The 72,089-nt window shown below is 36.6% G+C and overlaps 4 protein-coding genes and 4 non-coding genes across 8 annotated transcripts; 3 read left to right on the top strand and 5 right to left on the bottom strand.

Moving 5' to 3' along the window:
• The first annotated feature begins 7,613 nt into the window (after positions 1-7,613).
• LOC131645387 (small nucleolar RNA R71) lies at positions 7,614-7,720 on the top strand. The gene has a single exon (XR_009297012.1). It is a non-coding gene; the product is annotated as a small nucleolar RNA R71 (small nucleolar RNA).
• Positions 7,721-19,298: 11,578 nt separating this feature from the next.
• Positions 19,299-21,489, bottom strand: LOC131623972 (uncharacterized). Its single transcript, XM_058895002.1, has 6 exons — positions 21,115-21,489; positions 20,548-20,727; positions 20,385-20,466; positions 20,115-20,222; positions 19,846-20,004; positions 19,299-19,656 (listed from the first exon to the last, which is right to left on the bottom strand). Exons 1-6 carry the CDS (start codon positions 21,364-21,366, stop codon positions 19,460-19,462), a joined length of 978 nt encoding a protein of 325 aa, XP_058750985.1. The 5' UTR covers positions 21,367-21,489; the 3' UTR covers positions 19,299-19,459.
• Positions 21,490-31,537: 10,048 nt separating this feature from the next.
• LOC131645464 (small nucleolar RNA R38) lies at positions 31,538-31,620 on the bottom strand. Its single transcript, XR_009297084.1, has one exon. It is a non-coding gene; the product is annotated as a small nucleolar RNA R38 (small nucleolar RNA).
• A 249-nt stretch (positions 31,621-31,869) lies between these two features.
• Positions 31,870-31,952, bottom strand: LOC131645462 (small nucleolar RNA R38). The gene has a single exon (XR_009297082.1). It is a non-coding gene; the product is annotated as a small nucleolar RNA R38 (small nucleolar RNA).
• Positions 31,953-32,429: 477 nt separating this feature from the next.
• LOC131645463 (small nucleolar RNA R38) lies at positions 32,430-32,515 on the bottom strand. Its single transcript, XR_009297083.1, has one exon. It is a non-coding gene; the product is annotated as a small nucleolar RNA R38 (small nucleolar RNA).
• A 242-nt stretch (positions 32,516-32,757) lies between these two features.
• LOC131645000 (large ribosomal subunit protein uL24y-like) lies at positions 32,758-33,420 on the bottom strand. The gene has a single exon (XM_058915647.1). It carries the CDS (start codon positions 33,344-33,346, stop codon positions 32,906-32,908), a length of 441 nt encoding a protein of 146 aa, XP_058771630.1. The 5' UTR covers positions 33,347-33,420; the 3' UTR covers positions 32,758-32,905.
• A 725-nt stretch (positions 33,421-34,145) lies between these two features.
• On the top strand, positions 34,146-37,106 carry LOC131597160 (uncharacterized). The gene is made up of 6 exons (XM_058869872.1): positions 34,146-34,158; positions 34,388-34,561; positions 34,605-35,032; positions 35,270-35,634; positions 35,713-36,877; positions 36,948-37,106. Exons 1-6 carry the CDS (start codon positions 34,146-34,148, stop codon positions 37,104-37,106), a joined length of 2,304 nt encoding a protein of 767 aa, XP_058725855.1.
• Positions 37,107-40,703: 3,597 nt separating this feature from the next.
• Positions 40,704-42,611, top strand: LOC131623971 (endonuclease 1-like). Its single transcript, XM_058894990.1, has 9 exons — positions 40,704-40,860; positions 40,947-41,127; positions 41,213-41,305; positions 41,393-41,448; positions 41,529-41,612; positions 41,740-41,835; positions 41,929-41,993; positions 42,092-42,165; positions 42,309-42,611. Exons 1-9 carry the CDS (start codon positions 40,750-40,752, stop codon positions 42,431-42,433), a joined length of 885 nt encoding a protein of 294 aa, XP_058750973.1. The 5' UTR covers positions 40,704-40,749; the 3' UTR covers positions 42,434-42,611.
• Positions 42,612-72,089: the final 29,478 nt, after the last annotated feature.

Raw genomic sequence — 72,089 nt, 5'->3', positions numbered from 1 at the left:
GTAGGCTAGATTTAGTGAGTAAACGGGTGACACCATCAATGAGGCCTAGAGTTTCTAGACATTCGGTGTTCACAAATTTTGTGGGAACAACCGAACGTTCATAGAAAGCGAGGTATTTGGTTCGTTGAGCATCATTGTCGTCTTCTCGGAAAATAATATTTGAAAGGTCGGGTGGTGGTCTCTCAGGACGCACACTACGGATGATTGAACGTGGAGGCATGGTGAGTTTAGAAAATGGAAAATAGAAATGAGAGTAGAATGGTAGAAAATGGTATGAAGGTTGTGAAAAGTAAGAGTGGTGGTGGTGTGGTTTTATAGTGAGGTTTGAAAATGGTGTGGTTAATGGAGAATTAAAATGGAGTTATGGTGGTGTTTGAAGTTTGAATGGAATAGAAGATTTGGAAATGATGAAGAATTAAGAGGTGAATGATGGAGGATGAATGATGTTTATGGTGTTTAAATGGAATAAATAAGGGGAAGAATGAGGAAGATTGAATGATGAATTTTGAAATTCAAATTCAAAATTCAAGAGGGAATAAAGATGGTCTTTATGCGTGGTCAAATGGTGCAGACTGCTGGCCTTGGGAGACGCGCGTCTCAGGCAGTCAGTCTGCTGGGGGACAGGGCATGGAGACGTGCGTCTCCTGTCCTTTGCATGCTGAGGTCTGGTCCCACAGAGGTGGAGACGTGCGTCTCCTAGCTTAGGGAGGTGATCTCCACGCATGCAATGGTCAAGACAGGTTCTGACAGATAACAATAAGTATGGAATAATAGTTCAGAACAGTGTCATTGTTTCATACTATAAACAGCAAAAAATAGTGATAACCAGAAATATATGGCAGTTAATAGTAATGCAGTATAACACAGTAGCAGTAATAAATAGAATATTGCTTTTAAAATTAAACCGGTACTGAGTGTTAACAGGAGCAGAATGTAAAAGTGCAGAAAATTAAATTCTAAACTAGGAATTTGAAATTACTAAAACTAGAAATAAAATCTAATAATCTAAACGGTAACATCTAGCCACGTCTATTGTTGTGCACATTAGAATAAATGTGTTTGAAGACTTCGTCGAATTGAGCATTGACGGTATCGATGAAATCGAAGAAATGCATTTGCAAAGTGTGAAGCTCGTTGCGCACATGTTGTACATCTTGTTGCAGTGCAGTGATGGCTTGCTCGTGCGTGTTCAGATTAGGCATTCTTTGATTTACTGATGCGGTGGATGCAGCGGGTTGTTGTTGCTCGAACTCGACATCAGTCATATCAACAGTGTAATCATCAACAGAATCTTCAGAGGGAGTTTCAGGCTCATACTCAGGTATAGGTTCATCTTCAGAAAGAGGTTCATAATCAGGAATGGGTTCATCTTCAGGATTAGGGTCATAGTATCCAGGAGGAGTGTCAGGCTCAGATTCTGATACGTGCATTTCCTCATCAAAATGTTCATAAGCTTGAGGGGTTTCAGGTGAGGGTTCTCTCTCAGGAATCTGACCATAGTAAAGCCAGTTAGCAGGGTTGTGCACACTCGTCCTTGGACTCGGTAAAGTGAACTGATCCAATACTTTGTTATCAATGAGCAAATCAAACTGATCAGGTCCAAGGTTACCGATGATACCTCGGTTAAAGCAGAAATGAATGTCCATAGAATTGTGGGAACCAAGAGGTGTCAATCTAAGCAGAGGTACTCTCATTCCTATAGCATTAGCAATCATAGTGACAAATCCTCCGATCCTAATAGGTGAAACTTCGTCTTGCGTGATGCGCTCGAAGTTTGTTAGCATTAATGTGATGGCATTGACCGGGCGATTCTGAGAGGAGCAGAACATGATGAATAACTCTTCTCTAGAAACTTCATTGATATTATCAGGTTTTCCAAAGATGTAGTGAGCAATGATCTTATGGAAGTATCTGAAAGCGGGGTTATGGATGTTCTCAGATTGGAATTCGTTCTCTTCAGGGTTGTCGTTTCCAGTGATCTTGCCCCAGTATCTTTCCAACTCCCAGTAGGCAAGACTGTCTTCAGCTACTTTGGTGTATGCATCTGATCCATGAGGTAGCTCTAGCATTTCAGCAAAATCTCGGATGCAAAAATTAAATTCCATACCAAAGAGTCTAAAGAGAATGACTCCTTTTCTCAGTCATTGTCCACAGTTAGGAAGATAGGTCAGGGAGCTCAAGAATTCCAGAGTGAGCTTCCGATAGGTACTAAACTTGCGGAACAGGTGAGAACCAGTCCAACCAATTTGGTTTAGCAGGTGCAAAACGCTTTCTTCGATACCAAGTCGTACCATAGTTGGTTGGTGAGGGTAGCAAGTCAATTCCATTTGTCTTTCAGCCAGCTTATCAAATCTTGCTTCTTGTCCTCTACCACGGAACACAACTTCCATATTATCGACTTCTTGCATCTTAGTTAGTAGTTAAGAAAAACCTAGAAGTTGAAAATATTAAGATTAAGTTAGAACTAGGCTAGTGTTTATTTTAAAATAGAAATAAAATTAAGTAACAAGTTATAATAATAAATATAATTATAAAAGGAAATATTTTCTCGATTTAAGATAGCAGTTATAATTATAATAATTATTATAAGATGTATGAAAAAAGTAAAAATGATTAAAATTAAAATAATTAAAAATAGAATAGATTATTTAAATGAAAATTAAAAGGTTAAAAATAAAAATAAAGTAAAATAGAAGAATAAATAAATGTGGGTTGTCTCCCACCAAGCGCTTTGTTTTATGTCGTAAGCTCGACGATTTTTAAAAATAGAAAACTATTTTTTCGAAAGAGCGGGCAGCTCGTCAAGTTTAAAAACTTCGATGTTTTCATCGTGGTCGAGATGATGGTAATACTTTAGACGTTGCCCATTTACGACAAAAGGTTTTACGGTTTCTCCTTTGATTTCTATCGCTCCACTCGGAAATATGTTAGTTATTTCGAAAGGACCGGACCATCTAGATCGTAACTTACCAGGAAATAATTTTAGTCTAGAATTAAATAAAAGTACTTTATCGCCTATGCTAAAAATTTTCCTAGATATACGCTTGTCGTGCCATTTTTTCGTTCTCTCTTTATAGATTTTGGCGTTTTCGTAAGCGTCTTGTCTAAGTTCTTCCAATTCGTTTATGTCTAGAAGTCGTTTCTCACCAGCGGCAGTGTAGTTTAGGTTTAAGTTCTTAATGGCCCAATAGGATTTATGTTCTAACTCTACCGGGAGGTTGCATGATTTTCCATAAACGAGTTTGAATGGGGTAGTTCCTACTGGAGTTTTGAACGCTGTTCTATAAGCCCATAAAGCTTCATTTAGCTTGGTTGACCAATCTTTCCTAGATATAGCAACAATTTTCTCCAATATTTGTTTTATTTCGCGGTTGGATACTTCTACTTGTCCGCTTGTTTGTGGATGGTATGGTGTGGCTAGTCGATGATTTACTCCATATTTTCGAAGGAGTTTCTCAAGTATTCTTGAAATGAAATGGGAACCACCATCGCTAATTACCAATCTTGGCACACCGAACCTAGGGAAGATGACGTTTTTGAAGAGTTTGATAACTACTCGTGTATCATTTGTAGGAGAAGCGATAGCCTCTATCCATTTTGAAACGTAATCGACAGCTACGAGTATATATTGATTTCCAAACGATGACGGAAACGGTCCCATGAAGTCTATTCCCCAGACGTCAAATATTTCTACTTCAAGAATGCCTTTTTGAGGCATTTCATCACGTCTCGAAATGTTTCCGGTTCGTTGGCATCTATCACAGTTTAGTACAGCAAAATAGACGTCTTTCCACAGGTTGGGCCAGAAAAGTCCAGATTGAAGGATTTTGGCGCAGGTTCTAGATGTGCTATGATGTCCTCCACACGGTGCAGAATGGCAGTGTGTTATTATGCTTCTTATTTCTTCCTCGGGTACACAACGTCTAAAGATTCCATAGGGGCCTCTTTTGAACAGGAGTGGGTCGTCCCAATAGTAATGTTTTAGGTCATGGAAGAATTTCTTCTTCTGTTGGTAACTTAGATCAGGAGGAAGCACACCAGCAGCTAGGTAGTTTACGAAATCTGCATACCAAGGTGTGTCAGAGCGGGCTAAAGCTATTTCAGCTAAGTTGTTGGTTTCAGCGTTTGGATGGTATGGTTCGAATTCATTTGCTTCTAATTGAGCGATGAGTCTTTCATAAGGGAAATCATCGTCAATTGGTACTTGTTCGGGTTTTAGATTTTCCAATCGAGAGAGGTGATCTGCTACGACATTTTCAGTACCCTTTTTATCTTTAATTTCCAGGTCGAACTCTTGTAGTAACAGGATCCATCTCAAAAGTCTTGGCTTGGCGTCCTTTTTGGTTAGGAGGTACCTAATGGCGGCGTGGTCAGTGTATATGATTATTTTGGCTCCTACCAGGTAAGAACGAAACTTGTCTAATGCAAATACGACAGCTAATAATTCTTTTTCTGTCGTGGCGTAATTCATTTGAGCTTCGTCTAGGGTTCTACTCGCATAGTATATGACATGTAGTTTCTTATCCTTTCTTTGCCCTAGAACGGCTCCTACAGCATAATCACTTGCGTCACACATTATTTCGAAAGGTTCGTTCCAGTCGGGAGGTTGCATAATTGGCGCAGAGATTAATGCTCGTTTAAGCGTATGAAATGCTTCAGTGCATTTATCGGTAAAAATGAATTCGGCGTCTTTCATTAGTAGTTCAGTTAAGGGTTTTGTAATTTTAGAGAAATCCTTAATGAAACGTCGGTAAAAACCAGCGTGTCCCAGAAAACTTCTTATTTCTCTAACGGTTTTGGGAGGTTGAAGGTTTTCGATAATTTCAATTTTTGCTTTATCTACTTCGATCCCTCTATCGGATACGATGTGTCCAAGTACAATTCCTTGTCGAACCATGAAATGGCATTTTTCCCAATTAAGGACTAGGTTTACGCTGACGCATCGTTTAAGTACCAATTCAAGGTTCTCTAAACATGTTTCGAAACTTCCTCCACAGACAGAGAAGTCGTCCATAAAGACCTCCATTATTCCATCTAGGAAGTCGGCAAATATTGCCATCATGCATCTTTGGAAGGTCGCGGGTGCATTGCAAAGTCCAAAGGGCATTCGTCTATAAGCGAATGTACCATAAGGACAGGTAAACGTGGTCTTCTCTTGGTCGTCAGGGTGGATAGGAATTTGGAAAAATCCGGAGTATCCATCCAGATAACAGAAATGCGAGTGTTTGGCTAGGCGTTCGAGCATTTGATCTATGAAAGGTAAAGGGAAATGGTCTTTTCGGGTAGCTTTGTTTAGCTTCCTATAGTCAATGCACATTCTCCATCCAGTTTGGGTACGTTGTGCTACAGATTCGCCTTTAGCGTTAGTGATTACAGTAACTCCTCCTTTCTTTGGTAAGACGTGAACAGGTCTAACCCATTTACTATCGGATATAGGATATATTATTCCGGCTTCTAGCAGCTTTTGGATTTCCTTTTTAACCACATCGCTCATAATAGGATTTATCCGCCTTTGATGTTCCCTAGAGGTTTTACTATCGTCTTCGAGCATAATGCGGTGCATACAGAGGGAAGGGCTTATACCTTTCAGATCTGATATGTTATATCCTAAAGCGGTCGGGTATTTTCTTAGGACATTAAGTAATTTTTCAGTCTCGGTTCGTCCTAAGTTGGCGTTCACTATAACTGGTCGGTTTAGTTCTTCGTCTAGAAATTCGTATCTAAGATCGGTAGGAAGTGTTTTCAGCTCTATAGCAGGTTTCTTAGGTCCAGGTATAGGATCGGGAGTTAAAGCTAAGCATTCACTCAGGTGGTCATCTTGGTATTCCTCACGCCAGTTGTCATCTTCAAGAATTGGCGGCATAGGAATTCTTAGGATCTCAGTTTCCTTATTTGGTTCGGATTTTATTTCTTTGACACACTCGTCGATTATGTCAGCAGAACAGCATGTGTCAATTATAGAAGGTGCTTTTAGGAATTGGGAAAGGATAAATTCTATTTTCTCTTCTCCTACTTCGAAAGTAAGCTTTCCTCGCTTTACGTCTATAATTGCACCAGCGGTTGCTAAGAACGGTCTTCCTAATATGATCGGGATGTTAGAATATTCTTGGATATCCATTATGATGAAGTCAGTTGGGATGTAGAATTGACCTACACGAACAGGGATATTCTCTAACATTCCTACAGGGTATTTAACTGAACGGTCAGCTAGTTGAAGAGACATTCTCGTTGCTTTAAGCTCACCTAGATTTAGTTTCTTACAGGTTGAAAGAGGCATCAAACTAACACTAGCTCCTAAATCGCACAAGGCCTTCTCTATAATGGTTTTACCTATTACGCAGGGTATAGAGAAACTACCAGGGTCTTTCAGTTTTTGAGGCATGTTATTTTGGATGATAGCGCTACATTCAGCGGTAAGCATTACGGTTTCGTTATCCTCGAGCTTCTTTTTGTTTGATAAGATTTCTTTTAAGAATTTAGCGTACGAAGGCATTTCAGTTATGGCTTCTGTGAATGGTATGGTTATGTTTAATTGTTTCAGAAGTTCTACAAATCTTTTAAATTGCGCTTCGGTTTTTGATTTAGCTAATCTCTGAGGATAAGGAATTGGTGGCTTATGGGGTGGTGGTGGAACATAAGGTTTCTCTTTTTCAGGTTCCACTTCGTTATTGTTCTCTTTAGTCTTAGCAGTTTGGTCATCAGTTGATGTCTTTTGGTTTTCCTTTGGCTCTTGTTGTGACATGGGTACGTTTTGAGTTCTAGGATCAATGGGTCCATCGTAATTCGTTCCACTTCGTAGTGTTATTGCATTCGCATGTCCTTTAGGATTAGGTTGTGGTTGAGCAGGAAACGTGCCAGCAGGGGCAGCAGTAGGTGCTTGTTGTTGGGATACTTGTGAGATTTGAGTTTCTAGCATTTTGTTATGAGTAGCTAAAGCATCTACTTTGTTCGATAGTTGTTTTAGTTGCTCGCTGTTGTGGATGTTTTGGTTCAGGAAGTCTTTATTGGTTTGTTGTTGGGAAGCTATAAAGTTCTCCATCATGATTTCTAGATTCGACTTCCTAGGGGTATTTTGAGCAGCTACAGGCGCTTTTTGGTAGCCAGGTGGTACAGCAGGTGCTTGTCCAGGTGCGTACAACGCATTGTTGTTCTTATAAGAAAAGTTCGGGTGGTTTTTCCATCTAGGGTTGTACGTGTTAGAATAAGGTTTTCCTTGAGCATAGTTTACTTGATCAGACGGGACTCCAGTCAAGAGTTGACATTCGGCAACTGCATGTCCAGTCAATCCACAGATCTCGCAGTTAGGTGTTACAGCAGCAGCGGTGGCTGAAGGAGTGATGGTTAAGTTCTCGATCTTTTGAGTTAAAGCGTCTACTTTAGCATTAACGCGGTCTATATCACTTACTTCGTACATTCCTCCTTTGGTTTGGGTTTTCTCTAGAGCAGTTCGTTCTCCACCCCATTGTTAATGGTTTTGTGCCATGTTCTCTATGAGTTTGTATGCTTCATCATGGGGTTTGTCCATTAATGCTCCGCAAGCAGCGGCATCTATAGTCATTTTAGTGTTATATAAGAGACCACCATAGAAAGTATGGATGATCAGCCATGGTTCGAGTCCATGATGAGGACATATTCTAAGCATGTCCTTGTAACGTTCCCAAGCTTCGAAGAGTGATTCGTTATCTTTCTGGGTAAATCCGTTGATTCGACCTCTAAGCATAGCAGTTTTGCTAGGCGGAAAGTATCTCGCTAAGAATACTCTCTTCAATTCGTCCCATGTGGTTATGGAATTAGAAGGCAGGGATTGAAGCCACGCTCTAGCTCTATCTCTCAAGGAGAAAGGAAAGAGACGTAATCGAATAGCTTCGGGACTAACGTTGTTAGCTTTGACAGTGTCGGCGTATTGCACAAACACAGATAAATGGAGGTTAGGGTCGTCTACAGGGCTTCCAAAGAATTGATTCTGTTGAACAGCTTGGACCAGCGAAGGTTTCAGTTCGAAATTGTTTGCTTCAATCGCAGGAGGTGCGATACTTGAGTGCGGTTCAGCGCGCGAAGGAGCGGCATAGTCTCTAAGAGGACGAATAGCAGCCATCTCTAACTTCGGGGTAATTTGATTGATTTGATCAGTAAAAGTCAATTCCTGATTAATAGGAATTGGTGCTACTTCGGGAAGATTGCGAGCTCGACGTTTGACGTTAATGAAACGTTCGATCTCGTTAATTCGTTGTATTAAATCTCCTCCTTGTGAACGAGTATTTGGCATACAATCGTTCAGAAAGAAAGGGAAGAATTGTCCTAGTCTCTACGGTGTAGCAGTGAGTTACGGTGTCGACTTAAATAGTCCCCGGCAACGACGCCAAAAACTTGATCGCGACTTTACGTGTCTATAAATCTGATGACTGCAAGTGCACAGTCGTGTCGTGTAGTTTTAAAAGATATCGAATCCACAGGGACTATGAATCGATCTACCGTTATCTAAGGTTACTATGTAAAGCTAGGGCTACTAAAATTTTGATCGTTCCTAAGGGAAAGTGATAGTGAGAAATAAAGAATATAATAAAAGACAGGTATCAGTATGTATTTCGTTTAACTTAAGGTAATCCGAAGGTCCATTGGCTTTTGCATAATTTAATTAAAAATCTTTACTAATTCAATTGATTAAAAATCCTCGTCTCAAACTTTCGCTCTGTTGATTCAGATTACTATCCTAATCCTAATGTACGCTTTCGCCATCCCATTAGATTTTAGAAGAGCTTTTTAGAAACAACGTAATTAATAAAATGCCTATTTTATGAAGTTGTTATCTATTTAAATCTCCTAATCTCAAACTTTCGCTCTGTTGACTCGGAACATGCTAATATCCCTAACGTACGCTTTCGCCATCCCGCTCGGGTGTAAAAACAATTTTTGAAAATAAATAAGTTCTAATTAGTTTTAATACGCTTTCGCCATCCTTAAAACTAATGTCCTATGTCTACTATCCAGTTAAAGATCTCAAACTTTCGCTCTATTGATTTTAACCTTTGACCGTCTTAACCCCTCAAACTTTCGCTCTATTGGTTTTAAGACTTACTAATTAAATTAGACATATAAACCAAAAATAAGTGATATTTAATAAAACATAATTAAGCCAATTTATTTCGGATCCCTCGGTTAACTTACTCTACATACCGACACCTTAGTAATTTAGCCAGACATATTAATATGGTTAAGCATGCATAAATAGATTCGGTTTATAATAATAGGCATGTTAATAGGCATACAATATATCATGCAAATAAAATATAAATAAGGCGGTAAATATTAAACCTGAATTAAATAAATGGCAAGTAAATCTTCAAGTATCGAACCTCCACCACAAGTTGGCTGGATCGTTCTTCGGAATTTAAACGGGCAGAAAATAAAACAAGGAAATAAAAACGATAAATCTAACGTAAGGCTAGATTTATAAAAAGTTCACAACAATTTCCGGTGTAGAAATCGTTGTGAGAAAATAAGTGTTTGAATGAAAGCAGAATGAAAAATATGATTCGCGGTACAATTTCGGCAGCACTTCGTTAGCAGGAAATCGGACACTTTGGACTGAAGTGCCTGCTTCTATTTATAGGGGATGCTTTGCAGTTGCTTTGCGTGAAAAGAGGAACTTCCAACAGACTGGCTTGGAGACGTGTGTCTCCGATTCTTCAGGAGGACTGGGTGCGTGACTTGAGACGTGCGTCTCAACTGGACAAGCTTTAGGGAAATGGAGACGTGCGTCTCCCTTTTGCTGATGTGGCATAGAGACGTTGGAGACGTGCGTCTCCGCTTACTTGTGTAGATTGGGCTGCTTTCCTTCGTGGGCTGGATTGCTTTATTGGGTCTTTGGGTCTCTTTCAGCACACTTGGGCCTTATTTGCACTCCCTTTTTACTTCAGCACCTATTCTTCGTCTTTTAGGCATAGATATGGGTCGTTTTAGCTCCATTTCTTCTCTTTTTCGCAATTAGTCATAACAAGAGTGTAAAACCTAAAACAAAGCAAAAACACGCGTAATATCATAATAAATCAATATAATAAACAGAAAATGCTATAAATATCTATGGATTTCAAGCTAAATATACGATATAAAATCGTGTTATCAATTATTAGTAGCTTAGTACAAATAGTCTTATAAGAAAAAATAAACCATGTGAGATCAAATACCTTTCCTGACACTATCCAATGACTTTCTATTTAGTACTCCCCCCAAATATGAGACACCCTCTCACTTTCTTTCAGACACTACCACATAGAGTTTGGAATTTCAATCACTAAGCCATAATGATCAAATTCAACCACAACTATATGTGATGTTTAATCTTACAACTCAACAAGACAAACCTACAAGTATGCCAAGTTACTGAACATAGTGTGGTGTCCATAAAATAAAAAGGACTCTCTTGTAAATCTAGCACTCTAAGATCTTCAATGTAAATGCCTGAATTATAATATATGTTTGATATCCTTATATAACCAAATGATTCGGGGATTTTTTTCATGCATATTTGATTTGATTTTATCTATGAATAATGCAAAATTTGTAGGATATTATTTGTTCCTTAAATGTCTCCAACAAGATACGATTCGTTTCAATTTAAATTCAAATTTAAATATCCATTTAAATATGAATTAATATTCATCCAACTATCAAACAAATCATCTAATCATATTATTAAATCAATAACAATAGAATCTGATTTGATCTTTGACAACATAATCTTCAAAATGCAATAGTAATGCCTTGTTGCGCAAGGCCCATATGTCGTACCAATATGCGGGGACATCATATCCATCATGTGTCTCTTCTGTATTTCCATACAACTCAAGCAAGCTAGAATAATCTTCAACTCTTCTCCATGTTGTTGTTTTACAAAATGAAGTCAATCTAAAGATCTAATCCTCAAGGAACTTCTGATGTCATGCAAAGGAATAGGCTTTTTTGGGATGGAATTGAAAATGGTGTAGTAGAAAAGTTGTTGAATGCAATTAATCATTTAGGTATAGTGGGGGATAAGAGGGAAGAGATTTATGTTGAAGCAATTAGAGGTATGAAACAAAGAGGTAAAGAATGAAAAAAGTCAATGGAGGCGAAAATGAAACAAACTCAACGAATATTATTTCTTTCAACATGACAGGTGTGGGAACTTTATGAAAAAAGAATACTCAACCAGATTATTTTAAGAGGAAAGGAGGACATGATTTTCACCTAAGAAACTAAAACACGGGAAATTAATGAGGAATAGTTAGTTGCGAGCGTGTGGGGAAATATGGATGTGGAGTGGTTGGAAGAAGGGTCTGAAGGATCATCGGGAGGAGGAATAATAATAATGTGGAAAAGAGGAATAATAAAACCATAATTCAGCTTTAGAAGGGAAGTAGTGCTAGGATTAATAAAAAGTTCAGGTATGTTTTTTCCATAAAGATATACTCTTCATGTTACCTAGAAAAGAAAATATTAACGTGGGTAGAAATATAGGGTTAATACCTATTTTCTCCCTGCCATATAGGACTCGTTTGAAAAACCCCTGCAAAAAAAAAAAGTTGCATGAATTTTCCTACCATTTGAAGATTCTCTCTTTTTAAACCTTGTAAAAAAATTGTTTTTAAAACCAACCTTGCCATTTGAAGATTCGGTCATTTTAAACCCTATAAACTTGAATATTATGTCATTTTAAACCCTCTGCAATATGACGGGAAAGGTTGGTTTTACTAAAAAAAAATTTACAGGGTTCAAAATGATAAAGTCCTTCAAGTGGCAAGGTTGGTTTTAAAAATAAAAATTTTACAAGGTTTAAAATGAGATATTCTTCAATTGTTAGGGGAATTCATGCAACTTTTTTTTGCAGGGGGTTTTTCAAACGAGTCCTATATGGCAGGAGAAAATAGGTATTAATCCTAGAATTTAAAAAATAGTTTGGGGGAAGGTTTTTTGTGTTTGGGAGGGGATTTCAACAAAATTAAGAAGAAATATGGGAAAGGGAGGAATATGCAATACAAGGAAAAATACATGAATGAATTCAATGAGTTCATTAATTGTATGGAACTAGTGGATGTACTATCAATAGGAAGTAGGTTCGCTTGGGAAAACAATGAGGGAAGTTCAAGAAGGATATTAGATATATTTTTGTTATATGAATCCCTAGTTGAAGAATGAAAAATAGTATGGTGAGTGGCGGGGGAAATGGATATTTTACATCATGCACCCATATGAATCAAGGCAAATGAAAATGACTTGGTTCCAATTTAGGATGTTTGGAATTTACTGGAGGTGGAAAGTAAACAAGCTTATAAGTTTTGAAGGAAAAGTTTAAAATTCTGAGAGATAGGCTAAGAGTATGGAACAACAAAATACTTAGTTTGGTGGATTTAAAATTAGAGGAAGCAATTAAAGAAATGAATGGGATAGATGATATGATGATAAACAACGAGAAGTGAGAAAAAGACACAAGAAGGGAGGTTGAATTGTGTATCTGATAATTATTGTCTTTTCAAAACAGCAACTTCTGAATCTAACAAAGTTCATATTATAAGAAAGAGTATGCGGCAGGGAAATAAGTTAAAGTGCATAAGTAATAAGTAAATCACACACAACAATTATCCTGGTTCCTCTATAACGAGAGTAGTCCAGTCCACTTTTCATACAAGATCTTTTCATTATAATAAGAACCTGATTACAATTTTCTTAGACACATCAGTCCAAAATTTCTTGCTCAATCACTCTGAAAGAGACTTTGTTACCTAAATCAATTGTTCAGGACTTCTTGCTCAATCACACTAGAGAGTTACTCCCTTTCCTAAACCAATTTGTTGTGAAAAACGATACCAATAACAAAGTATAATAGGGAATTAGGGAACAGAAGAAGAACACAAGAATTGGTTATAACTGCTATTCTTTCACTTTCTCTTAAAACAAGATTACAAGTTTACAAGAATAACAAATAACCTTTCTCACCCTAAATTAGGATTTGCAGCTTAGCAATGATGAGAGACTAGTATGCTATTTATAATAAAACCTAATATACTAACTAATGGGCTTTTTCAGCAAGTCCCATTACACAAGCCAACTTAACAAACAAGCTAACTTAACAAATTAGGGTTTAAACACTAAAACCTAATTTAATATGCTAACAACTCTAGCATCTTCGACATCTGCATGTTCGACCCATCTTCGACTACAACATGCACACTTCGACACCAGCATGTGAGCAACCTTCGACGTCATGCTTAACCCTGTCGAACTGTCGAACCAAGAAGTTACCCTTCGACCATACTAGAGTTCGATCCAATATCTCACAAATATCCACCTTGGACCTAACTCTACAACGTCAAGGAACAAACTAGCTTTCTTCATGCAGCTTTATCAACTGCATACAATGGAAAAACTTGCAACTCGGCAATGTCTTGGTGATCATATCAGCAGCATTGTCTTCAGTTGAAACCTTCAGCACTTGGACTTCTCCACGCTCGATTACTCCTCTGACGAAATGCAGCCTCACATTAATGTGCTTACTTCGCTCATGATAGGCTGAATTCTTCGACAGGTGTATTGCACTTTGACTATCACATTTAACAGTGATACCTCGACCTTGAAGTTTCAGCTCCTTCACAAAACCTTCAAGCCACAATGTTTCTTTCACAGCTTCAGTTAGGGCAATATACTCTGCTTCAGTGGTTGATAGAGCAACAACCTTCTGAAGTGTTGTTTTCCAACTAATTGCAGTGCCAAACATAGTGAAAACATATCCAGAAATAGATTTTCTGGAATCCATACAACCTGCATAATCAGAGTCGACATAACCTTCAATTGATGCTTTACTATCTTCACCCAAGGCTCCACCATAAATTAGGACTCTGTTCAGAGACCCATTTATGTACCTTAAAATCCACTTCAATGCTTGCCAGTGAGCCTTTCCAGGATTCGCCATGTACCTGCTTACAAGGCTTACTGCATATGCTATGTCGGGTCTAGTACAGACCATAGCATACATCAAAGAACCAACTATATTAGCATATGGGATGCTATTCATATAGGCTCTTTCGACATCAGTACTGGGACACTGATCAATACTCAGCTTGAATTGAGGGTTTGTTGGAGTCACAACTGGCTTCGAATTCGACATACCAAACTTTTCGAGAATCTTCCATAGATATGCTTCTTGAGATAAGCATAACTTCGACTTCTTTCTATCTCTTCGAATGTCAATTCCAAGAATCCTGGAAGCAGCTCCCAGATCCTTCATATTGAACTCCTTATTGAGTTCAGCCTTCACCCTCGTCACATCTTCAACATTGTTGCTTGCTATAAGAATATCATCCACATAAAGCAACAAGATAACAAATGAATTACCAGGTCGAAATCTGAAGTAAACGCAGTGGTCGAATTGACTTCTAATCAAAATTATGCGTGCCATGAACTTGTCGAATCTCCTATTCCATTGTCGAGGAGATTGTTTCAGCCCATACAAAGATCTCTTTAACTTGCACACATAATCTTCCTTCCCCTTTTCGACATACCCTTCAGGTTGCCTCATCAGGATCGTTTCATCTAGATCACCATACAAGAACGCAGTCTTCACATCCATCTGTTCCAGTTCAAGATCGAACTGTGCCACCATGGCAAGCAACATTCGAATGGACCTATGCTTCACAACAGGAGAAAACACATCATTGAAGTCGAGACCTTCTTTCTGAGTGAAACCCCTTGCAACTAACCTTGCCTTGTATCTTTTCGACGTCACTCCTTCAATTCCTTCCTTAACTTTGAAAATCCATTTACAGCTGACTAACCTTGCCCCAGCAGGCTTTTTGATCAGTTCCCAAGTATGATTATCATGAAGAGATTTCATCTCATCATCCATGGCCTTCAGCCATTCAGTCTTATTTCGACTCCTCATAACTTCCTTGTAGTCTTTAGGTTCTTCGTCTAGAACCTCACTTGCGGAGATTAAGGCATAAGCTATAAGATCTGCATACCCAAGTCTCTGAGGTGCCTTGATGACTCTTCTCGACCTATCTCTCGACAATAGGTAGTCATCGTCAGTTTTCCTTAACTTCCTCAGCATCTTCTGCTTCTTCTTCGACTTCATCAGGGATATGCAATTCAGCATCAACATGCTCCACCTCAACAGGAATCTCTACCTGTTCTAGCTCTTCTGCACTTCGACCATCATCATCAGTTTTCTTGAAAGTCATTTCAGCTTCATTGAAAACTACATCTCGATTGGTGATACACCTTCTGTGACCTGGCTCTAGGCACCATAGCCTATAAGCTTTGACTCCTTCAGGGTATCCCATGAACATGCATTTCAGAGCTCTAGGTTCGACCTTGTTTTGCCTAATGTGAGCATAGGCTATGCAGCCAAATACTCTCAGTTTGTTGAGATCTGGTGGATGTCTCGACCAAACTTCTTCAGGTGTCTTCATATCTAACGCTGTGGAAGGACATTTGTTTATCAGATATGTTGCTGTCGAAACAGCCTCAGCCCAAAACACCTTCTTTAACCCTGCACTAGTCAACATGCATCTGACTCTCTCCAAAATAGTTCGATTAAACCTTTCAGCCAAACCATTTTGTTGTGGAGTACCTGCAGTAGTTCTATGCCTTGCAATACCAGAGGCAGCACAAAAACTGTCGAATGCCTCATTGCAAAATTCAAGGCCATTGTCGGTTCTCAACCTCTTGACCTTTTTGCCAGTCTGACTTTCAACCAGAGTCTTCCAACTTTTGAAATTCTCAAAAGTTTCATCCTTAGTCTTCTGGATGAATACCCATAATTTTCTGGAATAATCATCTACTATGGATAGAAAATACCTTGCTCCTGAATGTGATGGACACCTTGCAGGCCCCCAAAGATCAGCATGGATGTAATCAAGGGATCCATGTGTTCTTTGTTTGCCTTTGTTGAACTTCACTCTGCAAGATTTTCCAAGTACACAGGGTTCACAAAACTTCAGCTTTTCGACTTTGTCTCCACCAAGCAGATTTTGTTTCCCTAATTCGACCAGACCCATTTCACTGATATGGCCCAATCTCATGTGCCAGATTTCTGTCTTCAACAAAGGTTTCGTGGATGCAACATTTGTCGAACCACTTACAACTTCAGCCTCAAGGGTATACAAGCCTTGTTTCTTCATGCCTCTCAAGACTTCCTTCGAACCCTTCATGACTCTTAGGATACTTTTCTCTCCTTGGAAAACATATCCTTTCTTGTCGAATTCACCAAGAGAAAGAAGATTTCTCTTCAAATCAGGAACATACCTGACTTCAGTCAACAACCTTATTGACTCATCATGGATCTTGAATCTAACAGATCCAATACCTGTAATCTTGCAAGCCTTTTTGTTTCCCAGCAATACTGATCCACCATCTATATCACATAATTCCTCGAACAAGTCTTTGTTTGGACTCATGTGCCAAGTGCAACCTGAATCCATAATCCACTCTCTTCTTGAGTCACTGCTTCAAACCACAAGAACATCAAATGATTCAAAATCATCTTGAACAATGGCTGCATTGCCATTATCCTTACCTCCATGATCTTTCAGGCGTTCAGGGCACACCTTTCTTGTGTGACCCTCCTTCTTACAATGATAGCATCGAATGCCAGATGCTTCGCCACTGTAAGACTTCGACTGGCTTTTGCCCTTCTCGTCGAACTTACCATTCTTTCGCAAGAATTTTCCTTTAACGGCCAAACCTTCACCAACAGTCGAAGGTTTATGCTCCTTTCGTTCATTCAAGTCCTTAGAATACAAGGCTGATTGAACTTCTTCAAACGTCAGGGACTCCCTTCCATACAAGAGAGTTTCTTTGAAGTGAGCATGTGATCGAGGAAAAGCGCACAATAGTAACAGCGCTTGATCTTCATCATCGATCTTCACATCAATATTTTCAAGGTCAAGAATCAGCTTGTTGAACATATCCAACTGCTCAGCCAACACTTTGTCTTCAACCATCTTGAATGAATACAAAGCTTGCTTCAGGTAGAGTCGATTTACCAGCGATTTGGTCATATACAAACTTTCAAGTTTCACCCATAACCCTGATGTCGTCGTCTCCTTTGATACCTGTCTGAGAACCTTATCACCAAGGCTCAACAAAATTGCGTTGTGTGCTTTCTCGATCATATTCGTCTTCTTCGCTGCCGTCAATTCTACATTCATGGCTGCCTCTCCCTTCAACGCTTCCAAACAACCCTGCTGAACCAGTAGGGCTTTCATCTTCAAGCGCCACAGACCGAAATCATTCACTCCGGTGAACTTTTCAATCTCATACTTTGTTGAAGGTATCTTCTCCACTCTCACCGCACCAATTTGTTGTGAAAAACGATACCAATAACAAAGTATAATAGGGAATTAGGGAACAGAAGAAGAACACAAAAATTGATTATAACTGCTATTCTTTCACTTTCTCTTAAGACAAGATTACAAGTTTACAAGAATAACAAATAACCTTTCTCACCCTAAATTAGGATTTGCAGCTTAGCAATGATAAGAGACTAGTATGCTATTTATAATAAAACCTAAATACTAACTAATGGGCTTTTTCAGCAAAGCCCATTACACAAGCCAACTTAATAAACAAGCTAATTTAACAAATTAGGGTTTAAACACTAAAACCTAATTTAACATGCTAACAACTCTAGCATCTTCGACATCTGCATGCTCGACCCATCTTCGACTACAACATGCACACTTCGACACCAGCATGTGAGCAACCTTCGACGTCATGCTTAACCCTGTCGAACTGTCGAACCAAGAAGCTACCCTTTAACCATACTAGAGTTCGATCCAATATCTCACACAATTGTTCATGACTTCTTTTCTCAATCACACTAGAAAGAGACTTCCTTACCTAAACCAATTGTTCAGGACTTCCTTGATCGATCACACTAGAAATAAACTTTATTGCCTAAACCATATGTTCAGGACTTCCTTACTCAAACACTCAGTATGAGAGTTTTACAAATTCTAAACAAAGTGTTTAGGATTACAACAAGATGTGTGTAATACACAATCAGAGGTAAAAATAATACAGCACACACAAAGACCTTGGTTCTTGAGATTTCTAAGATATACAAGTGTAAGAAACTCCCAAGACTATGTGAAGCCACAACAACTATGTACATAAGTTAAGAGAGCGAGATAGTTCTTATTCTTGTTGTGTTTTCTTGTTGTATATTCTTGTTTCTTCTTTTCAATCTTCAACTCCTTATACAGAGTGAACAAAAGAGACGTTGGAAGCTTGCTTGCGCAAGTGTCTTTGTTGAAGAAGCAGATTCCAAGAGAGAGATGTTGGAGTTAGTACGATGAGGATCTTCATCTTCTAAATAATCTATTTATTCAATGTGTATTTCTCAAGTAAGGCACTCATAGGCATGTTGCAGTAGAATGAAGAAGCCATGTCAACCTGCCATGAGCCTTGTGCTAAAATCTCTAGTTGGCTTTGTCCATGATTCTAGCAGTTTGATAAGATGGAGTTGCTTTTGAACAAAGTACGAACAAGTGAATGTTTGTACTGTTTTTCCAGCAAGGCACTTGAAGCTCCATTTGAATATCAGAGGCTGAGTGAACATTGCATTGAAGTTTTATTAGAACATTAGAGGCTAAGATAATTTTGGCGTGAGGTTCTATTCAAAAATCATAGTTTATTGAAATAAAATATAAATTGTTTCTTCTTTATAATCAATTTAACTTGGTTAGAACCTAATTAAATTTCAGTTTAATGGTCCTGCACACTTAAGCAAATGTTAGTAAATCCTATTGTTCATTAAATACTTTGTCATCATCAAATTATAAGGAGTGTGATCAAATTTAGCTCCAACACAAGATACTTTCATTAAGTCATAATGGAGAGAAGAAGAAACTCTATAATATCAATTCAAACAAGTGGAGGAGGAAGAGTATTAGACGTTGAAGAAGTAACAAATGAAGTTTTGGAGGGAAGATTCCAATAACCATTTAAAGTTAGGCAAGCTTTGGAGGGGTTATATATTAGGAAAATTTAAGAACTGGAGAGGTCAAGACTGTAAGAAAACTTCACAAGGGAGGAAATAAGAAAGCCAGTTTGGGAAACTAAAGATGAAAAAAGCCCCAAACCAGATAGACTGAACTTCAAATTCTTTCGAGAATGTTGGAGCTTCTTGGAAGAGGACTTGGTAGAATCTGTGAATCAGTTTCATGATATATATAGAGGTCATGAATAGCTCGCTGTAATTGTTCCAATTTTGCTATCAAAGCATTCAAGTAAGCAGTGAAAGATAGATAAAAAAACTAATAGAAACCAAAATAGAAGAAAGAAGTTAAAATATTATCCTCTTAGTTCGCAAATTAACTTACACATTTCAATGTAATTGTAAACCACAACTTTATTTAACACAATGGTCTAAACTCAAATGATCCAAAAGTATTTTATGTCACGTGCATCTGACGAGTGTTTTTCATGGCAGGAGCAATATCTTTCCAATATGCTGACTGCTTTCCATAAGCCGGTGCGCCTCAGCAGCTTCAGACAGAGGGAAAGTTTTGTAGATCACAGGCTTAACCTTTCCTTCTGCAATTGCTGGCCAAACATTCTTCTCCACCTCACTAATGATCACAGCTTTATTTTCAGGACTTCTACTACGCAAGCCAGCCCCTGACATAATCAACCATACGAAATTCATGAATTATCGATATGCATATACCATTACCACTTAAATTGATTTCTGTTACATATGACTTGAATGTAAAGTGATTTATGTTCAAATATATTTACGCAAAAGTGAATTGAGCAATAAGAGGAGTATCTATTAGTATAGGGCATGAATCAGAATGTGTAATGTACCTTGTACAGTGAGACGCTTGCCAAGTATAGCACGTAGATCGGCCTGTGTAGTAACACCCCCTTGAAAGCCGATTATAAAAAGCCTTCCATCGAAATTTAAGCTATCAAGATTTCTTTGAAAGTAGGATGCTCCCATACAATCAAGAATAACATCGACACCTGCCACCACACCATATCAAAGATAATATTAGCAGATGCCCGTGGTACAATATCACATAATGTTGAGGAATGCTTTGAATTTAACGTCACGCTTCCTAGACGTAAAATACCTTGACCACCAGTTTCTTCCTTCACCCTTGCAACAAAGTCCTCGGTTTTGTAATTGATACCGACATCAGCTCCAATACTCTTGCAAAAAGCTAGCTTCTCTTCACTACCTGCTAAGCAATTTCTAGAATAAAATTTCTGCAAACATCGCTTGGAATTTCAATATGACAATATACGCGTAGGGGTTTTCAAATGAGGTAGACAAGTAATCTCAATGCCTAAACGTAGGAAAAGTTACTAAAAGTTTAAAAACATGAAATTTTTTACTGAACCTGCAGTAACAAATACTTTCGCTCCTATGTATTTAGCTATCTGAATTGCGAATGTGCCGATTCCACTTGAACCTCCATGAATCTGAGAATGAATAAAGTTAACAATTTAACTATTAGGCAACACTGATTAGCAAATCATCAAATAGCCATTACAAGAACTTACCAACAAGGTTTCCCCTTTAGATAACCGGCTCATCATAAAAATAGTCGACCACACAGTACATGCAACCTCAGGAAAACTAGTCGCATCCTTGAGAGAAATCCCAGACGGAATCGGAAGAACTTGTCCTTCAGGAACAGCTACTTTCTCAGCATATCCACCACCAGATAAAAGAGCACATACCTGTGAAGTGAAACCACACCTCATAATATCCATTCATATTCACATGTCAACACACTCACATAGGGCCCTTTGGATTGACTTATTTAAGCTAATTTACCAAAATAAGCACTTATGAAACAAAAAAGAGCTTATGAAAGCTATGATATTTCTATGACTATAAGCTATTTTTAGCTTATGAAAATAAGCTCCTCGGGATATCTAGCTTATTTGAAAACAGATTGATTCAAATTGTATCCAATAATCCAAACAAGACCTAATAATTCTGATAATAAAGATTGTAACTTTCCTAATCTATAACAATCAAGCTTAAAACTTTTTACAGACCCAGAATTCAATTTTGAATTATAAAGAAAAACCCATATCCAAATTATCAAAAAAGCTATATACCTGATCGCCAATTTTCCACTTGGAAACGTTTTTACCAACGGATTCAATGACTCCAGAACATTCAAGACCTGGGTAAGGGCTTGCACCTTGAGGGGGAGGGTAGCCACCTTTCCTCTGAAGGGTATCAGCTCTGTTAAGGGCAGTGGCATGGACTTTGATGAGGACTTCATCGTCTTTGATTTGAGGGTCTTCGACATCTTGGAGTTGAAGAACTTCAGGTCCACCTGGTGAGGTTATTACAATGGCCTTCATTGCAGTGTTGTTGGTTGATTGTTCCACGCAAATTTTCTTCTATTCTGTAATATCTCTCTGAAGAAGAAAACAAGAATGTGAAAGGAGAGGTGTTATTACACGCGTATTTTTTTGACGAATTTAATTGATTTGATTTTCAAGAAAAAAAATCTAATTGAGAAAATTTGATTTGAGTTGATATTTTAAAAAGCTTCTTATTCATTAACCAATAAATTTTAATTCTGATTTTTAATTTTAATAAATATGGTAGATGTTTTTATGTTGGCTGCATTTGTGGTAAAACATACCTGAGTGTTTAATGTCTTGACAAATGTCATGACATGCTTTATATGGTGTTATGCAGGTTGCATATGTTTAAGTTAATACAGATTTTGTTAGTGAATGTCATGACCGATGTCATGACATCCATGTTTGATAGCAGAAGTTGTTATGTTTTTCTATTATGTTTCCTGATTTCTCTCAATTTACAATTTAGGAAACATTTTATTGTGTGCTGAATAATTCTCCTAGAAGATTTCGTTAACAGCACATTCTGTAACAGCCTGATGACGTGTGAATTAGGTTAACTTGGTTAACCCTAATTTGTTTCTTAAAAAGCCTGAGGCCCAAGAGCTGCATATAAGAAGACTGCAATCCTAATTTGGAACGCATAGAGATTTGTTATTTGTGAAGAACCGTAGTTCTGTGTCTGTGTGTGTTTAGTCTCTTGTACTCCAAGCAAATGTCTTTTGATGATTGTATTGGAATAGGTGTTTTGTACTTTGTCACTCTAAGCTTTAAACGAGTGTGTGTCTCTTGATTGAAGCTTTTAAGCAGATCAAGGTGTGTTTTTGAAGTGTGTCTTCTCTCTCATTTAATTTATGTCTGTTTGTAATCACAAGTGAGTGGAGATACTCGGGTCTAGGACTAGATTGGAATTGTATTTGGTAGGTCTTAAGTGAGGAATTGTAAACGGGGGAGTTTAGCTCTGAATTAATACTGCTTATATTGGATTCCCTCCCTGGCTTGGTAGCCCCCAGAGTAGGTATTGTTGTATACCGAACTGGGTGAACAATTCGTTGTGTTCTTTATTATTTTATGCTTTTCTATTTTAAAGTATTATTCTGTGTTATTGTGGATGTCATAACATCCTGTACGACATCGCGTGTGAGTTACTAGAATTTTCAATTGGCATCAGAGCAGGCACCCTGCTTGTTTACATCTGGGTGAGATCTAGGGACAACAAAATTCTGGTACTATGGAGAAGGAATTGTTAGTGTTTGGGAATAGACCACCCATTTTGGATGGCTCTAACTATGACTACTGGAAACCCTGTATAGTAGCTGTTCTAAAGTCTGTGGACAGCAAGGCCTGGAGAGCTGTGGAAAACGGATGGAAACATCCTGAGAAGGTAATGGAAGATGGAACCACTGTTCTAATTCCTGAAGAACAATGGAGCGAAATTGAGGAAGAGTTGGCTTTGGGCAATTCCAAGGCACTAAATGCCTTGTTCAAAGTAATTGACAAGAACATATTCAGACTTGTGCAGCACTGTGATCTGGCTAAAGAAGTTTGGGATATTCTCAAAACAACTCAAGAGGGCACATCCAAGGTGAAGATGTCTAAACTTCAAATGCTTACCACCAAGTTTGAAAATCTCAAGATGAAAGAGGATGGGACCATTCATGAGTTCTACATGAATATCCTTGAGATTGTAAATACCTCAGGAGCCTTAGGAGAAAAAATGTCTAAAGAAAAGCTGGAAAGAAAGATCCTCAGATCACTGCCTAAGCGATTTTCTATGAAGGTGACTACTATAGAAGAAGCTCAGGACATCAGCAACATGAAGCTGGATGAACTCATTGGTTCTCTACAAACCTTTGAGATGAGTATTTGTGACACTGTTGAAAAGAAGAACAAAAGCATAGCTTTTGTTTCCAACACTAAAGATAATTCAAGAGAAAGCAATGGTGCAAGTGATGAAAGTCTATCAAAAGCCATAGCCATGCTTGGAAAACAATTCAACAGGTTCATTAAAAGGGTTGACCAGAAGTCCAAACCCAATGTCAAGAACACCTCAAATGACATCAGCAAGACCTATGATCCTAGCAGAAGATCCAAAGCTGAAGAGAAGCCCAATCAAGGCAAAGGGATTCAGTGTCATGGATGTGAAGGATATGGACACATTAGAGCTGAATGTCCCACCTACCTCAAGGAACATAAGAAAGGACTGTCTATCACTAGGTCTGATGAAGATTCTGACAATGAGTCTGAAGAAGAAACTGCAAAACATGTCACAGTTCTAACAAGTGTTTATGCATCTGATGATGATTCAAGTGATGATGAGCTAACCTTTGATGAGCTAGTTGCCTCATACAAGAAGCTTTGTATCAAGAATGTTGAAGTCTGCAAACAAGTGGAGAAGCAAAAGATAATCATAAAGGAGCTGGAAATTGAGAAGAATGAACATCTTGCAACCATAAACACTCTCAGTAGTGAAATGAGCATGTTGAACTCCAAACTTGATTAAATGACTAAATCTTTCAAGATGCTGAATAATGGAACTAACATTCTGGAAGAAATTCCACAGTTTGGACAGAGAGCAGGAGATATTTCTAGGGTAGGATTTGTGGCTAAAGCAGAACTCACTTATGGGATCAAGAGATAAAAACCTTAAGCCTGCTTGACAAACCATATGTCAACACCAATGTCACAACATCAAGGAAGCAGAAGAAGGAGCCAAACAAAGAAGAAATTCCAAAGATGGAGGTGTCACTACTGTGAAAGATATGGACACATAAAGTCATTCTGTTTCAGACTAGTTGGATATCCCAACCAAACACATCAAGTCAAACCTAAACATGATACTCTTGACATGAAGCAACAGTGGGTGGCTAAGAATGTTTCTCTAGTAGCACACACTTCTCTAAGAATGCCTCACAAGGAAGACTGGTACCTTGACAGTGGTTGCTCAAATCATATTACTGGAAGAAAGAACTTATTAGTATACATCAAACTTGAGGGAACCAGTTATGTGACTCTTGGTGATGGAGAAATAAGGGAAGTCAAAGGTGTTGGCAAGTCAGGATGTCCTGGTGTTCTTAATCTGAACAATGTCTTGCTGGTACAAGGACTGGCTGCAAATCTTATAAGTATCAGCCAACTGTGTGATGAAGGGTTCAAAGTCAGATTCACTAAAGAAGAATGTATGGTCACAAATGGAGAAAATAAAGAAGTCGTGAAGGGAGTTAGGTCTAAGAAAAATTGTTACTTATGGGAGCCTAAAACCTCAAAGGTTCCTTCTACGTGTTCCATGGCCATAGAAAAAATTGAGGGTAATCATCAAGAAAGAACTATCAAACTAGAGGTTCTCGTTCCTCGAACAAAGAATCATGTTGAAAGAATGGATGAGTCTGATGATGAGTCTTATGTTGAAGAACTCACCATTAGTGAACTTGCTGCTGGATATTTTGAGACGTGTCTAATAAATGAAGGGCTGTGTAAAAGATTGGCAGTGTATAAAAATGCTTATGCACTATTACAAGAAGAAAGAGTAAGTCTCATGACAAACATTGTTGACCTATAGAGGAAGCTGCGAAACACAAGATCAAACAATAAGACAACAATGGGAAGTAATCAAGGCATAAACATCAGCAAGTCAGAGGTAAGAACCATTCCTAACAAGATGAAGAAAAAGATGTCCAATCAAAAGCTTCAACATTCGGAAAAACATCAAGAAAAGGACACACTTATCTCAGTCAAGAGATGCTATCGATGTGGTAAGATAGGTCACTTAAGGTTCACATGTCCTGGAAATCATGCACCTACCGGAAGAAAGATCCCTCAACAGAAAAATCTGGCCAAAATAAAGACACCTCAGCGTAAGGTATGTGTTGACACTAAACACTCAAGTTGTGGCATAATTGAGAAGGAGGCTATAATGAAAACAGGAAGCTCTAGAAGAAGGAAACCTAAACAAGATGAAGGTCCCAGGAAAGAAGAGTTCATTACTGCTATAAGAAAGAACACAATAATGAAGTGTGATGTTGTGGAAGAAGGTGAGACTACTATCTCAGTGAAATGTGAAAAACTCAAAACAGATGTCTTAACATCAGAATATGCTGAAAAAACAACTATGTGCACTGAGATAAAAGGTGCTTCGGGAATTGATAAATGCTCATCTTTCAATATCCAAAATGTTCTCCATAGGGAGATTAGTGTTAGGAATCAAATACCAGAGGCTGTTAGAAGATCAAGGAAATCATGTGCAACCTCCTGGAGTACTCACAACCTTGACCTAAAGAAAACTATGATGGTTGCCCTTAATGACATCTGGACTAGAGATATGAAAAGAGAAGTCTACCTGTTCAAGGAAAGTAATGTATGGAACATGGTCCCAAGGGAGCTATCCATTGATCATCAATTTTATCTAAGAGATGAGCCTCTAGATGTAGACCAAGCGTCAAGAACATGGATTGAAAGAGCAAATGCTTTACAAATCAACCTGGGAAATCAAGAAAACAAGAAGAGCATGATTCTTCTTATCACAAATGAAGATGTAAATCTGATGATGGGTGTGATTCACACAAAAGGCTTAGACTGGTCTAAATTGAGGTGAATACAACAAGGTTTATCTAAGCATAATTTCACGGAGGATGTTGTAACAATGTCCTGCAACATCAAAGATTTTGTGGAGGACAAAAATACTACAATCAAGCTTATGGCCTCTGATATAGAGTTTGCTAATATTTTCACAAAGGGCTTAGAGGTAAAGGTTCTCCTAGTTCTCAAAAGGGTTCTTCAGTTGCCGTCCCTCTACAACGACTATTGTGTGCTCTCAAATAGCTCTTTCTCCACCGAGTATTGCTCAAAATTCACTATCTTCATCAAGATGTCTCAACAATCATTTTCCTTCTCTCCCAAAGAAGGGTCTCCTCTCAATGTGCATAACATTACTACAAGCGTTGAGGTAACTAGTCCTAACAAGATTCTGAATGATGCGCCCTTGAGAATGGTGCATGTTTTGAAGATAAAGAAACCTAGGATTTCTCATGTAAGGAGACCTAAGGAATCTGTTCGTGCCAAGACCACAAGTCTTCATCATCCACCCCTCATGAGGAATTAATCAAGGATGGATTGAGGTATGTTCAAAATTCCATTGCTAAAATTGTCACTCGTATATTGGATGAACACCATCAAGTCATTGGGATATCGGTCCCTCTGAACTCTATAATGGCTGACTCTTCAAAAGATTCTGGTGTGAATCAAGATGTCAGTTCTATGAAGGAGACTAAGATGCTCTTAAAGATGGTGAAAATGTTCCTGACAATGTCAATGACATTAACATTGAAGGTTGTGGTGTTGATGATGATAATGGTGGTAGTGGTACAAGTGCGTCTAGTAAAGGTGATAAGGTTGTGAAGGTTAACAACATGTCTGATGATGGCACTGAGGAAAAATCTCTCGATGCAACACAGTTTGAAAACTTGCGAAGCAAGTTAGGAGTCTGCATCTATAAGGAACCATAGATCTCTTTTTAAACAAAAAAAAGGAGGGCAAGGGAATGGTTGCTTTGGCAACTTTTCTGGCCAAACAGGGGGAGTAGTAATGTCACCCCAGAACAACAACAAGTGTGTGTGTGTGATCAACAATTCTGATATGCTTATTTTGTTATACTCGACAGCTGCTCATGTGGTATGGTTGTAGTGGTAGTATAGCCATGTTAAGTGTTGTGATGTATGTGCTTTAATGTTTGTTGTAGAAGTAGCAGTAGATGTGGTTGTTGTATGCTTGCTAATGGGCAGTAGCAGTAGCTGATGGGCTTGTTGGTGTAGTATGTTGTATTGTATTAGCTCTGATTGTGTGTGGTTGTGTGTTTTCTACTGTGTTTCTCTGATGTGGTGTGACAGGATGTTTTATCCAAAAAAATTCCAAAGGGGGAGATTGTAGATGTTTTCATGTTGGTTGCATTTGTGGTAAAACATACATGGGTGTTTAATGTCTTGAAAAATGTCATGATATGCTTTATATGGTGTTATGCAGGTTGCATATGTTTAAGCTAATACAGGTTTTATTAGTGAATGTCATGACCGATGTCATGACATCCATGTTTGACAGCAGAAGTTGTTATGTTTTTCTATTATGTTTCCTGATTTCTCTCAATCTATAATTTAGGAAACATTTTATTGTGTGCTGAATATTTCTCCTAGAAGATTTCGTTAACAGCACATTTTGTAACAACCTGATGACGTGTGAATTAGGTTAACTTGGTTAACCCTAATTTGTTTCTTAAAAAGCCTGAGGCCCAAGAGCTGCATATAAGAAGACTGCAATCCTAATTTAGAACGCAAAGAGATTTTTTATTTGTGAAGAGCCGTAGTTCTGTGTCTGTGTGTCTTTAGTCTCTTGTACTCCAAGCAATTTTCTTTTGATGATTGTATTGGAATAAGTGTTTTTATACTTTGTCACTCTAAACTTTTAAGCACGAGTGTGTGTCTCTTGATTGAAGCTTTTAAGCAGATCAAGGTGTGTGTTTTGAAGTGTGTCTTCTCTCTCATTTGATTTATGTCTGTTTGTAATCACTGTTGTGATTAAGGGGGCGTGAATGGAGATACTCAGGTCTAGGACTATATTGGAATTGCATTGGGTAGGTCTTAAGTGAGGAGTTGTAAACGGGGGAGTTTAGCTTTGAATTAGTACTGCTTATATTGGATTCCCTCCCCTGCATTGGATAGGTATTGTTGTATGCCGAACTGGGTGAACAATTCGCTGCGTTCTTTACTGTTTTATGCTTTTTTGTTTTAAAGTATTATTCTGTGTTATTGTGAATGTCATAACATCCAGTACGACATCGCGTGTGAGTTACTAGAATTTTCAAATATGGAATTTGTTTAATTCAAAATAACATGAAATCAAAGAAGTATAATTTAAATAGTAAATTCAATTTCTATTCTCGTCCTCTAAATTTTCCTTAAGAAAAAAGTCCATGAGACCTCCATTTTCGACATTCATCAAAGAAGAAGATTGTGGATTGCAAACTTAGGGAAGTCGGAACCATTGGTTGAATAGTTCCATTCGCTCAAGAAACTCGATCAAAGGTATGTTGTATTTCTCACATTTTTATATCTTTAGTTTCGTGTAGTAGGTAATTCAAGTGTTGCATGTCTATCTAAAATAGAGAATTATTCTATTTAATGTAGTTTCTCATCATAAGGGAGAGTTTGCTACAGACAAGAACATGTTTTATAAATGAAGTATTCAAATAATTGTTCACAATCAAGATTCTCAAAGTTGGGGTGTCTTTGAAATTATTAGTTTGGTGATAGGTTTAGGATAGTGAGAAATGCCTTTAAGGGTAGCTCAAATTAGAAAGGATGGATGAATCATTGGCTAAAGTTAACATGCATGATTGTAGTGCTGCAGGGAAATCGTGATTCAAATATGCCACAATTTTCTTTAATTTAATTTTTGCAAAGGATTGTGATCATAGATGAAATGGTTACCTCTTATGATAATTAATAATTAATACAAAATTGGAAACAATCACGAGAATTGGACGAACAACAACATATCTACTTAGTCTACATGAACAAAGAACATTCAATATCGGTGCTAGTTGTTATGAATAATGAGACATTGTGTGTGTGTGTGTGTGTGAGAGAGAGAGAGAGAGAGAGAGAGAGAGAGAGAGAGAGAGAGAGAGAGAGAGAGAGAGAGAGAGAGAGAGTATGTGTGGCTAGAATTTTACAAACTCAACTTGATCAAGCATCAAATACTTCAACACAAGGGCTCTATTTATAGAACTACTTGTGTGGGCTGAAATCAAAATAAGTCCACTAAATACATCATACCTTATGATGTATACATTGTATCTTACTATGTTATGTATTTTACTTAGTACATTTTTCTTTATAGTATTTCTTATTTGACTTAAGCACACTATACGTTACACTGTTTCATATAACACTTAAGTAAATTGTGTCTTACAGTATTTCAAATTGCACATAAGTACATTATATCTTACGGTGTACTATATTTCACTAATTAACATTAATGCATTGCAAGTCCACACAAGCGAATTAGCTTTGCTTATTTTTTTTCCATCAATATATTCTTATGTGTGACCCTATAGACTCTCATGACGTTGACAATTATATCAAATTACACATTTAATATGATAAACTGTGGCTGGTATATAGTAGCACACCACTGTTACCCAAGTTGTAAAAATGTCATGTGATATGACAAAATCTTTCTGTTATAATCTTATGTGTATAATTGCTTTTTTTCCTAGTCTTTATATTGAACACAATGCATATACTGTGTCACCCTTTTCTAGTTCAATATTCGACCTTCTACATTTATCCTATTATCCTATATGAAAAATTTCTATCTATGTCATTCATATCCCTCGGCATGATTGGTTGAATACCTATCAATAATCGTTTTGGTCATCTGTCATAGATAACGTTTGATTGACAATAAAATATTCAAATCTGTCATGATTTGTTGAATACCTATCAATAATCGTTTAGGGTTCATATTAGTTTCAAACCGAAAGATGGTATACACCACTATCACCTTGAAAATAATGTATGACACTTGTATAATATTCTATGTAGAATTCTAATGGTGGATCAATCATGTATAAATATCACCCCTAATATTATACACATGTGAAGACTTTACAACTCTTTATTTATGATCGGTGAGATGTGATCATGAGTTTTTTCACATCACAGTCTTAATATTTTAATGTTATCTCACTTCACAATAAAACTTTGCTAAATCTACTTTAAGAGTAATGTCTTTATGTTTTATGCGATCTTGCGATTAACTCACACTTAATGCTTATTCAAACCAATCTCTCATTAGCACTAGACCCAATTAAGAATATATCTAATACCTATAGGTCTAGTATAACAATCATGCTTCTACTATACTAAGGCTTTCTTAATGAATTAGCAGTATTGTCAAGTGTTGGTATTCGACATATCTTCTCATCTCTTCAATTTATTATCTCTCAAATGAGGAGACAACCAAGAGTGGCAAAACAGGGTCAGTCCGTTTGGCCTCCACATTGGTACGAAGCAGGACAAGAATTAGGACCTCGCCCTAAAATGTGTCCGCCCCGTATTTTTCGGAAGCCCGCTTTTTTCAAACATGAACATTAACATAATTCTTTTTATTTTTAAAGTTAAAATGTGTAGTCTTCGCATGTCCGAGCTCGCAATTTTATGTGATGAGTTGATACATATGAAGCAATAAAACCAATATATCCAAGTGTCGAGTGAGTTGATGTCATATGAAGCAATAAAAACCATATATCCAAGTGTCCAATGAGTTGATATCATGAGTTGAAAATGATATCGCTCACAATGTCAAGATTATTATGAGTTTTGCTAACTTATCCATATTATTACGAGTCATGCACCCCAAGTGAGTTAAGGATACTATAACTAAAAAAATTTAATTGACTAAAGTCAAGTTACAATTTCAAAAAAAATAAATGCCCGCATGTATATTGCTACACATAGTATTTTATTTTGACTTAGGGCACATGTAACCATTATGTTACCATTAGCGGTTATTATAATATCAACATCACTTGATTAGAAATTTGAATTTTACTTAACCAATGATACTTATTGCTACTTATTTCAGATTAATTAACAGTTGAACTTGTATCTATTACTTAATGCATTAAGGTAGTAAGTTGGGTTTACTATTAACTGAAATGAGATGTTAAGAAAGCCTACAATAAAGTTTCTAAAAGACAATGAGTCACTATACATATTTCCATGAAAGTACTTCACATTAAGCCACTTTTAAAAAGTTAAATACTTCACAAATATAATATATTAAAATTTTTCTAGAAGAACAATCAAAGAAAAATTACATTCATCCTAAGCTAATATGCATGAGTAGTTCAAACAAATAATTAAATATTAAATAATAAGCCTAAACTAATAAAGCAATCAGTTGTACCCAATGCAACTAAATTGCATATTAAGAATGCTTGCTTGTAAGAGTATATAACTAAAGCATCAGATTTATCACATATGGATATTTCAAAACTGCAACATACACTACAACACCATAGATATAAAACATGTAATGGTAGTTAATTCAAAAAATGAAACTTTAACCATTAACAAAGTATTGAACTATGGCCAATAAGATTGGTAGCATAGGGCAGGTCAGAAAATACAATTTCAGCATCAAGTTTATCAGACAAGGATAACTGTAAAATTGTTAATCTCATCATCCATAGCACTTCGCAAAAAAAAAAAAAACTTAACATTGGAACAAAACATCAAATATGGATATTAATAGGTTTGAAAATAATAATGGAGAACTTAAACTTCCATTATGTCAGAGGTTTTAAAAGTACTTGAAAGAAATAAAAACTATCGATTTGTATGAGTTAGAAGTACTTGTAAGAAATAAAAAATTTCATGTGTAACAAGAATCATACAAAACAAATATCAATTACTGTGCACATAATATTGGATCATAAGGGTGTACTATGTCAGAGTAAACAATATCAGCATCATCTTTCTCAGACAGGGATAACTGTAAAATTGTTGATCTCATCATCCATAGCACTAACCAGAAGAGAAACACCAGAAACAAAAATAATGGAAAGGACTATTAAAGAGGAACACCAGAAACAAAGTTGTAGCAGAGTATTCAGAATATCTATTCTGGGGTCTATTTAGAATAAAACATCGAGTAACAAGAGATTGGCAACAACTACATAACTCATTGGTGTAGTTAAAACAAAGAAAATAAAAGGACATTTTTCAAGTATGAATTCTTCAGCTAAGAAAACTGTTGCACTTAAAACTTCACCTAAACTTGAGTATTCAACTACAGCATAATTAAACATAAACTAGTAATAGAGCACCACAAATTGAACCGATAATTCAAACTTCGGAACCAAAAATCAAATTATACTACTACCCTAAACCCTAATCAAAAACTCAAACCTTGAAATTCAACCAAGAATGACATAAAATGCATCAAAAAAACAAATCAAGTTTAACCCAAATCATCTTAACAAAACTGGAATAAGTCTATCAGAAAATGTCAAATTAAAAATTATCAGCACCCGAAACATCATCAGTCAGGGATAACTGTTAAATTGATAATCTCATCATCCATATCATCCATAGTTCTAAGCAGACAGACTCAGACACAACATCATAAACCAAAATAGTATAAGAGCATGATATCTCTTCATAGAGGGTTGGAAAAAACCATAATTCACACAAATTCATAACCAAAAAAGCAACAAACTTTAAACACTTCCAAATTATACAAACCAATTATTCAACAATAAATAGCAAATTTTAACAAATAAAACATGAATAGTCACAACAATTAAACAGTGGATTAATAAAAAGCTAATAGATAAATCAAAAAGTTTGATTAACATGGCAAATTTAACAGAACAAATTGTCAACAAGAACAAATTTAACAACCTCAGAAGTTTGATATAATAATTTTCTAATACCAAAATTTAAAACAAAAAGCAGAATTACTCAAAAGAGAGAGACTAATCAATAGTCTGCATAATATCCTCCGTCGCAAACTTAGTCCCCTTCTCCTTATCAGCAGCAGCACGTCCCTTCGCCTTCCTATCAAGCAGCGATTTCCTATCCTTATCAAGTCTCAGCTTCGTGATAACAACCTTCGAAGGGTTAACCCCAACGTTCACAGTAGATCCATTCACCTTCTCCCTCGTGATGCGCTCGATGTGAATCACCCACTTGCGCCTGTACACCTGCGTCACCTTACCTTCACGGCCTTTGAAGGTGCCGCGAACGACCTGGACTTCGTCGTCTTTCCTCACCGGCATGGAGCGGACGTTGTATTTGGCGCGGAGGTCGGCGGAGAGAGGCGCGCTCATGAGGACACGGCGGAGGCTGGAGGGCGCCGTGAAATGAGCCTTGCGGCTCTTGCGGCGGCTGCTCGATACTCGTGGATTGAACTTCATTTTTGGATTCTCTGTGAGAAATGAAGGTGCCGCTTATGCTAGAGTTCGCTAGGGTTTTTCTTCTGGTTTCTGGCTTCAATATATTGTGTTAAGATTACACTGATTAGGGTTTGGGTTTTTGTGGGCTTATTGGGTTTTTTGTTGGGCCAAATCTATGATGGCCCGTGAGAGATAATATTCATAACTTGTTGGCAAATATAAATGTAAAAATAAAATGAATTAATTCCAAAAGCCAAAAACTTTAATTCCTAAGTTTCAATTATAATTAGTTTTTAAAATTATATACGTTTTACTATGTCAACTCAATTAAAAATTTCTGAAATCAAATTCGGCTATAAATAGGAATTCCGTCCTGCTTAGGTATTCTTCCCAAAAGTTAGATCACAGATATTTAAAGGTGCAAGTCTAAAATTTTGGTTCGTCCAAAAAATAAATAAAGGTGGAATAGATCAAGTTTGCGGATAAGTTTGCGGTCACTGCATCTTTTAAATTTGAAAATACAAAAATTTATGTTAATATCTATATTTGCAAAAGTTGGCAAAAAAATAGGACAAACACATTAAATGGTGCGGGTCTAAAACCTTCTCATATCCTAAAAAAAAGTGCGAGTAAATTAGGAAAATTATACCCCGTACCCCAACGTTTATCCCAATACCCCTACAATTTTAAAAAAATTCCACTTTTATCCTTTTTTTTTACTTTTAACTTTTTTTTATTTTTTTATTTTTTTCATTTTTACTGTTTGTACGGACGAATGAGGGTTGGAGACTGTGACGTTGCCTAAACCGGATATCCGAAAATGCAGATTTCCGGTTAGTAAAATTCAAAACCGGACAACCCAGGGGTGGGTGTTCCGGTTCGTTTTTTTCAATTTTGCGCAACCGGATATCCCAAGGGTGGGTGTTCCGGTTTGTTGTGTGTCTCAACCGGATATCCCCTTTGTGGGTATTCCGGTTCCTTTTTTTTTATTTTTTCGTTTTTTTTTAATTTTTTTTATTTTTTTTAATTATATATTAAACTAAATTAATTTTATATATTTAGGTGTGGATCCTCCTTTGAAGAAATGCGATGTAACTCAAACATGTGTGGATACAACTGATGTTTTTGTAACTGGTCAAAAATTTGCTACAAGAGAAGAGGCGATAAGTTGGATTAAGGAGGTTGGAATAAGGAATAAAGTGACAGTTATAATAGCTCGTTCAGATATCAAAACAGGCAAGAGAGGAAGAAGTGATAAATTAGTATTTGGTTGTGATAGAGGTGGAAAATACAAAAAAAACATATAGCGAAACCCAAAGTGCTAGTAAGAGATGTGGTTGTCCTTTCAAAATTAGGTTAACACCGTCGAAAGATGGTTCTGGATGGAAGATCGATGTAAAATGTGGAGTACATAACCACGGCTTACCTGATAGATTTGAAGGTCATGCTTTCGTAAGTCGACTAAATACAGATGATAAGCAACATATTGTTGATTTGACAAAACGTCATGTTCCACCAAGACACATATTATTGTCATTGCAAGAGCGTGACCCGGAGAATGTCACTCGGATCACGCAAATATACAAACATAAGAGTAAGATACAAAAAGACATAAGGGGTCCTAGAACAGAAATGCAAAAATTGCTCAAGTTGGTTGAAGAATCAGGTTATGTTTACTGGAGTAGGAAAAAGGATGAGTCAGAAGTTGTGAGAGATATTTTTTGGGCACATCCAGAATCAGTGAAGTTGTTGAATATGTTTCCTATTGTATTGATTATGGACTGCACATACAAGACAAACAAGTACAGGCAACCGTTGTTTGAAATAGTTGGTATGACATCAACTAAATTAACATTTGCTGTTGCATTTGCCTATATGGAATCTGAGCAGACAGAGACTTTTTGTTGGGTATTGGATAAGTTGAAATAGTTGTTTATCAAGCAGGATAATTGTCCTCAAGTAATCTTGACTGATAGAGATCTTGCTTTAATGAAAGCCATTGAAACAATATTTCCAAAGACAGCTAATTTGCTTTGCCGATTTCACATCAACAAAAACGTGAAATCAAAGTGTAAGGAACATGTTATGGATGATATGCGAGAAACAGTGGAGAAAATGTGGTTTGAACTGATAAAGGCTAGTGATGAGATGGAGTACCATCAACGGTTGAAACAACTTGAGGATGCATGTGTTCACTCCAAAGTTTTTATTGATTATGTGAATGACACGTGGTTGACACCGCACAGACATCGACTTGTCGAAGCATGGATCAATCAAGTGTTACATTTGGGCAACACCACAACAAATAGGTATGTTTATGTGATTTTATCGACATTGTTTCTTTATATTAATATTACATATAATTAGTTGTTTTGTTTTATTTAAAGGGTGGAGTCTGCGCATTGGAAACTTAAGCAAATGTTAGAGAATAGCTTAGGTGATTTATGCAAATGTTGGGAGGCTATGAATGACAATATCAAGATACAAGTGGGCAACATTAGAGCTTCATTTCAGAAGATTTTTTATGAAGTTGAGCATGCACATACTAGTCCTTTTTATTCAAATTTGCGTGGTTCAGTATCAAGAGCTGCATTGAGGCAGATTGCTGAAGAGTGGTTGAGGATTGACATGGTGGGTACCGATACGCAAAAGTGTGGATGTACTCATAGAAAAGTATATGGGTTACCATGTGCTTGTGAGTTAGGGAGATATACATTGAGTGGTGATGCGACACCAATTGAGGCTATTCATATTCATTGGAGGAAACTAAGTATGGAAGGAAATCAAGATATAGATGCAGATGATGGATCAAAAATAGACATGACAAATGCAATCGATGAAATTTGGAAAATGTGGAGGTCATTAGATGTTGTCGGAAAAAGAGCATTAAAAAGCAGAGTGTGTGAGATTGCTTATCCAACTACAACAAAGATGTGTCCACCGCCTGAAAAAATTAAAACCAAAGGAGGGGTTAAGAAAAAAGGGAAGAGACCTGTGGGATATGATGTTTATCGTGATCCTTCAGGATATGAGTATGTTGATCAAGCACATTTGAGTTCTCAAAAATATTCAAAGAGGTTATATTCACAACTATCCCAAACCTCAAAAAATAGAGAATTTGATAAATACATTGTACAATTTCCAGATTACATCAGACCATTTATTGATGACATTGTTGATGTAAGAGATGATGGAAATTGTGGGTTTAGAGCCATTGCATATTTGCATGGTTATGGCACAGATGGATGGTCAATGGTTCGTCGGGATTTGGAGAAAGAAATTATAGGTCCTAGAAGCAAGTTGTGTGAGGATTTATTTGGTGAACGCCTTCCAACAGTGAGATCATCGTTGGTGATAGAAACTTTAGGACAACAACCACCAAATAAATGGATGACGTTACCTGAGTTAGGCTATGTAATAGCTAATCGGTATAACGTTGTTCTCGTCTCTTTAGGTCACCCTAGTTTGAGTTACTTTCCTATGACGAGTGCACATTCACCTAATGCATCCATTTACTGCATCGGATTTGTCAATGAAAATCATTGGGTTCAGGTAATTAGTAACACAATTTTGGTACATTCAATCACTATTTGACTTTTTCTGATATTTATTTTATGTGCAGGTAAACATGAATGAAGGATTCCCGTTTCCACCTGTCACAAATGAATGGAAGAAATATCGCACAAAAGATGCGACTTCTTGGATGGTAGGATTTGCCGGGCGGTTACAACATTGGCAACGACTTATGCCTATACTGCCAAAATATGTCAGCTTAGATTGATTTTATGATATTACAACATTGGCATTATTTAGTTTGATTTTATGATATTAAAACATTGGTACTATTTAGTATGATTTTATGCTATTGGATTTTAATATGTTGACAAATGGATTATAAATAGTTAATCTCAAACTATAAGTCTTATAATAATACAGACGTCTACAAGTCTCATAACAATACATAAGTCTCAAACTAAAACATAAATATAAACATAAAATGTGACATCAATCAGACTCATTGTCATAAGTAATTGGACCTTCCCTAGGTAATGGTCCGCCCTGTGCAAGTCTGAGTGCTCTAAATATCTCCAGAAACTGTTCGTCTTCAGGAACAGCCTGATGACGCTGTAAGTAATGATGAAGCTCATGAGATATATATGATAATCTCGGGTCTGACGGTCCTTCGTCATAGACAAGCACTGGTACCTCCATCGGCTCATCATCCTGTGGTGCTCTCAAACGAGGATGTGACACCGTATAATACCACGGCAAATAATCATCGTTTGTCTCGTATGGCATGGTGGCAAAAGCAGCTGGGGGATCATCGTGGGATCGGGTCACCTGCAACACACTCTGCATATATGTAGCCCACTCAACATCCACATCAAGTGTGTCTACATTAGGAGGAGCAGTCGGTATGTACTGTCTGTATCCAAACTGACGCAAGCATCTGTCAGGTAAATATAGAACTACAGTACCAAACCACTTCAAACCACCCCGATACAAACAGATATCATCAAAAGGACGGTGCACCCGATGATCCTCAAAAGGGCGCCAGACAATATCGTGAGGAGTCAACTGATCTAACACAGCTCGGATGTCAGCCACTTTTTGCGTCCCTACCTATATTCCCATTTCATCGCCCTAGCCATCGGACTATCAATGCCACATAACCCAGAAGTACCTCTCTTTCCAACAGTTAGAAAGTACTCATGAATCCAACACTGAAACAAAAGTAAAAGTTACTATTATAAATTAAACTAAATTATAATAAACTAAATTAAACTAAAATATTAGATATTAAGTATAATTAAATAATAAGTAAAATTTTAAACCTGAAGAAGAGAGGCATAACCGCCAAGCTGCTTGCATGAATAAAATGAGGCATTCCCTAAGTATCTGTACAGAGTAACCAGTGCAGCTGCCCCCCAGCAATAGCTTCCACAAGTATCCAAATCTCTCAAAAGTGGAAGATATTTTGCCTCGACAAGAGTAAAAGTCTTGTCGGCAAGAATGGTACAACCTAATAGCAACATCATGTATGCTCTCATAGCGCCTGTAAAGTTATTCGCAGCTCTTTGTTGCTCAAAAACTTGCTTCAACCAATCCAATTTATAGTAAGGACCCCTTACAGCAGAAGCCTCTGTAGTTGCGTCACTCAGCGAAACACCAAATAACTCAACAGCTAGATGGATAGCATCATAATCGGTGACAACAACATCGGGGTCAACCAGCTGGCCCCTAATCGGTACATGAAGAAGACAAGAAACATCGTCTAGCGTGATGGTCATCTCGCCGAACCGCATATGAAATGACAATGTTTTAGGATGCCATCTCTCAACAAAAGCAGATAATAGATGCGTATCTACCCTGGCCAAACTAGTATGCTGCAAAGATGACAGGCCAGATGCAACTAACCAATTTTCCATCTGCCTTGGGAGCATTGCCGGAACCCATCCTATTAATTTGCTGCCATGTGCAGCAACCTTTAAGGTCGGCTTTGGTCGTCTCTCCTGAAAATAATTTGTAATATATGTTAATATATAAGTACATGTAATTTAAAAAAACATTTAAGAAAATATTTACGTACCTCGCCCAACCATAAATGACAGGCAACGTGCCTCTGATATCTAACCAATAAAGATGTATCAGTAGGTCCTCTGGGAAATGTCGGATGCTGCGGACCAACCTCAGGAGCAGCTCCCTGCTGTCCCTCGCCATCAGCCTCTCGACGTTGTCTTCCTCTTTGATGCATTCCGTCGATCGCACCTCCTCTTCTTCGAACCACTAAAAAATAAAAAATAAAATAGTTAACAATTAAATAAAATGTTATTAAAAATAATATATGATATTAAAAACAAACAAAAAAATAACTAAAAAAAAAAATAGGAACCGGATACCCCAAGGGTGGATTATCCGGCTGAGGGCAAGAAGAACCGGAAACCCCATTGTTGGGTTATCCGGCTGAGAAAAAAGGAACCGGAAACCCCATCATTGGGTTATCCGGCTGGTAACGGAAGAAAACGAACAGAACCGGAAACCCCATAGCTGGGTTATCCGGCTGAGAATTTTTTTTAAAAAATTTACTTTTTAAATGAAATGTGAACCGGAACTGACGAGGCTGGGTTATCCGGTTTTGGCTCAAAAAAATTCCCTCTTCTCAAACGCTGTGTAACCGTGAAAATGAGTGAAAAAGTGAAAAATTTTGTAATTTTTACTATTTATAAAGGGGTAAATTTGTCCGAAATTTTTTTTTTAGGGGTATTGGGATAAACGTAGGGGTACAGGATATAATTTTCGTAAATTAGATATACACAACGAGTTGGATCCATAAATTTTTCACTTTACCCAAACATGTTGTTACTCTTTTATTGAATAAACATTATCCTACTGAAAAATAATCGAATACAAATATGAAGCTAGGATAATTTGCACTCCATTGAAGTGATAATAGTCTAGTGAAAGTAATTATACCAAACCTAACTTCAATATATTAAAAAAATTCAAAACTCAAGTTTCGTCAAAAAAATATTTTTAGAATTAAAATTAATCTTTTCAAAGTTTTATTGATTTGATAATCTAATTAACAGCTTATTTTATTTGAATATATACAAATAAATAATTTGATTAATATTTAAATATACTAATAAATTAAAAAAATAGTAAAATTAAATTTTTATTTGTATTAATTTAAGCAAATTTCCCTAGTAGTATAAGTTTTATGAAACTATTTGCTTTTTAGGTTATTTTCATAAATTCTTCGAAATAACTAAATTTTATTTTTTTATTTTAATTTAAAATACAATATATAATATAAATAATAATAATAAATTTATTTATATTCATTTAAATAGTTAGTCTAATAAATTAAAAAAACTTTTTTATATGGTTCAAGCTATATAAATAAAAAAGTCTAATCTGGATTAATTAGGTTGGCCCGATTTAATCTAATCTATATTCATTTATTTTTCTGCGTTGCTCCTTTTAAGCGATTGTAAATTATAATCATAGAAGCAAAAACTAATGCTACCAAAGTCTTTGTTCCCACTACAATTACATCATTGAGTCATACATCATGACCACAAACACGTTGCTTCCAATTGCATGTAACTACCTAACAGTGTACCATAAGCAAAGAACTCCAATTTCTCAAACCTCAAATCATGTTTCCTTTTACTCAACACCCAATTCACAACACCATTTCACATGTCTCAATTATTCACATATCATATAATGTCTCTCCTACCTTTGCATATACCAGAATATGCCATTTCAATACTAGTTAACTTAAACACATAGGTGTTTCAATCTTGTACTCAATAACATCCATAACGTGTCCTTTAAAGCTAATTTTCCTATAATTTCAACTATATATATGCATGTAATGTACCTTCACAAGGAAAACAATTTGAAACATATAAGATATGGCTATATTGAAAGGCTTAATAGTGTTGTTATGTTCTTCTTTTATAATACTACCTGGTGTCATTGGATGGAGCAAAGAGGGTCATGAAATGACATGTCTAATAGCGCAGGTAACAAACATATTAAAAATCGGTTGAACGTTAACGTAAAATAATTTATGTTTAAATACGATTTTTAATTTTTTATGAATTTATAGGCACTTTTAAAACCCGAGGCATCCGAAGCAATTCATCATTTGTTACCTCCCTCAGTTAATGGTAATTTATCAGCATTATGTGTATGGCCTGATCAAATTAGGCACTGGTACAAATATAAATGGACTAGTCCACTTCATTTCATCGACACGCCAGATAAAAAATGCGGTTTTGAGTATTCAAGTAAGCATTGTTTATATGTATGCTCTTACTAAATCTCGAAAATATTTGTTATTAATGCGAGAATTTTTGATGTTGACAAATATAGGGGACTGTCATGAAGATATGTGTGTGGCAGGAGCTGTCAAAAATTTCACTTCTCAACTTTCACATTACAAAGAAGGAACATCTGATCGACGATGTAAGGGACTCGTGCTTACGATTTTTTTTCTCCTTCGAATTTTTTTTTACTAAATTTACTTAATATTGATTATTTGAGTGATTTCAGATAATATGACCGAGGCATTATTGTTCTTGTCACACTTCATGGGCGATATTCATCAGGTTTGTATTGAGATTATATTTATCGTAATAGTGAATACACCGGATGAAACTAATTTGGTTAAATTATTATTCTCTTTCAGCCAATGCATGTCGGATTCACCTCGGACAAAGGTGGAAACTCGATAGATCTGCGCTGGTATAGGCACAAATCTAATCTGCATCATGTAAGTAGAAAATATGTTACTAACAGACTTGGTAACAAAACAATTTCACGTAGCGAATTCAAGATTCTTGGAGCCAAAGGAAACTGACTTTTTGTTTTTATGCTGTCTATAAATCTATGATTATAAGGTGTGGGACAGAGAAATTATTCTCACTGCATTAGCAGATTACTATGACAAAGATGTGACACTCCTCCTCCAAGACATTGAGAAAAACTATACCAATGTAAGAATATAGTATAATCAAACTTTTTTGTCACGCACGGAATTTTTGATTGATTCCAAATAAAACCAACAAGTTATGATTTCTTGTATGCAGGGAATCTGGTCAGAAGATGTTGCTTCTTGGGAACATTGTAATGATTTATCTCTTTGTGTGAATAAGTGAGAACTTTTTCTCTTTCATTTTGAATTCAATCAATCTATTTTGCTCTAACATATTAATCTCTAGATTTCTTATATGTTTTGGACTAATCATGTAGTTGGGCTAAAGAGAGCATACAAATTGCTTGCAAATGGGGTTACGAAGGAGTTAAATCCGGAACAACTCTAGCAGGTACGTAATTCAAAGTCACAAACCATACCGATGAGACGTCTGAGTCATGATTCAATTGGTTTTGTTAGTTTAACTACGGTTAGCACGAGTTTAGCAGATTGATTATATGTTAATGGATCTTGTTGCATGTTTGGCTTTTACAGAAGAGTACTTCGACTCGAGGATGCCATTTGTAATGAAACGAATTGCTCAAGGTGGAATTCGATTGGCCATGATTCTGAACGAAGTGTTTGGAGATTCCCATGAAGGATTTGTAGCTGCTACTTAAGCAGACTCATAAAAAATGTGACTAGAAAATTAGTTGTTTGAATTTGTTAATGACCATTGTTCATAGGGTCTAACTCCATTTCTTCTTAATTGTTAAAACATGTGTATAAATATGTTATTATCAGTTACATTTATGACTATGACCAGCTTTTGGTTATAAGTAATTACAGCATTGGGGACATATGATTCATGAAGTCAATAATTCATTGGACTCTCTATTATATTGTTCTTTATCCATCCATCGTGCAGTTACGGACTCTCTATTTTGTCTAAACTTGTGGGGTTTCTCAAGTAGTAACTAGCTCTTTGATCCATGTGTTAACCATCTGCATGCACTTCCATAAGGCGTTCCTTGTGAATGAGCTCGGGAGGCACTTTCTTTGAATGTAAAAGCATGTTGTGCTAGGTTGTTCACCATTTCCTCCGGGGCACATGTAGGACTTGTGTGTCGGCTAACATGGATAGTAAACGACTTACCCATTCTACAACTTTGGAGATTAGGATTTGCAAACATGCGTAGCAAACGACTACCCATTTTGCAACTTTGGACATTTGGATTTAGACATTAATAATTTTTAATTTTTATAATGTTATATATTTTTGTTTTAAAAAAGTTCAAAAAAAAATCTTTTATAAAAAATTGGTTTGGATAGTTATTTTAAAATATTATTTTAGATATTTTATTTAAATTTTTTTATATAAAATTTTAAAAGTATTACTTAATTTTGAAAAATAATTTTTGAAAAAATTACAATTTCAATTATGTTTTGATCTTCAATAACGTATGGTGTATTGTTATATTTGCAAAAGGTCCTGCCTAGGGCGATGTCCTAGGACCACCCTAGGAGAAGGCGGTGACAAAAAGTCGCTTGAAGGGAGGTATCGCCTCGCCCTTAAGTCTTCCTTGCCCGTGGAGGAAAATAAAACTTGGGATACGACGTGTCTTGGATTTCATGGAAGAATATTCACTTGGTCTAGGCCGGGAGGATCATCGATGAGTAGATTAGACCGCTTTCTAATTTCAGAAGCTTGGAACGGAGAATGGTCGGATTGCAGACAATGTTGCATCGATAAAGGGCTATCAGATCATTGCCCAATCTCCTTGCGAATCTCGAAGAAAAACTGGGGGCCCAAGCCTTTCCGCATGCTATCATGTTGGAAGGAAACAGAAGGGTATAAAAAATTTGTTCGTGAGCAATGGAAAGACTGCTCGATTGAGGGGCGGGGAATGTTCGTCCTTAAAGAGAAATTTAATCGAATAAAAGAAGGATTAAAAGAGTGGCACAAAAACCATTCCCAAAATCTTGGAGAGAAAATTAGTTGCTAAAGAAGATCTGAATAGGCTGGAAGTAAAGGAAGAAACTTTGGAGTTATCCACTGAGGAAACAAGCACCGAGAGGGAGGCAGCTGCTCACACTACTAAAAATATGACATTTGGTTAAAGGATTTTACATCAGGTATCAAAATATACGATTTAAAAAATATTTGTCAAAATATTTTACATCAGACATTTATTTCCAATGATATAAAAAATATATGAAAAAAATGAAAAATGCAAACACAGTGGTACTATTGTAAATAAAATGAAGAAAAAAAAGGCGGTGGCAGAATTGTAAATAAATGAAAATTTTGTTATAAGGGATTTTACATCGGGCCTAGTTAATACCTGATGTGATAAATGTTACACATAGTAGGCCTTCACATGTGTCCATATAAAACCCGATGGAAAATGTTACGATTGTGGGCCTTTACATCGGTCCATTTATAAATCGATGGGAAATGTTTTGCCCAATTTTTCCCTAAAACCCTACTCCTTCTATATTACGCCCAATCTCACAAATTTCTTTCGTTCTCACTCCGCCGAAATATCATTTCTTCTGTTCCTGTGTGTTTTACGCCGTCACGGCCTCTGTTCGCTTTCCTCCTCCGCCTACCTCTGTTAATCGACCTCCATTCGCCTCCTCCGTTTGCCGACCTCCTCCGCCGTCCTCTGTAAATAGGGTCTTGTAATATAATTGTTGACATGGTTTCCATTTGTAATATTTGAATGGTTCTGTTTATCTTAATGACTGTTAAGAAATATGGTTGGGCCTAACTCATCCCTACAAAATCGGCTTTGTAGGGTTGAGTTAGGCCTAACCACATTTCTTAACATGGTATCATGAGCCTCGTTTAAGATCCGGTGGGCCACCTTCTATGGTTTCCACTATCGGGCCATCCACCATTTATTTCCACGCTCCAGTTGTCTAGTCCTGGGCGTGAGGGGGTGTGTTAAGAGTCCCACATCGGACAATATATGGCCTAAACATGTCCTTATAAGTGGGGGCAATCATCACCCTACAAGTCGGTTTTGTAGGGTTGAGTTAGGCCTAACCACATTTCTTAACAATGACGTATTAACATTTTTTGTGAATGGGTTTACAGGTTTCTTACATTATATTGCAGAGGATATCACCTGTTACCCATTCTGTCGGCAATTTTGTGAAGCATGTTGTGGTTATTATGAGCTCATCTTCAAAACACTTGTCTCTCTTGTGAATGCTTTAGGTAAGATTGCTTTCTATTTCTTGTTTTGAAACATTTGAAGATTCTTGACACATACTTTCTGTCAATAATTCTTGGCTTGATACTTTTCTCATTATTATTTCTCGTACCACGGGCAGGAAACATTCAAAGACTTACCCTGAATTCCCAAGGTTGAAAGAGCGGAAAGTACCATCTGTTGGATTATTTCAGGTTGGAGAGCACCACTATTAGATGGATTGGTGATGGAAGGACCAATTGCAGAGCTTGTACTAGTAGGAAATGCTTGCACCGAACGTTGTGCTGATCGTGGAGGACGGGTGGGACAATCAGAGATAATATGGCCCCGCTTCTTGCAATAATTACAAAACTTCTTACTGCAACTCTGAGCAAAATGTCCAAATTGTTTGCAAGAGAAACATTGGACATGTCGAATATCACGACCTTTACCTCTACTCTGAGGAGCATATGCAAACATAGCAGACTCAGAAATAACAACATCGTGAGACATGAATCATTGAGTAGCAAGACGTTGTTCCTCTCTGAGAAGTTCACCAACACATGTATCTAAAGAGGGAATAGGATTCCAATTCAGCAAAGCACCTCTGACAACCTCAAATTCTGCACGAAGCTTCATGAGAAATTGATCTCGGCTACTAGTATTGTAGACCTCTTGGACATCCGCGAGAGAACTTTTGGAAACATCAACATGTATAATCGCAGAGTGTTCTGTCCACAAATTCAAAAAAACAGAATAATATTCTTGAACAGACAGATTGCCTTGTTTGTAATTGGCAATGTCTAGCTCCAACTGAAAACGTTTGGCCGCATTGTCTAGGTTATAGATACGCTTCAAGTAGTTCCACATTTCTTGGGCAGTGGAAAAAGATCGCAAATTATTAATCATGTGAGGATTAATAGTACCGAGAATCCAAGTGATAATCTGAGCATCTTCTATTTCCCATGCATCTAAGTCAGTTGTCTCTAACGGTGCCAAAGAGACATCGTCCAAGTGACTCCATAATCCTTTCCCTTTGACATACATCCGAAACTGAAATTCCCAAACAAGATAATTCTTTCCGGTAAAACGAACACAAATATGATCTATCTCTTCTTCGGAAGCCATAATATCAGGGATGACTTAAGAACAATTTTGTTAACGTAACAATTTTGTTAACGTGAAACAAGAAACACCAACGGAACACTGAAGAAAATACTTGCCGACACCAAATCAACACCCCAATTCAGGATACTCGCCGACACCAAGTCAAAACCCTAATTCAGAATAATTGCCGACACAGAGTCAAAACCCTAATTCAGAATAATTGCCGACACAGAGTCAAAACCCTAATTCAGAATAATTGCCGACACAAAGTCAAAACCCTAATTCAGAATATTTGCCGACACCGATACGATAACACTGTCAAAGCAAACACGATTTGTAAGCACCCGAGATTAGAATCGCAATCTTGGAAGAGATTACCGAGAACCGAGATGATTTCAATTACCGAAAAACGAGATCTACCGAGACGATTTCAAGAGCGACCCAGTGGGGTGTCGCTGAATAAAGCCAAGATTAACCTAAAACTCACAGGTTTGATCGAAAACCTACTGATACCATGTCAATAATTCTTGGCTTGATACTTTTCTCATTATTATTTCTCGTATATATAAAGGTTACAGGGCTATATCGGTAATTACACTAAATAATTACATTTAAACTAATTCCTATTCACACTTTCATGGCTGAGGTTTTTTCATTATTTTTTTTATAAGTACCGCTGCTGGTCTTGCTGGTGTTTTCCTCTACTCAAGGGTGAAGCGAACTAAGTCAAAGCCAAAGGTAGTTTAACTCTTTCAATGGTAAATTTTTGCTACACTTTAATTGTTTTACCATTGATATACTATTCAGATGAAGATTAATGTGTTATTATTTGATGCAAATTTAAATGGTATTATAATTATAGCATATATTGTTGCAAATCGAATTTAAATAACACTATGCATGAATGATGAATCACCAAGGGTGCGATTAGAAGGCTATAAAGCAATAGCCAAATTAGGTGAAACAAATCAGAAGCATGGACAAGTGGGTTCTAGGATGGACTAACACTTGTAAAGATGGTGCAATAGTAGCACTTTTATCATTTAGGATTATCCTCATCAGGCTACACCAGCTATATCAACACTTAGATGTTGTGCACCATATATTTGCAATAACTCAATCTTGCTTTGAAATAGGATGTGTCGTCAAAAGTTTATAAAAAGTGATTATTTTTTTTACCTTACTAACTACTAATAATGTAATATCATTGAGGTATTTTTCAGTTAGAATAAATCCTATTTTGTAGAATAAGGTAGCATTTATAACTACACTTTAATTGTGTTAAACTTTGAATAAGTGTATTAGCTCTTCTTACATTATATTTTAAAGGATTTGTTTTTCACTATAATAGAAAAATATTTAATTACTTTTGAAAAGATTAATATGAGAAAGAATGTAAATGAAATTAAAATAACACTTTAAAAATACATATTCTCACCCAAATATTGTTTTTGTTATTTAAAATTTTGACTAAATAAATATGTGTTGTTTGTTAATTGTTTTAGTTGTGAATGAAAATCTAAAAATCAATTTTGTGAATCAATTTTACTATGCATTGCTTCTCTTGATTTTGTAGTTTTTAGTTGTAGAAATGTACATTATTGTATATGTTTATGCTATATAGTATCACAAATTTATACTGAAAATTTGCATCATATGCTGGATGCGGTTGATATACCGTTCTGATTCAACCAATGTTTCTTAAAATTGAATTGAAACTTCATTCAACAATAGTTTTTAAGGCATTCATAGTTGTCATCAATAATTTTTGCTACAATTGATGCAGCAATATCTCCATATAAAGAGGAGCCTCCCTTGATTCTACTCAGCTTTCCGAGATAAAATCATTGACAGTTACTCCAGCTACTCTCCGTTGGGCAAAATGTTTCTTTGAGTTATATAAAGATTAAACTTTATCTGATGAGTTATATGGAATTGTCTATATTATTGTTTATTCTCAGCAAATGTAATTTTGGTGTTGTCTTCAGACGCTACAACTCATCTTCTCGTGGATGCATGTTGGTATATCAAATGTGCTAAAAGACTTAAATGGTTGGATATTTGTTGTTGTGTTATTTTGTAGTAGTCCACCGTGTGTAAACTTTCTTATAATTTTGTACACTTGTGTATCCTAGATTAATACTTTTGTAAATTTTGAAGAATATATATATATATATATATATATATATATATATATATATATATATATATATATATATATATATATATATATATATATATATATATATATATATATATATATATATATATATATATATATATATATATATATATATATATATATATATATGCAACTTAGCTATTTGGTGCAATGAAATTATATCCTTCACTTGTTAGAAAAATATGAAAATAGTGACCTAAATGTGGTATGTGTGCTATGGGAAAAATGTGCAAAATAGCAACCTAACTTTGGTCTGTGTGGTATTTGAAACTTATATGAAAAATTAGATAAAAAAAATTACAGGTTAAAATACGCTTAAAAGCAGAAAATATATCACATCGGGCAAAATGGAAACCGGTGTAAAAACTTATCTATTACATCAAGCTAAATGGAAAATTGATGTAAAAACTATCTATTACATCGGGCGGATGGGACAACCGATGTAAAATATGGCGTATATGTTTTTTATAAAAAAATTGTATTATTTTTCACACCAGACATCTGAATCAATCGATGTGGTATGTTAACTTTTCATATTGGGCCTTGGCCCGATGTAAAATGTCTCTGACTTATTACATCGCCTGGCCTTACATCGGGCCTAGACCTGATATAAAAAGTACTTTTCGCCCGATGTAAAAAGTACTTTTTGCACTAGTGACAGTTGTATAAAATGTCAAATCTGAATTGTAGTATCCAATGGCAAAAATCAATAATCAAATGGTTAAAGGAAGGCGACGCAAACACGAAGTATTTCCACAGATGCATCAAAAAAGAAGGAGGGATAATGAGATCTTGTCTCTTGACGTCAACGGAAATAGGTTGGAGGAAGTGAAAGAAATAAAGAAGGCCATAACTGAACATTTTCAACAACAATTTTCTGCTAAAAGCAGTAGTCTCATCGACACAAATCTGAACTTCAAGTGAATCACAAAGACGGAATCAGAGGAGCTTATTAAGGAATTCTCAAAAGAAGAGATACGTAGATCTATATGGGATTGTGACAGCACAAAAACTCCTGGCACGGATGGTGTGAACTTAGGATTCGTGAAAGAATTTTGGACTGACATTAAAGTTGATTTCATTAGAATGATGGAGGAGTTCCACATATTTGGTAGGATGGTCAAAGGGGCAAATTCCTCCTTCATCGTATGGATCCCTAAGAAAATCAACTCGACGAAATTGTCAGATTTTAGACCAATATCACTTATTGGGTGCATATATAAGGTTATTTCCAAGGTGTTGGCAAATAGATTGAGAAGAGTGATCAGTTCGATCATCTCAGACACACAGTCGGCGTTTATCGCAGGGAGACAAATTCTAGACGGTATTCTAATCGCAAATGAAATTGTGGATGAAGCCAAAAGAAGGAAAAAGGAAGTGTTCTTGTTAAAGGTTGATTTTGAGAAGGCATACGATACGGTGGATTGGAATTTTTTTAAACATCGTGATGACTAGGATGGGATTCCATGAGAATTGGAGAAAATGGATTCCGGAGTGCTTAGGAGTTTGGTGTGAGTAGAGGGCTTAGACAAGGGGACCCGTTGTCCCCTTTCCTATTCCTCTTAGTAGCTGAAGGTTTCAACCTCCTCATGAAAAAAGCAGTAGAGTCGGCCAACTATTTCGATTACAAATTCAATAATGGAAATCACGATTTCTCGCACCTTCAATATGTGGATGATACACTAATCATTGGAGAAAAAAAGTGGATAAACATTAGGAGCATAAAGGCAAACCCGGTGTTATTTGAGATGATATCGGGTTTAAAAGTTAACTTCCACAAAAGCTGTCTCATGGGGGTCAATATCTGTCAATGCTGGATTCGTGACGCGGCAAGAATTCTGAATTACAAAGTCGGCGAAATTCCTTTCTCCTATCTCGGAATCCCAATTGGCGCTAACCCGAGATCAAAGAAAACTTGGCAGCCAGTGATTGATAAGGCCAGGTCCAGACTGTCAAAGTGGAAACAGAAAAATTTATCCATTGGAGGTCGTGTGGTAATTTTAAAATTTGTTCTGTCTGCAATTCCGATCTACTTCCTCTCCTTCTTTAGAGCACTTTCAAGTATCATTTCTAAACTCGAGTCTTTATTCAAACAGTTCTTATGGGGGGTGATAAAAGCTGTCTGGATCGCTATGGAATAGGCTCTAGTTATTTTATTAATTATAACTGCTTGCAGCAGTGTGTCAGTTTAATATGCTAGTATATGTTAGCATTGGATAGTCAATTCTATTTCCTGGTTTTAGCTGTTATGGCATTGTCTGGTTGTATTGGATAGCATATCAGTGTTGTGGTGCTGTGTTTTATCACCCATAAGGTACAATATTGTATTCTGATGTGGATTGTGTGTTGTCTTAGTCTTTCTTTGCACATCTTGTGGTTAGTATAGACTTTTTAATATATTTTAGCTTTTTCAAAAAAAGAAAATAAAAAGTTAGAGTCGTTATTGATCTTCATCTCCCTTGGAAATAGAGATTCAATTGTCTATCATTTGACTTAGTGGGACGTAGTCTTTTCCAAGGAAAATCTACGTCCTAGAGACCTCTATTAAAAAATTTCAACTGCAAATATAATTGTAAACATTTTTTAAACTATTGTTTTTTAAAATACACAATTCACTTCCCTATTGTGTCTGGATTCTGGAGTCACACATTCGACACTCCTTCCTCGACCCCTAATCAAAAACCAATCTCTTTAATCAAAGAATCCAAAATTTTGTGTTCCTTCTCATCCCACCCCAAATCAAATCAGCCAAACATTATCCTTCACGGTCGAAAAATTTGAAATTGAAGGAAAATTCAATCAAAGAAGATGAACAATTTAAAGAAGAAAGCAATGATGATAAATGTTATTAAAGTTGATGAGAAATAGGATAATAATGTGAATGAGAAGGTGAGGAGTGATTGAGGAAGAAAAAGTCAATGAATATGAAGCATTTTTTCCTTTTTTATTGACTTTGATATTTTGCATTTAATTTTTTTAATTTGTTGTGTATTTCCCCTTAATTTGTTATACACTAAAATAAATTTAGGTTAAATTATTAAATGTTAAAATATATAAATTGTTGACCAAATGACTTTAAAACATAGGGAAATTGTGATATTTCAAGTTTGCAATTAATTAAATTAAAATTAAAAATCTTTTATATTATAAAACGCTTATGTTAGAGAGTATAAATAATGTAGAAATAATATGGAGATGGAGAGAGATACGCAACGAAAATAGAATAAACAATGGAAAATAAAGAGAAAAGAGTTAGAGAGAGTGCACCTGAGGTTTATACAAGTTCAACCTAACCACTTGACCTATGCATGTCCTCAAGAGTTTCCACTAAAATGATTTAATTTGAGTTTTTCACACCGTTTGCCTACGAACCTTTTTACAACAAACAAGATATTTTTTTAACGGGTTCATCTCCAAACCAAACAGCGATTTTACACATGCTAATCTCACGAACCAAACAAAGCTTTTACAATACTGAACTCAAGAACCAAACAATTTCTTTATCGATTAAACTCAATAATCAAACAAAACAAAAAATTCCCAGGTTAAGAAAAAGAACCTAAACAACAATCCTTACAAATATATTATACAAGAAAAAACACCCTCTTAAGTAAAATTACAAAACAACACAACACCAATACACCAAAATTCTACAAGAGATTTTTCACTCTCAAGGCATCAAGACAACTTTATAGAAAATAGAGGAGAAAAGGATAGAAAATATGATAAAAAAGTTTTATTCTGAAAATTGGTGTGAAATGAAAAGAGGAGAAGCCTATAAGAAAAAATTTCTCAAAAAAGAAATGATTCATGAGACAAATTAAATGATTTAATCTATTAAATCACCATTAAATACTTCAAAAGGCTGTAACCCTAATCCAAAAAGAAAAACCTAAAATGAATACATGGTTCAATCGGTTAAAAGTTTTTCTAATCGATTAAAATGTAATTTACCTTGGCCTAATCTATTACACCATGTCATTAATTGATTAAACAATATAAAAACTTTCCCAATTGATTAAAAACATTTCTTAATTAATTTTATACAATCCTTAATAGGTTTTGAATTAGTTTTATGAAATTGAAGAGAGTTTTGAAAACTTTTTTTGTGTGTGCGATTGTCTTAGTACTTCAAGAATTACTCTAATATCTTTTTTTAGAATAAGATTTGTTCTCATCAATATTCTATGTTTTGATGATAACATTATATATGAATTTTGTATAAGACAATGTGGTACTCTAATCCTTTGCATTTTCTATTTCAGGAAATACATAAAGAGTATGCACAAATCAGCACTCAGAAGCACTGACTCAAAAGCTCTGGAAAGACATCAGAAGATGGTCAAGCAGAATCAAAACATGAACTATGAAGCATCAGAAGAACATGAAGTCAGAAGCAGAAGCACTGAAGTTCTGAATGGTAACACGCTCAAGCTCTTCAATGTCAGAAGACAAGAAGTTGCTCTGCACCAAGCTGTTGACTCTGAAACTCAAACGTTGTTATCTACAAATATGAGTTCAGAAGCAAGTACAAGATGACAGGCTATTAAGTTTAATCTCTGACTGACAAAAGGAACGTTAGAACCTACAAAAGGCAAAGTCAGTAAAAGCTGCAAAAGCATGGCTCGAGGTAGTTGACAAAAGTGTGAAACATTAAATGTAGCGTTGTACTATTCACGCAAAGCATTAAATGCAACCCAACAGTCATCTTCTCAAACGCCTATATATAGAATTTCTGATTAGAAGCAGCTAACAACAACTCTTGCGAAAAATACAGAAACGTTGTCAAAATCAAAGCTCACGAACTTCATCTTCAACCTCACAAACTCTTGTAATATTTTGTGAGTATTAAGCTTAGAACTTAAGAGAAATATCACTGTTGTGATTACAGCTTTATAAGAAGCAAATCTTACTCTTGTAAACATTATTTTTACATTGATTGTAAAAGGTTCCTAGAGTGATCAAGTTGTGATCAGTAGACTCTAGAAGACATAAAGGTTATCTAAGTGGTGATTTCCTAGAGTGGTCAAGTTGTGATCTGTATACTCTAGAAGACTTAGAGGGTATCTAAGTGGAAAACCATTGTAATCAGTTGGATTAATGGATTAAATCCTCAGTTGAGGTAAATCACTCTAAGAGGGTGGACTGGAGTAGTTTCGTTAACCACGAACCAGGATAAAAATAATTGTGTTCATTGTTTTTATCTTACAAGATTTTAAAGTCACACTTATTCAAACCCCCCATTTCTAAGTGTTTTTCTATCCTTCAATTGGCATCAGAGCGTCGGTTCTAGGTGCAAGCACTTAACCGTGTTAGATAAAAGATTCAGGGAGAAAAACACAAAGTCAATATGGTTGAAACAAGTTCATCCACTCCTACACCTGAACAACACGATGGAAATGGAAGTAATAGCTTCAATGGCTATAATAGACCACCAGTCTTTGATGGTGAAAATTTTGAATATTGGAAAGATAGACTTGAAAGTTACTTTCTTTGTCAAGATGGTGATTTGTGGGATCTAGTCTTGGATGGTTACAAACATCCTGTAAATGCTCGTGGAGTAAAGATGTCAAGTTAAGAAATGAGTGATGATCAAAAGAAACAATTCAAAAATTATCACAAGTCAAGGACTATTCTGCTGAATGCTATTTCTCATGCTGAATATGAGAAAATAACAAATAGAGAAATTGCCTATGACATCTTTGAATCTTTGAAGATGACTCACGAAGGAAATGCCCAAGTCAAGGAGACAAAAGTTCTTGCTTTAATCCAGAAGTATGAAGCTTTCAAGATGGAGGAAGATGAAAACATTGAAGCAATGTTCTCAAGATTCCAGACTCTGACTGTTGGATTAAGAGTGCTTGACAAGGGATATACAAAGGCTGATCATGTCAAGAAGATCATCAGAAGCTTGCCCAGAAGATGGGGCCCAATGGTGACTGCATTCAAGATTGCTAAGAATCTGAATGGAGTCTCTCTTGAAGAGCTGATTAGCGCCTTGAGGAGTCATGAAATAGAGCTGGATGCTAATGAACCTCAGAAGAAAGGTAATTCTATTGCATTAAAATCAAATTATAAAAAATGAACTAACGCTTTTCAGGCTGAAGAAGAAGTGTGGACCTCCGTTTTCGGCCATACCTCTCGCGGAGAGATACGTGAACTGACTCTTTTTTTTCTGCTTTCGTATTTGAAAATCAGAGAGTCGCCACCGACCTTTTATTTTATCCAACTAAGGAAAGGTTTATAAAAGAAACAGAAAAAAGACCTTTAAGAAATTCTGGGTAAGGGGGTAGGTTATACAAAGGGAAGGTGTTAGCACCCTTTGTATCCATGGTTATCCATGGGCTCTTTAATTTGCTTAGCTCACTTGTTTTCAATTGCTTTTAAATGCTCGTATGTGGTTTCAAATACCTTTGTAAATTGAATTTGTAATGATCCTTGTGCGGATGTATACAAAGTATTTTTATCTTTCAAAAGATGCTTTGGAAAAAAGAGTGTTAACTTCGTAATGATCCTTGTTTGGATGTATACAAAGTATTGTCTTTTGGAAAGTTTTATTTTGAAAAACAATGATATATGATAGATTTGTTTGTTTTGATTTGAGCAAGCAAATTAGGAGGTCTACCCTGAGTTATAATGTCTTTATCCTATTTCCTTTAAAAATCTATCCTTTCACCGGATATAAACAAAAGTTCGATTTTGCGTTTGAAATAATAGAATTTGACTTTGATTTTGAAAAGAATAAGAAAGGGATTACCTTAAGAGGTGCAAATGTAATTGTGTTTTGATTCAGATATTTTATCTTTGAAGTTAGTGATCTAACGATTCAATTTTAATCTTTGACATACACGCAGTTTATATGTGCTGGAATTTAAAATGCGGAAATGTAAAATGCGGAAAATAAATCTACGCTATTACATCGATTGTGCAGGAAATGTAAACTACGCCTATTTACATGAGTTTGACAACCTATACATTTATCTAGGAATTTAAATTGCAAGAAAATAAAGAAATGTTTTTGGATTTTTTATGATTTGATTTTAATTATAATTAATGCATGATTAATTAAATTAAAATGAGGAAAAAAATATGAAAATAAATTTAAACCTAAAAATTAAGTTCAAAATATGTTCAAAATGCTTTTTAATTAATTTTAAAACAAAACTAATTTTTTTGGAATTTTTGAAATTGATTTGAAATTTATTAAGTTAATTAATACATAATTATAAAAATAATTATACAAATAATTAAAATTTAAAGAGAAAATTATTCAAAATATGTACAAAATTAGTTTATAATATATAAACAATATTTAATATAAAGAACAAATTTTTTGTGATTTTTTTGATTGGTTGAAAATAATTAAAAGATAAATATATGCATATTATCTAATTAATTATAAAAAATATTTAAATTATGAAGAAAAATGAAATATTTTTATATCAGAAAATAATATATTATTTTAGCAACTTAAAAATATTTTTTGTGTATTTTTTGGATTTTTAAAACTATTTTTAATTAATTTTGCAAAGAAATTAAAATAAAATAGAAAAATAAATAAAGCAGTAATCAGATGTGGTTGATTAGAGAGTCCATGGTATGGACTGGCGTGTCAGGGACGTAGGATGAGCTGGCAAGTGGATCAGAAGGTGATTAAAGTGAGGCGTATGGCAAAAGCATGGACTGCAAAGCACAGAATCAGAGGTTATTTTTAAAAAAACACGCGCGCGCCCTCCAGCCAATGGGAAGGAGCCACGCATCATCTTCTTCATCAGAACCACCCTTTTACACCTTTCGTTTGCAGGTGGTGTAAAAACTCCCACCTATTACACCTGCAAAAAATAGAGAATACAAGTAAAACGTGATATAAATCTGGCGCGATGCCATGATTGAATTCGTCTGGTCCATACGAATTCAATGGGACATGTTTGAACCTGTAATTTTTCCTAATTTGGAAAGCCCTAATTTTTAGATGAAGAACCCTAAAATGGTAGTTTCGTGTACAAGCCCCCAAACTTTAATTAAATGTCCAGAAACGATCAGGACATCAAACTAAGTTCAAATATATGTCTACATCTTGTTAAGTATGCATGAATAATCAGATTCGTGTTGGTTTATGTTTGGACAAACCGTGATGTATGGTGCTTGATTCAGTGAGTTTCAAGGCTTGCAATTGATCTGGATAGGTTCAGTGAAGTTCAAGGAACGTGTTTGAGTGTTTAATTTGTATTGAAACTAGTTTAAACTTAAAGTTCGAATTTCAAATTTCTTTGAATATTTCAAGATGTTACAAGTGTGTTACAAGCAAGAGTTTGGCTCTGATTTCGTGGTCTTTTATTTGTGAAGTACTCTAAGCTATTTATAAGCTATGTTGTGCTTAGAATTGAAGCCAAGAAGCCTTTGGTTGCCTTTGTTAAATTCTTGATTTTTTTTATATTAAAACCTTTGAATTGTTGACCAAGTCTTGCTTCTCTTCAATGCTCTTGCCTTGTACCTCAATCTTCTGCAGAAAATTAAAGATTCTTGGATGACTCATGCTTAGAAACTAAGCTATCCATTATCCTTCCATTTTCCATTTTCATTTAATCTTAAAATAGGATAAAATTAAACCAAAAATGGATAAAAATGGTGTGGGCTTTGTCTTGGTCGTGGGAGGCCCACAATATCATGGCAAACATGTTTGAACTTTGAAAACTTGGCCCCATTTGGAAAAAATACATTTTTGAGCAATGTTGGTTTTATGCATTTTCCCAAAATTTAGCCAACTTCAACAAGGTGTAAATCCCTCAATTTTTGTCATATGAAGGAGATCTTGCACTTCTTTTTGGAAACCTCAAAGAGTCCTCTAACCAATGTCTTTGGTCTCATGTAAAAATGATTTTTGATGCTCCTTGTGTGTCCTTTTGAAAAAAGTGTCTTTTTGTTGACTTTGAAAATGACCTGTAATGTCTTTGTCCATAGTTTTCAAATGGTGAATGTAATGACCATGGGATAAATTGCATTTGAAAGATAATTGAATTTCCTTCAAAATGAGCTTTGGTTTGAATTTTTTGGATGAAGGATGAGAGAGTTATGACTAGTCAAAGTTCAGTTGACTTTTTAGGAGAAAACCCTAATTTTGAATCTTAGGGTTTTGTTGATTTTTGATCTTTTCTTGATGAATTATGATCATCCAATGATCAAATGATGAATCCTTTCACAAAATATGGATGTTGACAAAAAAATTCATTTTTGACTGTCTGTTGACTTTTTTGGTCAAACGGGTCGTCTGTTGACTATTTGAGCTGCTGACGGTGCGTCTGAGTGAATTGAAGTTTGAAAATTTGCATGGTGGTACTTTGAGATATATGGAGGTCCATGAAATCCATTTGAGGTCTCAAAAACTTGTTTCTCCTGAAAAAACAAGAAACCCTAGTCAGGGACTGTTTGTGTAGAAGACAGTTAAGCGTACCTGATTTTTGTGCAGTACCGAGTCTCTGCTAATCATGTGATATTCAGAAGACTTCTAGGACAAAAATCTTGGAATTTTGAAATTGCAATAGTTTGATTTGATTGATGGTACAAAACACTGAGAATTGTACTGCCAGCAGTTTGACTGTCAACTGACTGTTCAGGCATTAATGCAGCAGTTAGAGTGAAGAATCAACAGTCAAAGTTAATTTTCTTTTTGTTGTTTTTTTTTGTTTTATATGAAAGATGAAAGTTTATTTACATGACTTGTTAAAAAACACAGACATAATAAATAACTATTATTTACTGTACGCGAGCAAAATTACCGATAATAACCCTGAAAATCATTTAATGCACAGAAAAATGAATATTTGACTGGCAGAAAACACACAAAATATTATCTGAATAATTAAGCAACAATATGACAAATAGTACAACATTTAATACTGACAGTACAAACATTACATACTATAATGAACAGTACGACGAATAAACGGTACATTTAAGAAAATAAGAGATACGGCAAACTTTAAGAATGACGATTAATAACCCATGCTACAAACAATAACATGTAGAGGATTGGGAGTGCAAGCATCCCAGGTCCACAGTTTTCAGGGCTATGTAGACAGAAGAAAGACATGATTACCACCACAACGGTGATGACCATAAGAAAACACGTTTCCCACCGCTTCGCCATTTTGTCGGGGAAGAAGAAAGAATGGATATGAAGTAGAAATTTGAGAGATGAGTTAGAATTTGATGTGAGATTTTATGGAAAAAATGAGAGGTATTTATAGAATGAAAAGAAGGATAGAGACGTTGGGGAATGAAGTGATTCCGTACAAAAAAGGAAAATTTGAGTGGTAGTAGGATTTGAAAGAAAGTGTATGGTAGGGTTTGAAAAGAGAGATGTGTAGAATAAAGTTTGGATTTGATTTTTGAAAAAAGAGATTTGAAAAGATTTTGAAAATAATGGAATATAGTATAAAAGTTAGTGGGAAACAAAAATTAATAATAATGTACTTGTTACCAATACAGTCTGAGTTTCCTGATTCTGCGCCTGCAAAATATTTAACTCTTGATCGATTGTGTCAGTACTATTTATCTGTAAGTAAATTTCAAATAAATAGCATGTGTGAAGTAATAAACAGTACTTGACGTTTGCGTAAAAATAAATTCGACAGCGAGCCAAAATACTGTATAAGAAAAATTCTAAAAACTAAGTATTTCATATGTCAGGATATTTATGAAATAAAAATCCATGATTATATGAAACTCCTAATTTTTAGATTGGAGTTTTCTTGAAAAAAGATGCGGGCAAATTTTGGGGTATAACAGTTGCCCCTATTCAATCTTCTTAAACCTGAAGAGATTGTCTGAAATCTGAAGGTGGAAGATGATTGAATATTTTAGATGCCCTGAAAATTTGCACTTACCTTGATCTGAAGAGATGTTGGAAGTTGCATTTGAACGTTGTCTGAGAAATGTTGTTGGAAGATTGAAACATTACCTGAGATGGGCTTTCAGATGCCATCTGGCAATTGTGTTGATGGTTTGTTCATCAGAATGAATTCATTGATTATATCTTGATGAAGGATTTGAAAGTCTTTGTGTTGACTGTTTCGGAACCGTCCAAGGTTGCCGCTTTAAGTCTAGGAGGATGATCGTTACGGAATTTGTCTAAAATTTTTCCGTTTTAGATTTTGGAAGTTGATCATTGTGGAACCGTCTGAGGTATCAGCTTTAGATCTTCGATGGTAGATCGTTCTGGAACCGTCTGAGGTATCATCTTTAGATCTTCGATGGTAGATCGTTCTGGAACCGTCTGAGGTATCAGCTTTAGATCTTCGATGGTAGATCGTTATGGAACCGTCTGAGGTATCAGCTTTAGATCTTCGATGGTAGATCGTTATGGAACCGTCTGAGGTATCAGCTTTAGATCTTCGATGATAGATCATTCTGGAACCGCCTGAGGTATCGACTTTAGATCTGCGATGGTAGATCGTTCTGGAACCGTCTGAGGTATCGACTTTAATCTGTGTTACTTGTTTTTTGAGTTGATAAGTGATTTGGAAAGAGAGATCTTTTCAGAATGAATCTTCGGCTTGATTATATCTAAGAGGACTGCTTATCTGAAAAGAATTCAGTGGAACACTGCATGTGATTGAGAACATCTTTGTTGAAGACATCCGTCTGCCTGAAAAAACCAAGTTAGTGATATGCAATGTTTATGATGCATGTAATGTAAGATATTCTCGAGCTAAAGGAGAAATATGCATGTTATGTTGTGTATGAATATGTGTATGAATATGCGTATGAATATGCGTATGATGTGAGCGTGTCAAGCTTCTAGTTGGGAAAATAAATTCCCGCCAGTCATCTAGATATGACTATATTGTGATTGTTGATGATCTTTTGTCTTGTTTGAGTACCCTCGGCTGGGGAAATTTCTTTGAGAACCATGGTGCTCTGTTGAAGGATCTTTGACTACCGCTTGGGAATGAAAGGTAGTTGGAAGTTCTGATTTTGATGCCCTTTTAAGTGGGAATGAGGAAGATGCATAATTCTCCGATGCACTATTCGACCAAGTCTTGGTGTGGAGATCACACTTTCTGGAGATAGTAATCTGGAACAGCCCTGCTGGGGGATAAGATTTCTCGAATCACTTCGTTTAGAAATCTTTTTTTTTGAGGAATTTGCTGAGAAATGTATTTCTCTTGGGGATTTTTCTTCTAATGCTAGATTCGGAATGATGTCCAAGGGATTAGGACATTACCTGAATGCTATTCCTGCTTTTCCTGGTAAACATCAATCATATTCAAATGCACATGTTCATTCAAAATTATCATTGGGACATTTACGTATTCAAAACAGAAAAAGTGAAAATGTTGATTTTGAGCCTAAGTTGCATTGATTTTTTTTTGAAAAAGAGCCATGATATGCTGATTAGTACAGGGAGACAACAATCCTAGAAGTAGGAAGTTGTCATAAAGTTTTGGAAAATATTTATAAAGATAAGTAGCTATGTGAAAACAATCCAGTCAAGTTTCAATTCTGCTATTGCCAATCTGTCTTCGAGCATTTCATCCCTCGCTTATTGGAAGAAAGTGATTGGACTGATCGGTGTCTTTGATGTATTGAATCTTGACGGTGAGTAGGCAGCTGAATGGAACATAGTTGTACGCTTTATTCCCTAACTTTTGCCTAGGCTGCCCTTTCAGGTTTTCAGCCTACCGGGACGATTTTATTTAGTCTCTAATTTTTGCCTGGATCGCCCTTTCGGGTTTTCAATCCACCGAGACGCTCATTTTTGCCTAAGTTGCCCTTTCGGGTTTTCAACTTAGCGAGCTTTTCTTTTCAAGAGAAATACTTTTTGACTATGTCCGCATTTACAGGGTGTGGGAAATCCTCGCCATCCATGGTGGTAAGCAACATGGCACCGCCGGAGAATATTTTCTTGATTACGAATGGTCCCTCATAGGTGGGAGTCCATTTACCTCTGGGATCACCTTGTGGTAAGATGATGCGTTTGACAACCAAGCCACCGGTTTGGTATGCCTGACTTTTGACTTTCTTGTTGAAGGCTTTGATCATGCGCTTCTGATACAACTGACCATGACAAATAGTTGCGAGCCTTTTCTCATCAATCAAGTTTGTCTGGTCCAACCGTGTTTGAATCCAATCGTCTTCGTCTAGATCGGCTTCTTTCATAATCCTTAGGGAAGGAATCTGAATTTCAATTGGAAGAACTGCCTCCATACCATAGACTAAGGAGAATGGAGTTGCCCCTGTTGAAGTACGCGCAGATGTGCGATAACCATGAAGAGCAAAAGGTAACATTTCATGCCAGTCTTTGTAGGTTACTGTCATCTTTTGTATGATTTTCTTGATGTTCTTATTGGCAGCTTCCACCGCGCCATTCATCTTTGGTCGATATGGAGAGGAATTATGATGTTTGATCTTGAACTGTGTGCAAAGTTCAGTAATCATTCTGTTGTTTAGATTTGTGCCATTGTCCGTGATGATCCTTTCGGGAATGCCATACCGACAAATGAGATTGTGCTTGATAAATCGGGCCACAACATTCTTGGTGACAGAAGCAAATGAAGTTGCTTCTACCCACTTTGTGAAGTAGTCAATAGCGACCAGGATAAAGCGATGTCCGTTGGAGGCAGTAGGCTTGATTTCTCCAATCATATCAATACCCCACATTGCAAAAGACCAAGGAGCCGTCAGCACGTTTAACGGGACTGGAGGTACATGTACTTTGTCAGCATATATCTGACATTTGTGACAGGTTTTGGAATGATGATGGCAGTCCGTCTCCAGGGTAGACCAGTAATAACCTGCTCTGAGGATCTTTTTAGCCATTGTATGTCCACTTGAATGAGTACCGAAGGTACCATCGTGTATGTCTTCCATAATCTGTTCTGCTTCCTTCTTGTTTACACAACAAAGTAAAGTCGAGTCATGGTTGCGTTTGTATAGGGTTCCATTACTTAGAAAGAATTTGGCAGCAAACCTTCTTAGAAACTTTCTGTCGTTAATGGATGCCCCTTCAAGGTACTCCTGAGCTTCGAGATATCTTTTTACTTCATGGAACCATGGTTTTTCTTCTGTTCCTTCGGCATCGATCTCATTGCAATAGGATGGTTCATCTTGTCTGTAAATGGTGATTATCGGCGCCTCATTGTCCCCCCTGATTTTGAACATGGATGACATGGTAGCTAAGGCATCAGCTAGTTGATTTTCCTCGCGTGGGATGTGTTCAAAAGTGATTTCTTCGAAATAAGGAATCAGACTCAGCACATATTCTTTGTAAGGAATTAGATTCGGGTGCTTCGTGTCTCATTCCCCTTTGACTTGGTAAATTACCAAGGCCGAGTCTCCGTAGACTTCCAGGAATTTGATTCTTAGATCGATTGCAGCTTTAAGACCCAGAATACATGCTTCGTACTCAACTATATTGTTAGTGCAGTTGAAGCATAATCTGGCAGTGAATGGTGTATAACCTCCTGTAGGAGAAATGATCACAGTTCCGATGCCATTGCCAAGTGCATTAGAAGCTCCGTCAAAAAGCACAGTCCATCGGGATCCTGGCTCGGGTCCTTCTTCTGGTCCTGGTTGTTTGTAGTCATTGACTAGCATAATGTCTTCGTCTGGGAAGTCAAAGTTCAATGCTTGATAATCATCCACTGCTTGATGAGCCAGATGATCAGCTACCACACTTCCTTTGATTGCTTTTTGTGAAGTGTATTGGATGTCATATTCTGTTAAGATCATTTGCCATCTCGCTATTCTTCCAGAGAGAGCAGGTTTTTCGAACACGTACTTGATAGGATCCATTTTGGAGATTAGGAAAGTGGTGTGATTTAGCATATACTGTCTTAGTCGGCGAGCCGCCCATGCTAAGGCACAACAAGTTTTTTCGAGTAGCGAGTATCTTGTTTCACACTCGGTAAACTTCTTGCTAAGATAGTAGATTGCGTGCTCCTTTCGGCCGGACTCGTCATGTTGCCCCAATACGCATCCCATTGAATCTTCTAACACAGTTAGGTACATTATCAGAGGTCTTCCTTCCACAGGTGGCAACAAGATTGGCGGTTTTTGGAGATACTCTTTGATTTTGTCAAAGGCTAACTGGCATTTGCCATTCCACCTTTCCACTTGATCTTTCTTCAACAGTTTGAAGATCGACACACAAGTAGTAGTCATGTGGGCAATAAATCGGGCGATGTAATTCAGACGTCCCAAGAACCCTCTGACTTGTTTCTCGGTACGGGGTATAGGCATTTCTTGAATGGCTTTGACCTTGGCAAGATCAACCTCAATACCTTTGCTGCTGACGATGAAACCTAAGAGTTTGCTGGATCTCACTCCAAAGGTACACTTATTTGGGTTCAGTCGCAACCTGTATTTCTTGAGTCTGTCAAACAGTTTGTGTAGATGACCCAGATGTTCTTCTTCGGTGTTGGACTTTGCAATCATATCATCGACATACACCTCTATCTCCTGATGAATCATATCATGAAACAGAGCTACCATTGCACGTTGATATGTAGCTCCTGCGTTCTTTAAACCAAAGGGCATTACTTTGTAACAAAAGGTTCCCCAGGGTGTTGTGAAGGTTGTTTTTTCCATGTCTTCGGGTGCCATCTTGATTTGATTGTACCCTGAGAATCCGTCCATAAAGGAGAATACCTTGCATTGTGCGGTATTATCAACCAGTACATCGATGTGAGGTAAAGGGAAATCATCTTTGGGGCTTGCCCGGTTCAGATCTCTGTAGTCTACACACATTCTGACTTTCCCGTCTTTTTTAGGTACAGGCACGATGTTAGCTATCCAAGGAGGATAACTTACAACTTTCAGGAATCCGGCATTGAATTGCTTTTCAACCTCGTCTTTGATCTTTTTTGACATATCAGGCCTACTCCTCCGTAGTTTCTGCTTGACTGGAGTGCTACCTTCTTTGATTGGCAGGCGATGAACCACAATGTCCGTGTCAAGGCCTGGCATATCTTCATAGGACCAGGCGAATATCTCGACGTAGTCTTGCAGCATTTGAATCAGTCTTTGCTTGACACTGTGTTCTAAATCAGCCCCTATTTTGACTTCTTTTCTTTTCTTCGTTGCTGCCCAAGTTGATAACCTCAATTGGTTCCTCATGAGGCTGTATAGCCTTCTCTTCTTGTTCTAGCAGCCTTGCAAGTTCTCTTGGTACTTCAAAATCTTCCTCACTTTCGTCCTCAGTTCGGTAGATCGGATTTTCAAAGTCATGACGGGCAATAGCAGAATCGTTATCGACTGGATCCAAAGTGAATGTGAATCTGCATGTTATTTATGTGAGTGTGTGTGAGAAAACATAGCTATTTGAAAAGCAAAGAAAGAAAGAAAAGGATCACAAAATTTGAATATGCAAACGTCCCATGATTTTATTGAATGCACATGATCATGATATGATAAGCCCTTATAAAAGGACCAGTGTGCTTCGGGCAAGGCACACGGCTTTCAAGCTCATGGTTCGATAGTACAGGAACCATTTTTATCTTTGCACAATATACACAAAGAAAACATGAAATTGCATTTACTCCTGATCAAAGGAGACAACATCCTCAGCTTTCCAGTTGTTCAATCCATTGTTGTGAGCAGGGAGTATCCAGCTGTTCCAGTTGTAGTTTTCTTCTTCATCTTCCACAACATTGATTTCATTAGTGGGGAAATGAGTTGGTGATCTTTCGGGATAAGTGATATACTCTGCTGGATACGAGAGCCCAGGCTGAGATATCTCTGTTGGCTGAGCGAGATGCTCGATAAGGCCGTCCCATCCAGTCGGGATGATGTTTTGGATAGAGACTTGTGTATCCTGGTGAGGGGTGTATTCTGACAGAAAATAACCCTCGTTATTTGGTGTTTCCCTGGCTTCTTCAAGAGTAAAATTTTCGTCATAATGTTCATCTCATCCAGTTGGGACAATGTCTTCCATGGCGACTTGTGAGCTTGGAGGAGCGGAATATTTCACCATAAAGTCATATTTGCCACTAGGCTCTCCTAGCGTATCCCATATTTCTTTAGGTGGATTCTGATATTGCTGAGTGCTAGGACTTGTGAGACTTTTGTCATTCTCAAATTGATCACCCCGTCCAGTTGGGGTAATATCTTCCATAGCAATAAAAGAACTCTGAGGTGCGGTATATTGATAATTATATCCGCTGCTTGGATCTCCCAAAGTATCCCACATTCCCATGGAAATGGGTGGAATTTCATCTGGATATGGCTGAACGATATGGTTCAAGAACACTCCATCGTCTTCAATGGAGTTTACTCCTTGGCTGATGAAATGTGACATTAATCCTCCAGAATAAGGACTTTGATCATTCTTTTGATTTTCACTATCATAGCCCAGGCCTAGCTTGTCGGACTTGTAAGGTATATCGAGAAGCTGTCCCCATACTGTGCAATCACCTTTTTCGATCACAGCTTTGGCATCTTTGAGAGAAGCCATAGTTGTAGTTGGAGTAGCAGAAATATGCTTGGTGGCAGAGACATCTGGAGAGACCACCTCAAAAGATTGGCATGGAGTTTCGATGAATTCGTCATCCAACTCAACATATTTGGAATTACTCAGGTGACTAACCACATATTCCTCTTCGCCATAGACTGTGATAATCTTTCCTTTTACTGGATATTTCAACTTCTGATGCAAGGTAGAAGTTACAGCGTTTGCCTCATGTATCCAAGGGCGTCCAAGTAAACAAGAATATGTTGGGTGAATTTCCATTACGTAAAAGATAGAATCAAAGATCTGAGAGCCCACTCTGATTCGGAGATTCACCTTTCCGTATACTGTTCTTGTTGACCCATCGAAGGCTCTTACCACAACATCGTTTGGTTGTAACATAATTCCTTCGAAGTCCAGCTTTTCTAGTACTATTTTTGGTAACACGTTCAAAGAAGAACTGTTATCTACCAGCACATGAGATAGAGTGGTGCCATTGCATTCAATGGAGATATGTAGGGCTTTATTGTGATTCTTTCCAGCAGGGGTTAGATCAATATCAGAGAAACCAAGGCTGTTACTCGCGGTTAGATTGGCAACGCAATTCTCAAATTGATCGACCGAAATCTCTTGAGGCACATGCGCAGCTTCCAGGAATTTCATCAGAGCTTTGGCATGAGCTTCTGAATACTTTAGCAGAGATAGCATTGAAATTTTTGAAGCAGTGTGCCCCAGTTGCTCGACAATATTGTAATCACTCTTACAGATGATTTTCAATATTTCCACCATTTCTTGTTTTGATGGATCCTCAACAGTGACTTCCACCGGTATTTGAACTGGTTCAACTTGTGGCTCTTTGCCTCGAGCGTTGACATTTTGATTAGTGTAATACGGTGAACTGACTTTTTATAATTGAAAAATGTCGCGGTTAAGCATGAGTCGCCACCGACTTTTATTTTATCCAATTTTAGGAAAGGCTAAAAGAACAGAAAAAGACCTTTTGAAAAGATTTTGAGTTCGGGGGGTAAGTTATACAAAGGGAAGGTGTAAAGCACCCTTTGCATCCATGGTTTTCCATGGGCTCTTAATTGCTTAGCTCACTTTGTTTGAAATGTTTGAATTGTTGGAAAAGTGTCGTGTGTGAATAGTAAAAGATTTCGTTAAGGACTTTAGCTTGTAAATAAGCGTAGCCTTGTTTGAAAGTATTTGAAAATAGGAGGCGTGAAAAGTAAAAACTTTGAAGAAGAACTTTAGCTTGTAAATAAGCGTAGTCTTTTGAAAAGTATTGAAATTTAATGGAAAAAAAGTTTGAATTTGAATTTTGAATTGAGCAAGAAATTAATAGCAACTTACCCTAAGTTTAAAAATTTGTTCTTTTAGCTTTTCGAGGCGAAAGGATCTATCCATGCCATAAGAGGGCAGGAAGCCTTTCAATTGGATGTTCGGGTCATCGAGAGTATCGTTCGCCATAAGACTGTCCCATGCCATAAAGAGGGCAGGTAGTCTAAGGGAAGGATATAATAGTCATTAATCTTTTTAGGCATCATGCGAGGATACCTTAGCAATGGGGACAATTATTTACCGAGGCAACATCGAGGGAGTTTCAATAACTTTGAAGGCGACAGGCAACATTGCTTTAGGTATCCTCGGAATCGAGGGACTTGACTATTTAGTACACTTAAAGGCAACAAGGCAACAGGCAACAAAGGCAACCAGAGGAATTACCCTAAAGGTGTGTGGGTGGCACAATCACGTGGTTCAGTTCAAATATTTTATCTTGTATAGTTAGTGATCTAACGTTTGATTAATAGTCTTGCACTCCCTAATTTACTAACCACGCAGTAATATAATAATACAATTTAAGTGCCTTCAAGGCCAATCAATACAACCGGTAAACAGTTACATAATAATAGGGGAAAGGGGACAATGAAACCAGCGGATCCCTTAATAGGGTTTGACATAAGTAATAAAAAGTAAGGTTTAGGGTTACCAACGTCCGTAGCTTTGGCAGTTTGACAAACCTTTGGCTTTGATTGATGAAGGTTGATGGGGCAGAGATTTGCCTTGAAGCGTGAAGCATTGACCCTGACCATTGGAGAATTGACAACAGGAAAAGAAAGCAGTGAGTGTATTGACTATTCGAGCCAAACCTTATTTTGGGCAAAAAGGCAAAAAATAATAAAATAAAATAATATTTAAATAAGGAAATAACAAAAAACTTAGCTTTTGATTAGTGGAGCGCGTGGGCGGAAGGTCATGATTAACCCTGAAAATTTGAACAAAGAAGAGAAAAGGTTAGTGTATGCAAGATCTACGAACCCTAAAAAGGTTTGCAAACCCTAAAAGGTTTGTTTAAGAAAACTTATTGTGACCTACAAAGTTTGTAAGGCTGAAAGATGCATTAGTGGACAACATCTACGTGATCATGATAAAATCAGGGTTTTAAGGCGTAGGGTTTAATTAGCCTAAAATAATCATTTAACTAAAAATAACTATTATTTTTATTATTATTTTTTACATTATATAAAAAAATCGGGTTTTTGATTGAAATAAATATATATAAAAGTATTATAAAAACTCAATTATTATGTAAATATATATAAGTGAACACAAAAAGAATTATGAAAGTAATCATATAATGGTAATAATAATAATAATAATAATAATAATAATAATAATAATAATAATAATAATTAAAAGAAAAATAAGGTTTAGAAAACTTAGCTGGCTGGGGCGCTGATCTGGTGTGGTGGATGGAGGAGTCCATGATATACACCTTCAGTCCCATATGCGTCGGATCTGAATGGGCAATGATCATCGGTTGCTAGCGAGGGGTGTACGGTATACACATGCAGAGGAAGTGCGCTAGATCTCGTGTAGATTAAACATGAAAAATGTATTGGCGTGGGGAGGGTTCGAACCCACGCTTTAATCATTGCAGAGTCCCTTCCTTTACCAAGTGTGCTGCGCCATTTTAGTCATAAGCATAATACCCGAATTTTAAAATAAACAAAATCCGCCCAGGCTCCTTCATCCCTTCCGCTTGATTTCTGCAGAATGCAACGCTCTTCAGCCACCATAGCCCTGTATACATCAGAATCATGAAACAATGCACATAAACTCAAAGCAAAATCATAAATCAAGTCGAAATCGGTCCTTGAATTCATGGGCAACATCGGTTTTGTCGGATTTCGCCTAGACTGAGAGCCCCTAATCCGAAGCTTTAGAACCCTAAACATGGCACATGATTAAGCTTGCACCAAAACCTCAATTAAATCACCCAGTTATCATCGAAACATCAACGTTAACAAGAATGTATGGTCAAACTGAATTGAAACTATGCGTATGTGCGAAATTGAAAATAAAAAAAATCTGAAACAAGAACCGTGACGCTGCAGCAGTGGTGAGGCTTTCCAGAAGTCTATTGGCACACTCAATTTGGCTTGAATCGATTGGAAGTGTGGTATGCGAATTCTCCGAATGCCATCGTTCTTGCGGCCCCCCCTCCTTCTGATTAGGATTAAGTATATATTTAGCTTACTAAAGATGAAACAAATCTAATGGAATCTTTGTGATTGAAATTACTCAGAGATTTGATTTGGGAAGAGATTTGAAACTTGCTGTTTTGACCTTAATCCAACTTTAATTTCGATTTTGATTGATTACTGAGGAGAAGAAAAAGATTTTTGTGCAATTGATTGGAATTAATTGAAATCACATATATGATTTATTTGATTTAACTTGATATTTAAATAAATAAATACAAAATTAAAATAAATAAATCACAAAATAGGCAATGATGGGTTTATGGGCTTCCCATAGACATATTTAAAATTCACAAGATAGGCCCATTAGTCCCAATCTCTAAGTTCTTTGAATTGGCACTTCTGTATTTTTTTCCTTTCAAAATTTAGCCCACTTGTATCATCCTTAACTTCCTCCATTTTAACTCAATAAATGTGTTCTTGGAGATTTATGTATTGATTTGATTTTGTGTATGGAAGATAGCATGGGCAAATTTTGGGGTATGACAGCTGCCCCTGTTCAATTATCTTAAACCTGAAGATGTAGAGTGGTCTGTATGCCAGTCGGTATCTGAAGGTTGGAGATGATTGAACACAAGAATACCAAGAAATTTGCCCTATTTGAAGTAGAGACTTTTGTCGGAGATGGGCTTGTAGATGCCATCTGGTAGTTGTTGGAGTATGGCTTTGTTGCAAAATTTCTGTTTTTGTTGTCTTCCCTTTTTTGAATGTTGAGGAACCGTCAAAGGTATCGACTCAACTCTGTTGTTGGGTTATTTTAAGGAACCGTCAAAGGTATCGACTTAAATTTGAAGCATATTGTTGAGGCACCGTCAAAGGTATCGACTCAGATATGCAAATAGATTGTATAAGGAACCGTCAAAGGTGTCGACTTATATCTGAAGTGTGTCGTTAAGGAACCGTCAAAGGTGTCGACTTAACTCTTGATGTGGGTTGTTAAGGAACCGTCAAAGGTGTCGACTTAACTTTGAAGCATATCATTGAGGCACCGTCAAAGGTATCGACTCAGATATGGAGATAGATTGTATAAGGAACCGTCAAAGGTGTCGACTTATATCTGAAGCATATCATTGAGGCACCGTCAAAGGTATCGACTCAGATATGCGGATAGATTGTATAAGGAACCGTCAAAGGTGTCGACTTATATCTGAAGTATGTTGTTAAGGAACCGTCAAAGGTGTCAACTTAACTCTTGATATATTAAGGAACCGTCAAAGGTATCGACTTAATACTTGAAAATAGATTGTTAAGGAACCGTCAAAGGTGTCGACTTAACTCTTGTAAATAGAGATAGTAGTATCCTGAAAAGTAGAGGTTAGTTTTCTTATGTTATGATGCATGTGTTTATGTAATGAGTATCTCAAAATGAATGAGGAACTTTGTATGTTATGGATTTGTTATGTAGTGATGTATGCGATGTATGAATATGTTTGTGTCATATGGTATGCAAATATGATTTAGTCGAGAAAATAAATTTCCAGGTCTTTGTGATTGTCTTGAAGATGCTCAGTTGGGGATTTATGATTTTCGCTTGGGGATGATCAGTAACTTGATGTACCCTGATTGGGGATTTGGAGAGAAGCAAAGTGTTGGAGAAGCGCGAAGTGTTTGGGGAATCGGTAGTGTTGAAGATGTAAACTCTGTTGGGGAGCCATGTCTTTGTCGAGAGTGTTTGAAGATATCTTCTTAACGATTACTCTGTGGGGATATGATCTTGTGAAATCGGAATTACGGGAACGCATGGATGCTTTGATCATTGCCCCTAGTATTATAGTACCTACCATTCTTGGATTTAATTAGGACACGCCACTGAGCATTGATCAAGATGTCAAACTGGACTTGCATAGATTTGCCCCTGCTAGTTGGGACTTTGGAACGATTCGCCTTGCGAGGATTTTATGAGATGTGCACTATGGGCATCATGTCCCTCATAATTATCGGCCCATGACAATGCCCCATGTTGGTTGGGAAGTAGATTCAGATTTACTTGGATTGTTTTTGAATCCTTGAGAGATTCTCGGAATCTTGACTTGATTGTCCCAGATTGATCGGGGGTATAGTTTGAAATCCCCTTGGGATATATGCCTTTGACAGCTTGTCATTTGGGAGATTCTTGGAATCTTGACTTGATTGCCCCAAATTGATCGGGAAATAGTTTGAAGTCCACTTGGGATGTATGCTCTTGACTTTTTGGCATTTTGAGAGATTCTTCGAATCTTGACTTGATTGTCCCTGATTGATCGGGCGAAGCGTGCCATGCCCCTTGTATATATTGCTTCTGGAGTGATCTTGTCTGTCGGGATAACCGTTGGTCATTAGTTGTACCATGTGCAAATTCTTCCTGATGCTAACATTCGAAATTATGTAGCAGAATTTGTTTAATAATGAATTCATGAGATGCAATGCATACGTCTGTCTTGAGTTTTTGAAAATATTTAAAACAGGAGATGTAAAAAGCGTGATATTTGTAAAAACATGATATTTGTAACAATGTGATGTTTGTACAAACGTGGTATTTTTAACAATGTGATGTTTGTAAAAACGTGATATTAACTCGGCATTTGTGGTAAACCTTAAGGAGTCAGGATATCTTTTTGGTAACAGTATGCCTTCAAGCTAACCATGCTTCAATTAGGACTTTCAAGGGTTGTAACGTGGTTTGGTTCACGGTTTAAGGAACAAAGGATAATGGCTCAAAATTTATTTATACCCATCCCCTTCTTCGTGATGTTCTTCAGTCCTAAGTTCAGTTAATTCAACTTGTGCATTCAGGTTCCAAGAGACTTTTGGATTTGTACCTTTGATAATGACGATGGTTCACAAGCAAAGAGAACTTTTGAGATGACAGTCACT

This window comes from Vicia villosa, linkage group LG1, assembly GCF_029867415.1.
Source record: "Vicia villosa cultivar HV-30 ecotype Madison, WI linkage group LG1, Vvil1.0, whole genome shotgun sequence".
NCBI classification, from domain to species: Eukaryota; Viridiplantae; Streptophyta; class Magnoliopsida; order Fabales; family Fabaceae; genus Vicia; species Vicia villosa.
This window is presented reverse-complemented; position numbering and strand designations above follow the sequence as displayed.

Excerpts from the sequence above, each read along its gene's own strand:
- LOC131623972 (XM_058895002.1), bottom strand. The coding sequence starts at position 21,366 with ATGAAGGCCATTGTAATAACCTCACCAGGTGGACCTGAAGTTCTTCAA. Across the intron at positions 20,005-20,114 it reads GGAAGAAACTGGTGGTCAAG|GTGTCGATGTTATTCTTGAT; the intron begins GTATTTTACGTC and ends GTGTGGTGGCAG. Across the intron at positions 19,657-19,845 it reads CAAGCGTCTCACTGTACAAG|GGGCTGGCTTGCGTAGTAGA; the intron begins GTACATTACACA and ends TGATTATGTCAG.
- LOC131645000 (XM_058915647.1), bottom strand. The coding sequence starts at position 33,346 with ATGAAGTTCAATCCACGAGTATCGAGCAGCCGCCGCAAGAGCCGCAAG.
- LOC131597160 (XM_058869872.1), top strand. Across the intron at positions 35,033-35,269 it reads AAAAGGATGAGTCAGAAGTT|GATAATTGTCCTCAAGTAAT; the intron begins GTGAGAGATATT and ends TTTATCAAGCAG. Across the intron at positions 36,878-36,947 it reads ATGAAAATCATTGGGTTCAG|GTAAACATGAATGAAGGATT; the intron begins GTAATTAGTAAC and ends TTTTATGTGCAG.
- LOC131623971 (XM_058894990.1), top strand. The coding sequence starts at position 40,750 with ATGGCTATATTGAAAGGCTTAATAGTGTTGTTATGTTCTTCTTTTATA. Across the intron at positions 41,994-42,091 it reads TTATCTCTTTGTGTGAATAA|TTGGGCTAAAGAGAGCATAC; the intron begins GTGAGAACTTTT and ends CTAATCATGTAG. Across the intron at positions 42,166-42,308 it reads ATCCGGAACAACTCTAGCAG|AAGAGTACTTCGACTCGAGG; the intron begins GTACGTAATTCA and ends TGGCTTTTACAG.